General features: G+C 41.2%; 1 protein-coding gene and 2 pseudogenes across 2 annotated transcripts; 1 reads left to right on the top strand and 2 right to left on the bottom strand.

The window, feature by feature from the left end:
- Positions 1–3,353: 3,353 nt before the first annotated feature.
- On the bottom strand, positions 3,354–3,516 carry LOC148346811 (U2 spliceosomal RNA; annotated as a pseudogene).
- A 27,369-nt stretch (positions 3,517–30,885) lies between these two features.
- On the top strand, positions 30,886–31,042 carry LOC148346810 (U2 spliceosomal RNA; annotated as a pseudogene).
- Positions 31,043–56,850: 25,808 nt separating this feature from the next.
- Positions 56,851–60,519, bottom strand: hlx1 (H2.0-like homeo box 1 (Drosophila)). 2 transcript variants are annotated; one of them, XM_088325148.1, is made up of 5 exons: positions 60,346–60,519; positions 59,964–60,269; positions 59,720–59,863; positions 59,466–59,650; positions 56,851–57,299 (listed from the first exon to the last, which is right to left on the bottom strand). In XM_088325148.1, exons 2-5 carry the CDS (start codon positions 60,226–60,228, stop codon positions 56,991–56,993), a joined length of 903 nt encoding a protein of 300 aa, XP_088181274.1. In that variant the 5' UTR covers positions 60,229–60,269; positions 60,346–60,519; the 3' UTR covers positions 56,851–56,990. The 2 variants fall into 2 exon arrangements, with proteins under 2 accessions (XP_088181274.1, XP_088181273.1); XM_088325147.1 differs by having other exon boundaries at positions 59,964–60,519.
- Between the last annotated feature and the right edge of the window lie 11,570 nt (positions 60,520–72,089).

Raw genomic sequence — 72,089 nt, 5'->3', positions numbered from 1 at the left:
GTATCCCTCAATGGATGACTTAAGCCAGGGGTTTCCAATACTTGCGGATTAGCATCGCAACCTCGTAGCTCGCTTTTGTAACATTTTCATTTCACCCACGGGGCCTTTAGAAAAAGCTCTGCTGTGCCTATAAAACAGATTCCAGTTGCTTTATCTTTTCACAGCGTTTGTTACCAGTTAACTTTTCGTAGTTTGCATGTTTCGTATGGCAGTGCCTCTTGATGTTATAGTTGTTGAAAACGGCCACAGCCTCATAGCAAATTAGGCAGACTGTCAGTTCTTTCGGATTTCGTTGCAAAAATCACTCCAATTTCTACCTTTTCTCAAAGCAACTTTCCTTTTTCTATTTACAGTCACCATGCAGGAAATGCCATCATTTGGTGAAATGGTGAAATCTTTTGGGGTCCAAATGCATTTTATACTGAAGTCAAAATTACTGGCGGGCCAGTAAAAATGTTATCAGGGCTGTATCGGGCCCCCAGGCTGGACTTTGGACATTCCTGACTTGAGACCAACGTAAACTAACTCCAAATCCATCATTTCAAAACCGTTTTGGGTTTTATTTGGTCTCCTGGTGTATCTCCTTGGGAGCATGACAGCATTTACGACTATCGAGGCGTTCGTCTCAGAAAGGGAGGACTGCTTTTCTTCAGCATGTCATACATGGACTTCTGACATCATGAATCGGCTTGTTTGGACAGACCCTGAAGTATAGAGCAGCGTTAACCGCAGACAAAGCCGATTTATTTGGAGCTGTGGTCCCAAACGTGAAGTTAACTGTTACTGGGGGGGATTAGCCTATATACAAAATAGTATTAGATGGAGGAAATGTGTAATTGAAAGCCTCGATTTGTCTGGAATAGTATCAGTGATGTAGTGCTTGTTAGATTTATTAGAGACCAACGGGAGTCGGACTCTTCGGTATCTTGATGCGTTTCTAAAGTGGATTCCAAAAAACTCCAAGTACGTTCTCTCAAGTCGTCTATGCGTAGTGCACTCTCCTTGCTTCTTGTGCGCCATCTGTGGGGCAATGTGTGTATTGTATCAAAAAGGGGAAAATAAATTATTGTTAGTAGTACTTTTTACCCTGGTCTAGAACCCACTCGGGGTGGTGCGAAAGAAGAGTGCAGGAACACAGATTAGTCTATAAATAATTGTCTTTTATTCGGGCCACGTTCGGTACACGGGAAGTCAGATAGCAAGGCAAGAATTATGATCCAAGGTTGCCCCTTGGAAGGAATCAAGGGTGTTACTCATGATCCAACTGATCAGATGAGGTTTCAGTACACTTGAAAAACAAAAGGCTAAGACAAAAATGTTTCGGAGGTGAAATAGAAGACAACAGACTAGCAAAAAACGAAGGGAACAAAGTTCTAATAAAGGGAAAAGAAAATTAAAGTCAATTGCCAACAACTGTGCAAGGGAAATTAGCACCCAGAAGGGGGAAACACGGTTTAGTACAGGGTTCGGTATTCAGGAGGTCAGTGACAAGAGAAAGGCAAGGGGGCGGCGTTCCAGTAAGCCCAAACAGCAAAGGTGAATTTTCAAGTTTGTCAGGTGATACTTGTAATCAGGAAGGGCAGGCAAAAGTTGCCCTGGAACGTAGAAAGGATGAGAAAGAGTGCTTGTGACGTGGAATCAAGAATGAATTTCTAATAAAGGGAAAAGACAAATCAAGACAAGTGCCACCAGCTGTGAGGGGAAAATTAGCCCCTGGAATGTGCTACTCGAAATCTAGAAGAACAGGCAAGAATTCAGTACACTGGAATATTGGTCTAAGTTCAAACTTGAGTAGACATTCAAAATAAGGAGTTTTGGATTTTTTTTTGCTAGGAGAACAGGGTCGGAAGCCTTCAGATAAGGGATTCAAACCCCCGCTCTGTGGCCTGCCCCTGAATAACTTATTACATCTTCAAGGTTAAAAGAGCAGATCAGCCCTAAGGAGTGTGGAAATTAAAAAGTGGGAACATAATTAGTCAACAGCAACAATAATGTAAAGAGCATCATAAATGATAATTAAAGCAATGAACCATAATGCTTAATAGTCAAAAAAGGAACAGTAAGCCAAATAACAGCAACCTCAACCGCCCTTTTTGCACATAATGGAAAGTAAAAATAGAATAAACGAGGAACTTAGCAGCATCACATAAACTGAGAAACATACAACAAATTATTCACTAACAAATAAAAATAGGTTAAGACAAGAGTGCTTAGGACGTGACAGGGAGGACAATGAACGAGCAAGACATTAAAGGTGACTAAGTACTAATAAAGTGAAGAAACAAATCAGGACAAGTGTCAAGGGAGAGGGGCAAATTAGGACCTGGAAGTGAGCGGAGAGAGATAACATACAGAGGAGCAGAGTGAAGGATAATGTTAAAATTGTAATTTTACTCATTTTGTTCAGTAGGTCGGTTTAAAAAGCCTAATTCGCTGTCTGCGGGTCATAGTTTGCCCATTTCTGCATTATATTTCTCTCCCTAGAGATTTATTTCCCTTCTTTACCATCCATTTTCTTTACTGAGGCATCATATAGTACTTCTATTTGATTTAGCGTCACCATTTCCCTTGTGAGGAAATAAATGCTGGCGCAAGCAGACGTGGGAAGGGGTGACATCATCAGACCAAACATCGGTCAACCGAGGAGATTAACACCTGAGTAATGAGCACCGCAAATCAGTCGTCCAGGTTTCACAAGGAAAAATTATTTGTCTTTCCATTTGATAGCCGTTAAATCACCACGGGTTTTACGTGTGTGTTTAGCGTTTTGTATTGGCGAGTTAAGAAGAGTGACAAGGCTTTTAAGTGGCAGTGAAATTGGAGCGCTGCTCGTTGGAAGCAGCCAAGCGCTTGTTGTGTCTGAATTGGCACAAATGAGAGTTCCAACAATAGATTTTGAAAAACGTCCAACAATAGATTTTATTTTATATATATATATATATATATATATATATGTATATATATATATATATATATATATATATATATATATATATATATATATATATATATATATATATATATATATGTGTGTGTGTGTGTGTGTGTTACTAAGGAGATCATTTCATTTTATCAAATCTATGTTATACCAATCTGGTACCACTTTTCACAGTGATACCAGGACTCGGTGATACAAGTAGTGATAACACATAAAGTACAGATGGATCATTTTAAACCTCCTCTTGTGTTAGCTTTCAGGAAACATGCCCCATGTTATCAGGTCAGTGGTGACCCGTTACTTAAATTACCTCTAAACCATTCTAAAAACAATATTACGTCACCTATTTTTGCCCTCATATTTTGGTTACCTTGTTAGACTTCTTTATCTAGCCACAGAGCCAAGCAGCAATCAGTGCGAATGCACCGTTCCCGGAGGTACTGCAATACCGGGCCGATGCGTGGAGTGGACAGAGCAAACTCTTATTCCATCTCCCGATTGCAAAAATCGATTGGAACTAAATGTCCTTCATTCCTAGCCGGCATTTGTTGCTCTCAGCCAAGAGGCTGAGTCAAGGTCCTAGCCACAGAGCCAAGCAGCGATCAGTGCGAATGCACCGTTCCCGGAGGTACTGCAATACCGGGCCGATGCGTGGAGTGGACAAAGGAAGCTCTTATTCAACTGTGGTTATAAATTTGTATGCTATCTATGATGTTACAATTGTGGCCTTGAAGTAGGACATGGCGGACGGATCAGGTTAGCACTGCTCGTTCTCTGCGTTTGTATTCTCATCCGTGTCGGTTTTGAGTGTGTTGTTAACTATTAATTTTACAATTTGAACCATTTTGACAGAGCTAGAAGTAAAGCAGCCGAGTCCTGCCATGGCATTATGGCGGCGGGCGGAGACATAACTGCGTACGATTCTTGTTCAAAGATGTTGGAGCAATTTTGGAGAGAATGTCAAGGCTGGATTTTATTAACAAGTTTGTTGAAAAGCTCCTGAAGTTTAAAAAGGAGGAGATACATAGCGTCATAAACTTGCCTTCTGGCAAGGGCTTTGATGTAAGTTTTGTAACAGTTTTGGAATCGCTTTGAGGGGGTGAGGCCCCAGTTTTCTGGATTTACAGTGGAAAAGCTGACTGATAATGCTAGCAATATAGTCATTGTCAGAATGTTTAATGAAGTGGTGAGTACTGATGACGTCTGTTATTGGTTGAGTAGATACTGCTCGGTAAAAGGCCAGACTATGAAGGTGAGGGATGAGAAAGGCTATTGGACTTGTGCCTGGAGGATACCCATCCAACAATGGCAAGATCCTCAGGGCTTTCAGGGACTGAAATGCCTCCCGTCGACTAAAGTCCTGGGGGAAAACCGTGACTTTATCCACTATCAAGGACAACCGAAACTCTGTCGCAAATGTGGTGAGCATGGGTGTGGTGTCGTGTAATACACTCCCCTTCCTGTGGTGTCGCTGTATACTAATGTGCAGCCTTATACTTGTGCTTGAGAACTACAGAGGAAGAAGTTAAGTAAACACTCTATGAATGTACCGTCCGTGCCCTGTCTTGAATCCTACTACAACTCTACTACATACACAACATATTAGCGACGAGGATGACTTGTATCGGAATCTCACAACCCCCTGCTTTGCTTGAAGCCTACGATGTTGTACACTACGTGGATTCAGATGTTCGAAAATTACCTGCTAGCATTGACTGCTAACGACATGTCGGACAAACGAAAACGCGCACTACTGCTGCACTGTTTAGGCACAGAAGGGCAGAGGATTTTTCTTTCCCTTCCCGACACTGGCACTTCTTACAAATCCGCCTGTGATGGGCTAAAAACTTTCTTTGTACCGAAGATGAATGTCGTGGCTGAGCGTAGCAAGTTCCGTCAGCGTGCTCAGAGACCGGGCGAGACCACTGCTCAGTTCATTGCCGCATTGAGGGAATTAATTACTAACTGTGATTTTGGCACGTTTGCTGATGATATGATTAGGGATCAATTCATTGAGAAGATGTCCTCTTCGAGGATCAGAGAACGCTTGCTGTTGGAAACGGACTTAAAACTTGACAAAGCGATCGCTATTGCTACACAAATCGAATTCGCTATGTCAGAAGCTAATGCTATTGCTCCTGTGCACGTGCCCGACGTCCCTGTGAAGCTTGTGCAACAAAGAGATAAAAGGAATCGGAGCAGCACGCATACACAGCGCTCGAGAGATAAAAGGAATCAACACAAAACCTGCTACCGTTGTGGCTCCCACTCTCATCTAGCAAATGACCCCAATTGCCCTGCTAAAAATGCAAAATGCAACCAATGTGAAAAAATTGGACATTTTAGTAAAGTGTGCCGCAGCGAAATTCCTACTCGATCAGTGAGGGAAGTTACTGTCCCAGAACTTACTGTGTGTCATGTAGCCCCTACAGCTGCAGTCCCAAAGCGCCTTACATGTAGAATTGCTCTCCATGCGAATGATGAAGAGTCAATTACTACTGACCTGCTTGTGGACACTGGTTATGCAGTCTCAATTCTGCCAGAAAGAATTTACAGACATTCATTCATGCACGTGCCTCTCTCAAAGCCTACTGTACGTCTGGTGACCTACATGAAGAAGCCAATTCCAGTGTTGGGCTGTCTTCAACTCACTGCTACATACTGCAACCAGAGTGCACATACTGACTTCTACATAGTTCCTGACGGTACTCCACTACTGGGAATGGACCTGTTCACTGCACTTCGCCTCCACATACAAGATGGGCAGATTGCAACACCTGCGGCATCGGAGATGAGTCACACTGTCAACACTACAAATGCTTTAGGCGTTGCTACAGGTTTTATACACAAAGTTAAAGTGCGTGCTGACGTGCCTCCAGTCCAGCAAAAGCTACGCAGACTCCCATATGCCGTGCGTGACAAGGTGTCAGAGGACCTGACAAAACTGGAAACGAATACAAAACCGGGACATGAGAATGTTACTGCAGATTGCTTGTCATGTTTGCCTTTCCCCATCACAGACGACCACGAGGAGATGGAGTTGGAGATGGTGGCTGCTGTGTCTCCTGATTTTGCTGCAGTCACTGCTGATGAGCTCTCCAGTGCGTGTGAGGAATGTCTGGTGCTACAGAAGGTGCGACACTACATGCAGAAGGGATGGCCTCGTACTGCAAAAGGCCTTGACCCCCTAATTGTGCCATACTTCCGTGTGCAAAATGAGCTTGCCGTGCAGAGCAGTGTCATTGTGCGTGGCACTCATTGTGTTGTGATACCACAACAGCTACAGGAAAAATGATCCAACTTGCTCATGCTACACACCAAGGGATCGTCCGCACAAAACTAAGACCAAGAGACTTGTACTGGTGGCCTGGAATGGATTCTCACGTTGAGCTCGCCATCAAATCATGCACCACCTGCTTGCAGCATGACAAAACAGCAACCACACGTACTGCCCCGTTACAGCCTTTGCCCACCCCAACTGCTGCCTGGGAAAAGGGTGCTGTGGACATTGTTGGTCCTATTCACTCTGTGCCTGCTGATTGCCGCTTCGCCATCACCCTCACTGACTATTACAGCCGATGGCCTGAGATTGCCTTCTGCTCAAATGTTACTTCTGCCTCTGTTATGACTTTTCTTTCCATTGTGTTTAGCAGAGAAGGTAATCCACCGGAAATTGTTACTGACAATGGCCCTCAGTTAGTGTCGACCGAGTTTGAAGCATTCCTTAGTGACAGGAACATCACACACCGTCGCAGCTCTGTGTACTACCCACAGGCCAACTGTGAAATTGAGCGTTTCAACAGAGTCTTCAAGGACTGACTACAAACGGCTAACATCGAAGGTAAACCACTGAAAGCCTTCCTCACTGAGTTTTTACACACTTACAGAGCCACACCACATGCCGTGACTTCAGTTTCCCCCGCTGAACTGTTGCATGGTAGACCACTGAGAACAAGGCTTCACATCACAGGTCATCACTCCATGCGCCCCAATGCTGACAAAGGCAACATGCTACAAAACATACAAAACAAACAACGGAAGTCAAAACAATACACCTACAAATGTCGCGGTGCAAAATCACCCAGCTTCCAGATTGGCTCTGCGGTTCGCATCCGCAAACCTGGAATCATTGCCAAAGGACACTCAAAATTCACCAAGCCACCGACAGTCGTCGCCCAAAAGGGTCCAGCCACTTATCTGCTGTCTGATGGAAAGGTTTGTAATGCTTTCCACCTTGCCAATTCTTCCACCTGTGCTGCTGCTTCAGCGCCACAGCCTGCTGATGCTGATGCTTGCCTCCTGGCAAGCAACCAAGGTGCTGAGCCACCTGAACCTGAATACGACATGCTCCTGCATGGCTTCAAGATTACGTGACTTAAAAAAAGAGATACATAAAAGATGTGGTGATGTTCAAAAAAAAAAAAAAAAAAAAAAAGACATGATGAATGTTCATTGTTTTAATCCTCATACTGTCTGCTTACATTTACAAGGTTTACGCACTTTGCTTACCGATATTGACAGTATAGTTCCTTACAATATTGCTTACCTTTGATAAATATTTACCTCTAATCTGGTAATGAATATTGAAACGTATGGTTTCTATAAGCTCATACTTACCGAAGAGTTATTGCGTATTTCAGATTAATGCTACGGTTTGTGTCCTATTCTAACAAAAAGGGAATATGTGGTGTCGTGTAATACACTCCCCTTCCTGCGGTGTCGCTGTATACTAATGTGCAGCATTGTACCTGTGCTTGAGAAGTACTGAGGAAGAAGTTAAGTAAACACTCTATGAATGTACCGTCCGTGCCTGCCTTGAATCCTACTACAACTCTACTACATACACAACAATGGGCATCTGGCTGAGGTATGTGATCAAATTTTTTGTGGAAAGTGCAGGACGAATGGACATTCCTTTGAGGAATGTACCAATAGCAGAAAATGCAACCTCTGTGGAGAAACGAACCACCTCTATGGGAACTGCCCGACATCGTTTGCTAACAAATTGAAAACTAGGAAGGCAGTTAACAAAGACAACAAAGACAATGAAATGATATCAGACAACATAGATAATGAAATGAATAAATGTGACAAAGACAATGAAATGAATAAAGATAACAAAGACAATGAAATGACTAAAGTTATGGAAATACCAAATGAAAATGAACAAGAAATGAATAAAGTTATGGAAATACCCAATGAAGATGAACAGGAAATGAATGAAGTTATGGAAATATCCAATGAAGATGAACAAGAAATGCACAAAGAAAATGGACAAGACAAACAAATTGAAAATACAGATATCTCTCCCAAATCCCTGGAGGAGAGACCAAAGAATTGAGTCAGAAAGGACCTGGAAATTCTAATTCGATTTTTTATACAATACCTGAATTTGGACAAGACAAAAAAATAGAAAAGGCAACTGCCACTCCAAAAACACATATTAATCAGGAAGGGCCTGGAAGAGAGTCCAAAATAGCAAAATTGTTTGCTACGCCACTACCGGGATTTGAAAAAGACAAACAAATCGAAAAGGCGAACGACTCTCCAAAAACCCATATGGGCACTGGAAAGAGGGGTAAAAGTAAGACAAAATTGGGGGTGGTGAAAACACCGGAAACAAAGAGAAGAGATTTAAAAGAAAGCCTATTGCCGATGAAAAAGCCCACAAGGGAACTGTATGAAGTTGAGCCGGAGGAAGTCGGGGAGGAAAATATCTGACCCTTTGTGGGCAGGGAAGTAAGAGACCCCTCGATAGATCCTCTGGCTCACCCCCTAACCCAGAAAAAAGGGGAAGACCTGGAACCACAGACAGAGAGACAGAGGATTCCAGAGTTTTCCCTGGTGAGTCTCCAGATGAGGTGCTGCTCTTAAGTGGTGAGTCTGACACAGGTGACACTCTCGATGATCACCAAAGAATGGACTCGCACCCCCCGGTTTGCTCGCAGATTGTATGGTATCTGCAGCCATTTGGAGCACAGCCACGGGGATCTGCCTGCACCTCCATACCAGCAGGTTTCTGGAGGTCCAGATGGCGTCCTTGATGGCGGTGAGAATTAGCCAGTCCCTGGCAAAGTCGTTCCGTGACCTCCTCGACCGACTTAACCCGTAAAGCACGTACTGTGCGTCAGGGACCTCCCCTGCTGGCAATTGCTGGGAATTTTCCTAGTTGGTCGGCCATTGTCCACAGGTCCTCGGCAGCGCTGCACTCACAAAAAAAGGTGCCTCACCGACTCCTGGGCGCCACAGCCAGGTCGAGGGCACGTCGAAGTTGCTGACATTCCTCGGTGGTGCATTGCGGCTCTGACTGGGAGAACCTCATGAGCCACCATCCATGACAAGTCTCGTAGTCTGTTTGGGAGGGCAGGATGATTCACGTTGCTCCAAACCGTTGTAGGTTCGCCAAATGCAAGCCCCCGCACAGGACTTACTGTTGCTCGAGGGCCCTGTGGTTTTGTAAAGTGTGACTTTCTTGTGTTTCCAGATCAAATTTCTTTAAAAAGTCCCTAATAAAGAGATGTGTTGGTGGCAAGTTAAAGGAAACTAGAATCAAATGATTGTTTGGTACAAGCTTTAGCTTCCGCAAGTACGAGCCCATCCAGAACCGGGTCATCGCTTGACCCCTCGGGTTGTTGGGTGGGCCCATAGCGTTTTGGAAGTGGAGGGAGACATATTTGCTTCCCAGGAAAAGCTGGAGGTCAGGCACTCCTTTCCCCTCTTTTTCCTTTTCCTTTTTCATTGTATCTCTTTTTATCCTTTACCACTTTGAGCCCCAGATAAAGTGAAATATGGCTCGGTCCAGTTGTAGCAGCACATTTCTTTTGGGCATAAGAATTAAACTGATTGATAAAAGCAGTGGGAGGATGATCGCTTTGATGATTAGGACCTTCCCCTCTATTGTCAGTTTTCTTTAGTGTCCAAAAAACAAGTCTTTGTTTAACTTTCCTTGCCACATCGTCCCAGTTGGTCTCACCTCCTCCATCCGCATTGAATTTTATCCCTAGAATTTTCTGGTCTGTCTTTAACACTGTCAGTGGGAGTCCTGCCTTTTCTGTCTCTGTCCACGGTCCATAAAACTTCACTTGTGATTTTTCTCTATTTAGCCTCGACCCAGACGCTCTCCCAAACAGGTCAGTCAAGTCAAAGGGCTCTTCTAACGGATACGAGGTCTGTACATAAAATATTAAAATCATCCATGTACAAAACAGACTTGGTAATTTGTCCCCCACATCCTGGGATATTGATCCCTTCGACAAATCTATCTTTTCTTAACATTTGTGCCAAAGGTTCAATCCAAAGGACATAGAGAAGGGGAGACATAGGGCAACCTTGACGTACACCGCAGTTGATCTCGATTTCTTCCGATAAATTCCCGTTAATCATGAATTTGCTGTAGATGTCTCGGTATAGCAGTCCCACCCACTTTATGTATTTTTGGGGAGAACCACATTTTTGCAATACCCTGAAGAGGTATTGGTGCGAGACTCGATCAAAGGCTTTCTCAAAGTCTAGGTTTAGGACCGCTAGTCGCATGTTTCTGTCTCTTGCATAACAAATGGTGTCACGGATCAGCATGAGACTGTCGAACCAGAGCTACACTGTGGGGGTCACGGCAGCAACGGCCTGGTTGTGGAAAGTAGAAGTAAGAAGTGACAGGACCCACACAGAGGACTGGAGGATGCTGCTTGGGGGGGTGGGATGTCAGACCTATGCCCTTGCACAATAGTATTGCCCTTTACACGTTGGTTAACTACTGTTAAAAGATAATAACTCTGAAATTGTTTAATTGATGTTGAAAATGTCAGGAAAAAAATGTTAAAACGTCATATTGTTACGTCATATTATCAGATATAACAAAATTGTAAATATGCATGTTTGATGTTGAGATTGTCGTGTTTGTTTGCTGCTGTTGGGTCGGTGTTGGTGTATTTGTTCAGACCAAAAAACAATCGACTTTGGCCTCGACGGATCTATTGAAACTAACAAAAATGTTATATAACGAAATTGTAAATATGCTTGATTGCTGTTAAGATTGTTGAGAAGGGTTGTTCAAACCTCACATTGTTTGTTTGCTGTTATTAGTGTCAATAAATTTGTTCAAACGTCAAAAAATCAAAGATGTTGGGCCTGGAAAGAGCTATTGACACTAACAAAGATGTCAAAAATGTCAGAAAAATTTTTAAAATGTCCTGTTGCCGGACAAGACGGAATTGTGAATATGCTTGGCTGTTAAGATGGTTGTTCAAACCTCACATTGTGTTTGCTGTTAAACGTCATATTGTCAGATATAATGAAATTGTGAATGTGCTTGATTGCTGTTGAGATTGTCAAGAGGGGTTGTTCAAACCTCGCACTGTTTGTTTTCTGTTATCAGTGTCAATAAAATAGTTAAAAAAAAAACAACAACAACATTGTAGCTCTGGATTTGTGTAAACTCTATGTAGTTTGCTCTGTGGCTAGGACCTTGACTCAGCCTCTTGGCTGAGAGCAAGTGTCTCGGCCCCTTGGCTTTGTAGCGTATTATGATTTGACCGATAACGGATAATTGATAAAGAATATAGAACAATAAACCTTACAAAATCCCCCCTATATAAACATAGTTTTAATTTGTATCTTTGGCATGGGTCTCTAGTCCTTTTTTTCTGCCAGTAAGTATACCCTTTAATTTCCATTCATTCAGTTCCAGTGAAGTCTTTATACATCAATGGTTCCATGTCCAAACTAGAATTAATGATCGGCTAAATAATTAAAATAAAGTACGCTTACATTCCTCACATGCGAAGGGCATCATATATCAGAAACAAATCGAAATACATTTTGAATCAGTCGCGTCTGAACTAATATTTAGGATTTGCCAAATATTTAAATAAAAGCATGCCACAAGATACACATTTTCCTTATCCTCTGCAAAGAACAACAGTTATCGAATAAAAAATCATATTTTGAATCATAGAACTGAAACATAAACTTGCTAGCAATTGAAAATATATTTTTTCAAATGGTTAAATGAACCTCAAGGTAAATATATTTACAAATAAAACGATTTTCTGTTACCTGACTATTACTGAGGGCTATCACGACCATGTCTGCTAGATATTTCATGTTTATACAATATTAACTATATTTATATGAATATTGGTGGTTACGTGTTATATAATCATGTTTTTAGAATCGTATGAAAACTGACACTAACAACACAAATGTAACAATTTAAATTGGAGCATTTTGTAATGTACTGATAATTTATCTTTTAACCTCATTTTGCTTACAAAGTGAGGAAGCCTTGATGCAATAAAGTCAAGTCATTTTTATTTGTATAGCCCTTAATCACAAAGAGTCTCAAAGGGCTTCACAGGTTATTACACACAAGCAGTTTAGGTTATTCATATGCTATAGAGTAGAAGTGAGTTTTAAGCTTAGATTTAAACATTTCCACTGAGGTTGCAGATCGGATATCAGGGGGAAGAACATTCCACAACACCGGTTCCCGGATGGAGAACGCTCTCGAACCTGCGGAACACTTCTTCGCTCTTGGGATCACCAGAAGACCCGCGCTCTCAGAACGAAGGCTTCGGGCCGGGACATAGGGGGAAATCAGATCTGAGAGATATGAGGGGGAAAGTCTATGTATGATTTTGTATAATAATAAGAGAACCTTGAAATCACATCTTAGGCTAACAGGGAGCCAATGCAGCTTAGCCAAAATTGGGGTGATGTGGTCGGACTTTTTTGTCCTAGTTAAATGCCTCGCTGCGGCATTTTGTACCAGCTGAAGACTCTTGAGTATGGTCATCGGAAGACCGGAGAGTAGTGCATTACAGTAATCGAGACGGGAGTTAACAAACGCGTGAATTATAATCTCCGCATCTGACTGAGACAGTATAGGACGAATTTTAGCAATGTTACAAAGATGGAAGAAAGCGCTTCTAGTAATTTTCTTCACATGTGTTTTAAAGGACAGATCGGGGTCAAATGTGACACCTAAATTTTTAAGTGAGTCACTCTGTGTGATGTGACATTTGTCAATGTTCACAGCAGTTTTAGAGAATAAGTTGCGACGTTTAGATGGACCAAAAACTAACATTTCGGTCTTTTCAGGGTTAAGACGCAAAAAATTGAGTGACATCCACTCTTTTATCTCAGTAAGGCAAGCCTCCAAATTTGCACAGTTTAGTGTGGCATCGGGAGGTATAGTTGAGTGTCATCTGCGTAACAATGGAAACTGATATTATGCTTGCGAATAGTATCACCTAATGGAAGCATGTAAATGCTGAAAAGAAGGGGGCCAAGCTCTGAACCCTGTGGAACACCACAGGTAACACTAAAGGGCTCAGATGTCATTTCGCCATATTTAACACAGTGCGTCCTATTTGAGAGGTAGGATCTGAACCATAAGAGGACGGTTCCTGACAGACCAATCCATTTTTCCAACCGTTCTAGTAAGATATTATGGTCCACTGTGTCAAAAGCAGCACTAAGGTCGGGCAGCAGCAAAAGTGATGAAGCGCCAGAGTCCATTGCCGGTAGGAGATCATTGGTTACCTTAATCAGAGCTGTCTCAGTAGAGTGGTTAGCCCTGAATCCTGATTGCATTGATTCAAAAAGATTGTTCCCGGATATGAAATCATTCAGCTGCTGTGCCACTACTTTTTCAAGTACTTTAGAAAGAAACGGTAGGTTTGACACAGGTCTATAATTACATAAGCTTTCTGGATCAAGGTTGGGTCGTTTCAGTGTGGGTTTAATAAAGGCGGACTTAAAAGCCGCTGGAACTACACCTGAGGAGAGTAATATGTTTATAATATTTAGAAGTGAAGGTGCAAGGACGCCAAAAAGACCTTTAATAAGTGAACCTGGAAGCGGGTCGAACTGGCAAGTCGTCAGTTTGGCCGTATTCACCATCTGTTTAAGATTACCGAGTGACAGTTCACTAAAACAAATGTGTTTGGTTTTTTTGTAAGGGTACAGCCCATCTACTTCAGCTTGAGGGCCCTGTAGTGCTAATTGAACACACCAGTTGCTCATTAAAAGCAGCAAGCACTGACGTTTCTGTATCGGTCATCTGTTTTGATCAGCAGAAATTGCCATACCTCCCTCACCAACCAATTAAGCCGAAATCATAAGATTTAGCCTTTTTCCCTATTTCTGGACTATGATCTTCTGTTTTGGACTTGATCATTCTTGACACTTCTTATTTGGGAAAATCATCGGGAGGAGATCCAATTTTATTCTATCCCGTCAGATACAACGCTGGTAGTTTTAGGTTGGATGACTAGTTCTATTACCGAGTGCTGCGTGTCACAAACTATGTCTTCGATCGGCCTTGCCGCCAACACCTCTCAAAAATGAGGGAAATAGCGCTTCCAAGCGCCTTAAGACCCTGCCTAACAGTTTGGGATAAAGGTGGATGCTTCTGACACTGAAGTGGGTGCGGTGCTTTCCCAGAGGAGCGGCAATCATGGTAAATTACGCCGCAGAAGTAAACTACTACGTCGGCAATCAGGAACTTCGGCACTTGTGTTAGCCCTCCAGCAGTGGCGCCATTGGTTGGAGGGAACTGTGGTACAGTTTTGGGTGTGGACTGACCATAAGAACTTAGATTACATAGGGGGCCTAAGATGCTAAATTCAAGACAAGCCAGGTAGGAACCCTTTTCTGAACCGCTTTGACTTTACACTCTCCTATCACCCAGGGTCCAGAAACACCAACCCGGTCGAGGACGGTGAGAATTACCCGGACGCATTGTCCGGGTAATTCTCACCGTCCTCCGCTCCACCCGATCTTGGACCAATCATCCTGCCAGCTTTTGTGGTTGGTGCACCATCCTGGCAAGTTGAGGAACGGGTCAGGGAGACTCTTCGTTCCACAACTGTCACTGACGGCAGCCCGCGAAACTTAGACTTCATCCCCGAAAGGGCCCGCTCGGAGTTCCTGCAATAGCCCCCTTTGTCCCGGTTAGCGTGTCACCCTGGCATGTCCCGGACCCTCCTTAGTCAGCTCCTGTGGTGGCCTGATGGACAGCGTGTCAGACAGGAGCAGTTCACGTCGGCAGTCTGGCGAGCCTTCAGCCCTCAGTCCAACGGGCAAACACGGGCAGACACTGAACCAGACCATAAGGAATGCGTTCCGCTCAGCGGCTGCGCGTCATCCCTCCACCTATTGCACCTTCCTTTTCTGGGTGGCGTCCGCCCAGAACTCGCCTGTCTGCTCCTTGACTGGGGTATCTCCTTTCATGGGGTCACTGGATTCAGACCTTTGCTCTTTGACTACCAGGAGAGAAAGACAGCAGTGCTCTCATCTGCAGGGAGACCTCCGCCGTACTCTGGCACAACTCGACCAGCCTGGGCAGCAGGGGTGGTTGTGGACCAAGGACCTCCCGCTCAAAGTGGAGAGCAAGAAGCCAGCGCCTCAGTTTGCGGGTCCCTACGAGGTGGAGCCCACTTATGCATCCAAAGGTTAAAGGCCAGGTGTGTAATATTTGACCACTAGATGGCTCTGTTGTCTAATGCGAACGAAAACCAGTTCTACAGCGTAGCAGCAACCTGGCAGATCAACCTAAGTGGGGATTCAATTTACAGTATATAAAAGAAATGAAAATTACTGGACCTATTATGTTTTCATATTTATATCTGCATGTTTGTCGATTTTTCAAATAAATGTTTTTTTTTTTACTGAATGAAAGTTTCATGCACATCTACGAGGCAATGAATATGACACACTTTCCCTTAAAAGATATGTTCAATTTTAGATATGCAGTAATCCTTGTAAATCGCTGGGGTTATGTTCTAAAACAAATCTTTAATATGCAAAATCCGAGACATAGAAACCTTTATTTTTCTATACCTATTATACAACAAGAAGTCTATTTGACATTAAAACCTAAGAATAACCCATTTTTACATGCGCAATAAAATGCGCAATAACGAATAAAAGAACTGTATAATTATTTTCGAATAACTAATCCATGATAAACGTGGAGCCAATCAAAATGTATAATCCAATGCAAGATGCAAATCGTGAAGTAGCAACACAGTGAAAAGTAAACAGTGTTATAGAAAGATTTTGTAACAGTACACTAACTGTATTTATACTATTTGAATTTCAAAAACGGCTAAAAGAGGGCAGCAAATATTGGCATCGGTTGTTGTCATGAGTGCCTATACTTTAAAAACAAGACTGGGTATTTGTCCATTAGCACTAACTGCTATTGGTACTCCCCTTACATATTTATGGGTGAAGAGTTAAGTGTTTTTTTTGTTTGTTTGTTTGATTTTTGATTATTTTTTATTATATATATATATATATATATATATATATATATATATATATATATATATATATATATATATATATTTTTTTTTTATTTTTTTTTTTTTTTCCAAAAACAAGCCTGGCGGGTCTTTTTAGTTATGTTCAGTAAAACGTAAACTGCACTCAAGCGGTCGCGATCCATTATCCCTGGGATTGGGACCGGCAGAGTGGACTTTTGTCAGGAGCCTGTTTTTAATGAAATAATATATAAACATATAATATGATATCAAAGCAAATACAGATTGTTCATTAATGGTGAGTGGGTTGATCTAAATATCAATACTATCTATATTGGGCGAGTACAGGGACACATCGCTACTTTGTAATTCTGTTATCGCTGGTTCACTGCTTTGCAGATTTTTCATTTAATGGAAATGTCTTTATTGTCATTGATATAAATGTGTTGGTCATTATATTGTGCTGAAGACAGCACACAGCAAATGCTATCAAGGGGCGGGTTAGGGAGGGTTTTTATGTGGGGTAGGGGGATTTGCCTTTGTGCGCAATCTGTATATGTTAGTCAAACAGTTGGGCGAGCGCTCAAGTCAATATGGCCACTAAAACAAACTGCAAAACATGGCCACAGCGAGATATTTGCGGCTTGTTAAAGTGAAAAGGAATTCATCAACTAAATCATACTCTGAGGAGAGGCAGAAAAGCACTACTAAATGGAGACCACCAGCAGGTTGCTTTGTGGATTGTTAGCCTGTATCTCACCAATGCCAGAATACCCATGAAACGGATGACTTGGAGCTACATCTCATAGTAAACTTACATTTGAGACGGTTGCACTTAAATCTACACAGAGGATATCCAGTGATAGCCAGCCAGCCTCTTACACTAAAAGGGGAAGCCCTCCAATTTATTGTAACATTTACTTTTTGTACAATAAAGACCATTCATTTCTTTGAGACTTTTTGTCATTAAGGTCTATACAAATAAACATGACTTGACTTCATTCAATTACTATTCCAAGTTGTGAGTTTTTAACTAGATCTGCAGATTGCTCTGCCGGGGGTCTCCCAATAATTGCGATTACTCAGGGATTACTGTACTTGTAACTGCATTCCAGGATGTGTTCATATGTTATCAGTCAGTCTAATTCTAGAACTAATTGACGTATGACTAAGCCCCGCCCACTTTACTCACTGGAACAAACATCCAACTTATGTGTAGAGCGCTATGGCAAATGTCACAGTAGGAGCAACTTGGCTGGAGGCAATTGATGCTTTTGGGGCCCGTGTAGAACACATGTTACCTCAAAGTCACCAATAGGGCCTCAACTATGCATTGGAAGGTTATATTCATGTTGAGAAGGTCCATGAAAAGCTTCAGCTAATCTATGTCTGCATATTTTCCCAGGACAAGCCTTTTTTGTAGGCTACCAGGAGTGCATCTCCATTAGCTTGGTGCTACGATATTTACGTTGAATTGTACGGCGTAAGATTGCCAACATTTGTTATCTTATTTATATACAGGTAAGTTAATGAAGCTAGGCTGCAAAAGTTAACGTATAGGCTAGGTTTACACATAAGAGCTTCATGCTCAATTCCGCTTTTTTTGTGAAAACCGATGTACCGGGTGCGGCTTATAATCAGCTACTCTCAGTAGTCCGGAGTTTACGGTAAGTACAGATAAGAACAAGAAGCTAGGTTTACACAGCTGAGTTTAATGCCCCATTCCAAATTTTTTGTCTTATCCAAAGTTGATTGACAACAGCTAACAATCTCATATGATTACCAAAATACAGAAACTAGCAAATAACAGGCCACTGAACACCTGGTAAACAAAAAATGATTTATAACCTAGCGAATAGCTAACGTTAGATAACATTAGCCTGACATCAGAGATGTTAACGTTATAAATAACTTTATATTTTCTCCAGCAAAGTCACAATATGTGGCCTCAAATACTATGAAGACTTACTTTAGAACAGATGTAGACATCATTATTACCATTATCCACATTGAGATGGTGTGCTGGTCGACGCATAACTTTGTCCAAAGCAAACACTTGTCTCAATTTAGACATAGCTAAATCGAGTAAAAAAAATACCCCTCATCGCCCAGCCTCTCAGAATACATCGTATCAGATTTGCGTGTACCCCATCCACACCGTTTAAAATGTAAGAAAAAACACACAAAAATTTAACGAAAACTGACGACCTGCAATGCAATTGAATGGACATGCCAGCAGAGCTTGTCCAAGTGTATGGATTCTACTATGCACACTGCGATTGGCTCATTGTGCTGGCCATAGTTTTTTTTTTTTTTTTTTTTTTTTTTTGGTTTGAACACATTTATTGACACTAATAACAGAAAACAATCATGACAATCTCAACAGCAATTAAGCACATTCACAATATTATATTTCAATATGACGTTTAACAGCAAACACAATGTGAGGTTTGAACAACCCTTCTCGAAAATCTTAATAGCATTCAAGCGTATTCACAATTTAATTATATAACATCTTTGTTAGTGTCAATAGATCCGTCCAGGCCGAAGTCGATTGTCTTTGGTCTGAACAAATCCACCGACACCAACAGCAGCAAAACAAACACGACAATCTCAACAGCCATCAAGCATATTCACAATTTTGTTATATCTGACAATATGACGTGACGATATGACGTTTTAACATTTTTTCCTGACATTTTCAACATTAATTAAACAATTTCAGAGATATTATCTTTTAACAGTAGTTAACCAACGTGTAAAGGGCAATACTATTGTGCAAGGGCATAGCTCTGCCATCCCACCCTCCCAAGCAGCATCCTTCCAGTCCTCTGTGTGGGTCCTCTCCCTTCTTACTTCTACTTTCCACAACCCAGGCCGTTGCTGCTGGGACCCCCACAGTGTAGCTCCGGTTCCCCCCTCCGGGTGGGTGCAGACGATTCTTCTTTATGGCTGCGTCCCAGACCCGCCTCTCACAGATTGTATGGTATCTGCAGCCATTTGGAGCACAGCCACGGGGGGGGGATCTGCCTGCACCTCCATACCAGCAGGTTTCTAGAGGTCCAGATGGCGTCCTTGATGGCGGCGAGAGTGAGCCAGTCCCTGGCAAAGTCGTTCCGAGACCTCCTCGACCGACTCACTCCATAAAACACGTACTGTGCGTCAGGGTCCTCCCCTGCTGGCAAGTCCGGGAACTTTCCTGGTTGGTCGGCCATTGTCCACAAGTCCTCGGCAGCGTTGCACTCACAAAAAAGGTGCCTCACCAACTCCTGGGCGCCACAGCCAGGTCGAGGGCATGTCGAAGTCGCTGACATTCCTCTGTTGTGCATTACGGCTCTGACTGAGAGAACCTCATGAGCCACCATCCATGACAAGTCTCGTAGTCTGTTTGGGAGGGCAGGATGATTCACGTTGCTCCAAACCGTTGTAGGTATGCCAAACGCAAGCCCCCGCACAGGACTTACTGTTGCTCGCCCTTGCACAATAGCAATAAGAGCCCTGTGGTTTTGTAAAGTGTGACATTCTTGTGTTTCCAAATCAAACTTCTTCAAAAAATCCCGAATAAAGAGATGTGTTGGTGGCAAGTTAAATGAAACTGGAATCAAACGATTGTTTGGTTCAAGCTTTAGCTTCCGCAAATATGAGCCCATCCAGAACCAGGTCATCGCTTGACTTTTCGGGTTGTTGGGTGGGCCCACAGCGTTTTGGAAGTGGATAGAGACATATTTGCTTCCCAGGAAAAGCTGGAGGTCAGGCACTCCTTTCCCCCCTTTTTCATTGTATCTCTTTTTATCCTTTCCCATTTTGAGCTCCAGACAAAGCGAAAGATGGCTCGGTCCAGTTGTAACAGCACGTTTCTTTTGGGCATAAAAACTAAACTGATTGACAAAAGCAGTGGGAGGATGATTGCTTTGATGATTAGGACCTTCCCTTCTATTGTCAGTTTTCTTAGTGACCAAAAAACAAGTCTTTGCTTAACTTTCCTTGTCACGTCATCCCAGTTGGTCTCCCCTCCTCCATCCGCATTGAATTTTATCCCTAGGATTTTCTGGTCTGTCTTTAACACCGTCAGTGGGAGTCCTGTCTATTCTGTCTCTTTCCACGTTCCATAAAACTTCACTTGTGATTTTTCTCTATTTAGCCTTGACCCAGACGCCCTCCCAAACAGGTCAGTCAAGTCAAGGGCTCTTCCAACAGATGCGCGGTCAGTACATGAAATATTAAAATCATCCATGTACAAAACACACTTGGTAATTTGTCCCCCACTTCCTGGGATATTGATGCCTTCGACAAATCTATCTTTTCTTAACATTTGTGCCAAAGGTTCAATGCAAAGAACATAGAGAAGGGGAGACATAGGGCAACCTTGACGTACACCGCAGTTGATCTCGATTGCTTCCGATAAATTCCCGTTAATCATGAATTTGCTGTAGATGTCTCGGTATAGCAGTCCCACCCACTTGATGTATTTTTGGGGAAAACCACATTTTTGCAATACCCTGAAGAGGTATTGGTGCGAGACTCGATCAAAGGCTTTTTCAAAGCCTAGGTTTAGGACCGCTAGTCGCATGTTTCTGTCTCTCGCATAACAAATGGTGTCACGGATCAGCGTGAGACTGTCGCTGATCTTCCTTCCCACGATGGCACAGGTTTGGTCCGGATCAACCAAGTCTCCCAAGACTACAGACATTCGTGTTGCTAGAAGCTTGCTGAAAATTTTACAGTCCACGTTTAAAAGCGTTATGGGTCGCCAGTATTTTAAGTCAATTTTGTCTCCTTTTTTGTGCAATAGAGTAACTATACCTATTCTGAAACTGTCTGGCATGTTGTCTCGACTAGAAAATTCGTTAAAAACAGTAATCAGATCTGGTGCATAAAAATATCCCAAAAAGTCCGGTAAAATTTGAGGTTGAGCCCGTTCTCCCCGGGTGATTTGCCTTTTTTCATAGTCTTTATGCAATCATTCAGTTGATCTTGGGTAAAGTCCGATGTTAAAAAGGGGTCTTGACGCACTGATCTTTAAATATGATCTAATACATGCCCCATTTCATTCTCATGAGTTTCTTTCTTTTCATATAATTTTTGTAGTAGTCTTCGACTAATTTGGTTATTTCACTACTTTCCTTTGTTATTTGCCCGTTTTCGTTTTGAAGTTTAAAAATCCCCTCATTTTTGCCCATATTTTTTTTTTAAAAATAGCGTGTACATTTTTCCCCTTCTTCTATTTCTCTTTCTCTGCTTCTTATTATGATGCCTTTGCTCTTTATTTCCGCCAAAGCGTTTAGTTCTTGTTTGGTCTCTTTGATTTCATCATTAAAGTCCATCCCCTTTTCTGTTAGGATGAAATAGCGTTGGAGTCTTCTTTGTAGTCCCGACATGCGTTTCATCTCTTTAAGTTTCTTGTTTTTCCCTGCATTTTTAAAAAAGGTCTGTGTTCGTTTCTTTGTCATTTCCCACCATTGTGCTCGTGAATCATACGAGTCTTGAAGGGTCTGCCAGTCTTTGTACAGCTCCCTGTATTGTGCGGCTAGAGCCTCATCCTCCAGCAGGGAGCAGTTTAACTTCCACAAACCCTTCCCAACAGTCATACCTGAAGGAAATGAGAAAGAGCAGGACAGTAGCAAGTGATCCGAAAAAAAAACTGGAATTAATCTTGCATCACTCAGTGCTAAACCCCTTGTAAATATGTAGTCTATTCGAGAGGCTCTGGCATTTGCACTACTGAACCAGGTGAAGCCCTCCTCTCCTGGATGTATGGATTTGAAACAGTCCTCCAGTTTAAATGTCCGGCACATGTCTTGTAATAAAGTTGATGTTTTATCTACTTTAAACTCTTCATCGGTCCTCTTTCTATCCTTCCTACTTAGGATGCAATTAAAATCTCCTCCCACGATTAGTGGTTGATGGCCTAGCATATGCGACTGGATGTCCTCTAAGAGTTCGTTCCTGAGTTGTCTGTCGGTATGGCCGTATATGTTAATGAGGTTAAAATCATTCCCTATATAAGAAAGTCTTGCTAAGATTGCGCGTCCGTCTCTCATCACAGTACTCCCCTTTATGATGAGTTGAGGGTTGTTTATTAAAATGGCTACCCCATCGTTACGGTTTTCATTCAAGCCACTCCATAATGACGGATATGGCCAAATCTCTTCCCACTGTTTATATTTTTTTAGAAAGGGGATGCAGCATTCCTGTAGTAAAAACACATCTGTTCTGATAGTTTTTAAGAACGATAAAACACTGTGAGCCTTAACCTTTGATCTCACACTTCTCACATTGATAGTAGAGAATGTAATGTTCATAATTGTTGTTAAAGTATTTAAACTAGTTAGACAAAACCGGGGGATCTGAGTCCATTCTTTGGTGATCATCGAGAGTGTCACCTGTGTCAGACACATCACTTAAGAGCAGTGCCTCATTTGGAGACTCACCGGGGAAAACTCTGGAATCCTCTGACTCTCTGTCTGTGGTTCCAGGTCTTCCCCTTTTTTCTGGGTTAGGGGGTGAGCCAGAGGACCTATCGAGGGGTCTCTTACTTCCCTGCCCACAAAGGTTCAGATTTTTTTCCCTCCCCGACTTCCTCCGGCTCAACTTCATACAGTTCCCTTGTGGGCTTTTTCATCGGCAATCAGCTTTCTTCTAAATCTCTTTATTGTCTTTGTTATCTTTATTCATTTCATTGTCTTTGTTACATTTATTCATTTCATTATCTATGTTGTCTGACATAATTTCATTTTTGTTGTTGTCTTTGTTAACTGCCTTCCTAGCTTTCAATTTGTTAGCAAACGATTTCGGGCAGTTTCTATAGAGGTGGTTCGTTTCTCCACAGAGGTTGCATTTTCTGCAATTGATACATTCCTCAAAGGAATGTCCAATTGTCCTGCACTGTCCACAAAAAAATCGATCACATACCTCAGCCAGATGCCCATGCTCACCACATTTGTGACAGAGTTTCGGTTGCCCTTGATAGTGGATAAAGCCACGGTTTTCCCCCAGGAATATAGTCGACGGGAGGTGTTTCAGTCCCTGAAAGCCCTGAGGATCTTGCCATTGTTGGACGGGTACCCTCCAGGCACCGGTCCAATAGCCTTTCTCATCCCTCACCTTCATAGCCTGGCCTTTTACCGAGCAGTATCTACTCAACCAATAACAGACGTCATCAGCACTCACCACCTCACTAAACATTCTGACAATGACAATCTTGTTGGCATTATCAGTCAGCTTCTCCACTGTAAATCCAGAAAACTGGGGCCTTACCCCCTCAAAGCGATTCCAAAACTCTTGATAAAGAGCTGCCGTTACAAAACTTACATCAAAGCCCTTGCCAGAAGGCATTTTTATGACAGCATTTATCTCCTCCTTTTTAAACTTCAGAAGCTTTTCAATAAACTTGTTAATAAAATCCAGCCTTGACATTCCCTCCGAAATTGCCACAACATCTTTGAGCAATAATCGTCCGCAGTTATGTCTCCGCCCGCCGGCATTATGCCCGGCCATGGCAGGACTCGGCTGCTTTACTTCTAGCTATGTCAAAATGGTTTGAATTGTAAAATTAATAGTTAACAACACACTCAAAACCGACGCCAATGAGAGTATAAACGCATAGAATGATCAGTGCTAACCTGATGCGTCCGCCATCAAAGCCAACTCAGTTCCACAATCATTCTCATAGTTCTACATGTACCTAGGAACCATTTCAAATTCCCTAGCGCTCAGCCATAGGTCAACAGCACACGAGACAAATAGTAAGCCATGTCCTGTCAGTGAGATTCCATCCATCACCTGGTGCTTAACACTTAAAGCGACCCTTTTTGAAATATGTTTGACTGGACGGACACTCTTGTCGTTGTATTGATAATTCTCAGACCACCTGTCTTTGCCTTATCACGGGATTTTGGTTTTGGGACCGGAGCGTGGGGAGGATTGCAACGTTGAACTCTGATTTACTTGAACTCGCAGCCAGAGGCTCATTAATATTCGAGGTCAACCCAGTTTCTACATAAATTGGTCAAAAATTGCAACGAGCAGACACTTTCCAGACACAAAGTTATGCAGGGCCTTTTCCCGACACTCTTCATAGTAACACTTTGCTGCAGATTTCCCAAGCAGGATAGTAAATCACCATCAAAAGTTCATGTTTTGAAATAAAAAAGGACCTAGTTGAAAAAGGTTTTTTTCATGTAAAAAAACACAACTGAACTTCAAGTTCATTGTAAAATATGCTATATGCACAAAAAACAGTACATCAGGGGCAACAATTTTAAATTTAAGAGCTTTCAGCACCCAAGTAAGGGTCCTGGCAAACTATGGCCCAAGGTTTTGGTAACAACTTTGTCCCCATTGTCCCTTTTGTGTGTCTACAACAAAAATACTACCGTAAATTCCGGACTGAAAGGCGCACCTGATCATAAGCCGCACCGCCCACATTTCGGGAGGAAAATGGATTTATTACATACACAAGCCGCGCCGCATGCACCCACGTTGAGAATAAAAGTCCTTTTTAACAGAGCAATTTTAATGAAGAGAACCTGTGTAGATTTGTTGTTTCTCCATTGTTTGCCAATTATCAGACACAATATTTTACACCTCAGAGCCACTAGATTGAAACATTTGTTTTCAGCGATGGGGTTAAATCAAGGTCCTGACCGATTTTTTTTTGGTTTGAAAAAATTTATTGACACTAATAACAGAAAACAATCATGACAATCTCAACAGCAATTAAGCACATTCACAATATTATATTCCAATATTACGTTTTTAACAGCAAACACAAAGTGAGGTTTGAACAAACCTTCTCGAAAATCAAACATATTCACAATTTCATTATATAACATCTTTGTTAGTGTCAATAGATCCGTCCAGGCCAAAGTCGATTGTCCTCGGTCTGAACAAATCCACCGACACCAACAGCAGCAAAACACATCCATCAAGCATATTCACAATTTATCCGTTTTTTTTTTTGTTTGTTTTTTTGGTTTGAACAAATTTATTGACACTAAAAACAGAAAATAATCATGACAATCTCAACAGCAATTAAGCACATTCACAATATTATATTCCAATATTACGTTTTTAACAGCAAACACAAAGTGAGGTTTGAACAAACCTTCTCGAAAATCAAACATATGCACAATTTCATTATATAACATCTTTGTTAGTGTCAATAGATCCGTCCAGGCCAAAGTCGATTGTCCTCGGTCTGAACAAATCCACCGACACCAACAGCAGCAAAACACAGCCATCAAGCATATTCACAATTTTTTTATATCTGACAATATGACGTGACGATATGACCTTTTATGGCCGGGCATTATACCGGCGGGCGGAGACGTAACTGCGTGAGATTCTTGCTCAAAGATGTTGTGGCAGTTTCGGAGGGAATGTCAAGGACTGATTTTATTAACAAGTTTGTTGAAAAGATTCTGAAGTTTAAAAAGGAGGAGGTACATGCTGTCATAAAAATGACTTCTGGCAAAGGCTTTGATGTGAGTTTTGAAACGGCAGCTCTTTATCAAGAGTTTTGGAATCGCTTTGAGGGAGTGAGGTCCCAGTTTTCAGGATTTACAGTGGAGAAGCTGACTGATAATGCTAACAAGATTGTCATTGTTAGAATGTTTAGTGAAATAATCAGTGCTGATGACGTCTGTTATTGGTTGAGTAGATACTGAACAAGAAATTAATGAAGTTATAGAAATACCCAATGAAGATGAACAGGAAATGAATAAAGTTATGGAAATACCCAATGAAATTTATCAAGAAATGCACAAAGAAATTGGACAAGACAAACAAATTGAAAAAACAGATGTACCTACCAAAACCCCTGGAGGAGAGACCAGAGAATCAAAATTGAAACAGGAAGAACCTGGAAATTCTAATTTGATTTCTCATAAAATACCTGAATTTGGACATGACAAACGAATAGAAAAAGCAACTGCCACTCCGAAAACACATATTAATCAGGAAGGGCCTGGAAGAGAGCTCAAATTAGCAAATTTGTTTGCTACGCCATTGCCGGGATTTGGAGAAGACAAACAAATCGAAAAGGCGAATGACTCTCCAAAAACCCATACGGGCACTGGAAAGAGGAGTAAAAGTAAGACAAAATTGGGAGTGGTGAAAAAACCAGAAACAAAGATAAGAGATTTAGAAGAAAGCCGATTGCCGGTGAATAAGCCCACAAGGGAACTGTATGAAGTTGAGACGGAGGAAGTCGGGGAGGGAAAAAATCTGACCCTTTGTGGGCAGGGAAGTAAGAGACCCCTTGATAGGTCCTCTGGCTCACCCCCTAACCCATAAAAAAGGGGAAGACCTGGAACCACAGACAGAGAGTCAGAGGGTCCCAGAGTTTTCCCCGGTGAGTCTCAAAATGAGGTACTACTCTTAAGTGATGTGTCTGACACAGGTGACACTCTCGATGATCTCGATGATCACCAAAGAATGGACTCAGATCCCCCGGTTTTGTCTAACTAGTTTAAATACTTTAACAACAATTATGAACATTACATTCTCTACTATCAATGTGAGAAGTGTGAGATCAAAGGTTAAGGCTCACAGTGTTTTATCGTTCTTAAAAACTATCAGAACAGATGTGTTTTTACTACAGGAATGCTGCATCCCCTTTCTAAAAAATTATAAACAGTGGGAAGAGATTTGGCCATATCCGTCATTATGGAGTGGCTCGAATGAAAACCGTAACGATGGGGTAGCCATTTTAATAAACAACCCTCAACTCATCATAAAGGGGAGTACTGTGATGAGAGACGGACGCGCAATCTTAGCAAGACTTTCTTATATAGGGAATGATTTTAACCTCATTAACATATACGGCCATGCCGACAGATAACTTAGGTACGAACTTTTAGAGGACATCCAGTCGCATATGCTAGGCCATCAACCACTAATCGTGGGAGGAGATTTTAATTGCATCCTAAGTAGGAAGGACAGAAAGAGGAACGATGAGGAGTTTAAAGTAGATAAAACATCAACTTTATTACAAGACATGTGCCGGACATTTAAACTGGTGGACTGTTTCAAATCCATACATCCAGGAGAGGAGGGCTTCACCTGGTTCAGTAGTGACAATGCCAGAGCCTCTCGAATAGACTACATATTTACGAGGGGTTTAGCACAGAGTGATGCAAGATTAATTCCAGTTTTTTTTTCGGATCACTTGCTACTGTCCTGCTCTTTCTCATTTCCTTCAGGTATGACTGTTGGGAAGGGTTTGTGGAAGTTAAACTGCTCCCTGCTGGAGGATGAGGCTCTAGCCGCACAATACAGGGAGCTGTACAAAGACTGGCAGACCCTTCAAGACTCGTATGATTCACGAGCACAATGGTGGGAAATGACAAAGAAACGAACACAGACCTTTTTTAAAAATGCAGGGAAAAACAAGAAACTTAAAGAGATGAAACGCATGTCGGGACTACAAAGAAGACTCCAACGCTATTTCATCCTAACAGAAAAGGGGATGGACTTTAATGATGAAATCAAAGAGACCAAACAAGAACTAAACGCTTTGGCGGAAATAAAGAGCAAAGGCATCATAATAAGAAGCAGAGAAAGAGAAATAGAAGAAGGGGAAAAATGTACACGCTATTTTAAAAAAAAAAATATGGGCAAAAATGAGGGGATTTTTAAACTTCAAAACGAAAACGGGCAAATAACAAAGGAAAGTAGTGAAATAACCAGATTGGTCGAAGACTACTACAAAAAATTATTTGAAAAGAAAGAAACATATGAGAATGAAATGGGGCATGTATTAGATCATATTTCAAGATCAGTGCGTCAAGACCCCTTTTTAACATCGGACTTTACCCAAGACCAACTGAATGATTGCATAAAGACTATGAAAAAAGGCAAATCACCCGGGGAGGACGGACTCAACCTCGAATTTTACCGGACTTTTTGGGATATTTTAGCACCAGATCTGTTAACTGTTTTTAACGAATTTTCCAGTCGAGACCATATGCCAGACAGTTTCAGAATAGGGATAGTTACTCTATTGCACAAAAAAGGAGACAAAATTGACTTAAAAAACTGGCGACCCATAACGCTTTTAAACGTGGACTGTAAAATTTTCAGCAAGCTTCTAGCAACACGAATGTCTGTTGTCTTGGGAGACTTGGTTGATCCAGACCAAACCTGTGCCATTGTGGGAAGGAAGATCAGCGACAGTCTCATGCTGATCTGTGACACCATTTGTTATGGAAGAGACAGAAACATGTGACTAGCGGTCCTAAACCTAGACTTTGAAAAAGCCTTTGATCGAGTCTCGCACCAATACCTCTTCAGGGTATTGCAAAAATGTGGTTTTCCCCAAAAATATATCAAGTGGGTAGGACTGCTATACCGAGACATCTACAGCAAATTCATGATTAACGGGAATTTATCGGAAGCAATCGAGATCAACTGCGGTGTACGTCAAGGTTGCCCTATGTCTCCCCTTCTCTATGTTCTTTGCATTGAACCTTTGGCACAAATGTTAAGAAAAGATAGATTTGTCGAAGGCATCAATATCCCAGGAAGTGGGGGACAAATTACCAAGTGTGTTTTGTACATGGATGATTTTAATATTTTATGTACTGACCGCGCATCTGTTGGAAGAGCCCTTGACTTGACTGACCTGTTTGGGAGGGCGTCTGGGTCAAGGCTAAATAGAGAAAAATCACAAGTGAAGTTTTATGGAATGTGGAAAGAGACAGAAAAGGCAGGACTCCCGCTGACGGTGTTAAAGACAGACTAGAAAATCCTAGGGATCAAATTCAATGCGGATGGAGGAGGCGAGACCAACTGGGATGACGTGACAAGGAAAGTTAAGCAAAAACTTGTTTTTTGGTCACTAAGAAAACTGACAATAGAGGGGAAGGTCCTAATCATCAAATCGATCATCCTCCCAATGCTTTTGTCAATCAGTTTAATTTTTATGCCTAAAAGAAACGTGCTGTTACAACTGGACCGAGCCATCTTTCGCTTTGTCTGGGGCTCAAAGTGGGAAAGGATAAAAAGAGATACAATGAAAAAGAAAAAGGAAAAAGGGGGGAAAGGAGTGCCTGACCTCCAGCTTTTCCTGGGAAGCAAATATGTCTCTCTCCACTTCCAAAACGCTGTGGGCCCACCCAACAACCCGAAAAGTCAAGCAATGACCCGGTTTTGGATGGGCTCATATTTGCGGAAGCTAAAGCTTGTACCAAACAATCGTTTGATTCCAGTTTCATTTAACTTGCCACCAACACATCTCTTTATTCGGGATTTTTTGAAGAAGTTTGATTTGGAAACACAAGAATGTCACACTTTACAAAACCACAGGGCCCTTATTGCTATTGTGCAAGGGCGAGCAACAGTAAGCCCTGTGCGGGGGCTTGCGTTTGGCGAATCCACAACGGTTTGGAGCAACGTCAATCATCCTGCCCTCCCAAACAGACTACGAGACTTGTCATGGATGGTGGCTCATGAAGTTCTCCCAGTCAGAGCTGTAATGCACCACCGAGGAATGTCAGCGACTTCGACGTGCCCTCGACCTGGCTGTGGCGCCCAGGAGTCGGTGAGGCACCTTTTTTGTGAGTGCAGCGCTGCCCAGGTCTTGTGGACAATGGCCGAACAACTAGGAAAGGTCTCGGACTTGCCAGCAGGAGAGGTCCCTGATGCACAGTACATGCTTTACGGGGTGAGTAGGTCGAGGAGGGCTCGGAACGACTTTGCCAGGGACTGGCTCACTCTCGCCGCCATCAAGGACGCCATCTGGACCTCCAGAAACCTGCTGGTATGGAGGTGCAGGCAGATCCCCCCCGTGGCTGTGCTCCAAATGGCTGCAGATACCATACAATATGCGAGCGGCGGGCCTAGGACGCAGCCATAAAGAAGACTCATCTGCACCCACCCGGAGGGTGGAGCCGGAGCTACACTGTGGGAGTCCTGGCAGCAACGGCCTGGGTTGTGGAACCCAGAAGGGAGAGGACCCACGAAGAAGGGAGAGGACCCACACAGAGGACTTGAAGAATGCTGCTTGGGAGGGTGGGATGGCAGAGCTATGCCCTTGCACAATAGTATTGCCTTTTACACACTGGTTAACTACTGTTAAAAGAAAATAACTCTGAAATTGTTTAATTGATGTTGAAAATGTCAGGAAAAAATGTTAAAACGTCATATTGTCAGATATAAAAAAATTGTGAATATGCTTGATGGCTGTTGAGATTGTCGTGTTTGTTTTGCTGCTGTTGGTGTCGGTGGATTTGTTCAGACCGAGGACAATCGACTTTGGCCTGGACGGATCTATTGACCCTAACAAAGATGTTATATAATGAAATTGTGAATATGCTTGATTGCTAATAAGATTTTCGAGAAGGTTTGTTCAAACCTCACTTTGTGTTTGCTGTTAAAAACGTAATATTGGAATATAATATTGTGAATGTGCTTAATTGCTGTTGAGATTGTCATGATTGTTTTTTGTTTTTAGTGTCAATAAATTTGTTCAAACCACAGACCAAAAATAATCGACTTTGGCCTGGACGGATCTATTGACACTAACAAAGATGTTATATAATGAAATTGTGAATATGCTTGATTGCTATTAAGATTTTCGAGAAGGGTTGTTCAAACCTCACATTGTGCTTGCTGTTAAAAAAGTCATACTGAAATATAATATTGTGAATGTGCTTAATTGCTGTTGAGATTGTCATGATTGTTTTTCTGTTATTAGTGTCAATAAATTTGTTCAAACCAAAAAAATCCAATTTACTAACTGATTTTTGCAATCCGGAGATGGAATAAGAGCTTGCTCTGTCCACTCCACGCATCGGCCCGGTATTGCAGTACCTCCGGGAACGGTGCATCCGCAATGATCGCAGCAAAGCTTTAAGGCTTGGACCTTAGGGTGCATTCGCAATGATCGCAGCAAAGCTTTAAAGCTTGAATCTTAGCTAGGCCTCTTGGCTGAGAAGAAGAGTCCTCCTAGGCTTGGTAGCGTATTATGAACTGACCAATAATGGATAATGAATCAAGAAGATAGAACAATAACTCTTAAAAAATCCCTCCCCCCCGGACTATACTCTTAGGGATCTTTTCTATCGTTTTTGGCATCGGCCCAGTATTACAGTACCTCTGGGAACGGTGCATTAACAATGGTCGCAGCAAGGCTTTAAAGATAGGACCTTAGCCTGGCCTTTTGGCTGAGAGTAAGAGTCCCGGCTCCTGGGCTTTGTAGCGTAATTTGAACTGACCGATAACGGATAATGAATAAAGAAGTAGAACAATAACCCTTAAAAAACTTTGGTATATGGCAGCGCTCCTTTTGTAAAACTCAAGTGATAGAATAAGCCCTGTTTTTACAACAAAAATTGAGTGCCATTCTAGTAATTTCTCACAGCATGTGAGCACAGTTTTAATTGTTTTCTAACCAAGTTTTTATTTTGGAATAATGTTATTTAAACTTAGATGAGGTTCCTCAAGTTATTTTGCTGCTACTGTCCCATGCATTCTTGTAAGGATCTGCCACCAGTGGGCGCTGACCGGGGTAGTGGCGGGATTGCACACAGCCTGGTCTGATCCCCTCCTACCTTTCTGTCGTTATCCTTGGCCTTTATATTGATTGCGCCGACAGGTTAGGCTGTCGGTTCATTGCTATTGTTATGATACGAGCTGGTTTGCTTCTGTTTCTTGGTTTTCGTTTAGACATTTTGTTGATTGTTACTTTCTACCTTTTTGTTCTTATTTCTTAGCACACCGGCCTATTTTCCTTCTTCCCTGGACACAGGTGGGTACAACGCATTCTGATTTTATCAGACACATTCACACCCTTTTTTAAATAAAATGACAGTTAACACATCATTTGACACTTCCTCCCCAACACTCCTCCAGACTTTTATGAGATTATCAGAAGTAGTCGATCTCCATTGCTGAACCTTGGTCTGTTTTTTTTGTTGCGGGAAGAGCAGTTTGCTGCAAGGGCCTAATAAATTACGCTAATGCTTATATTTAAAGGGGTTCATATTGCCTCTGGCCTGTTATCAAGACTACTCCAGTGAGAATGTAAACTACCTCCTCCCTCGGGCCAATATTTAATGCAATCGGCCTTTTAAACAACTGTGGTGTTTATGTTATGACAAATAAAGGGCAGATTAATCCAGTCTTTTTCTCACTGCTTTACACAAACTCTGTGAGGATGGAGGACTCATCCTGCCAAAAGTAGAATTAAATTTAGAAATAAGTGAATACCTACAGATATCCATCCATCCATGCATTATCTGCACCGCTTATCCTCAGTAGGGTCGCGGGGCTGCTGGAGCCCATCCCAGTCATCTTCGAGCAATGGGCATGGGACACCCTTAACTGGTTGCCAGCCAGTCGCAGGGCACACAGGGACAGACAATTTGCTCGCTCATTCACGCCTAGGGACAATTTGGACTGGCCGTTTAACCTGACATGCATATTTTTGGAAGGTGGGAGGAAACTGGAGTGCCTGGAGGAAACCCACGCAAGCACGGGGGGGAACATGCAAACTCCACAAAGGGGGTTTGATCTTATGGCCTCAGAACTGTTTCTTACATGCGCTAACCACTGGGCCGCCGTGCTGACACCTACAGACATGTCCCATAAAAATAAATGAACACATAAGTAAATCACGTAAAACTCAAGTTTATGATATTAATGCAATCCATGCATTTAATTGTGCATTTTGTCATTTATTTTGTCATTGATTATATTGATATTATTATTGTCAAGTATTTTGTTGTTGGTTTTGTCGTGTATTTGTCATATTTTCTTTTATGTATTGTGTCATGTATTTTGTTTTGTATTTTGTTATTTATTTTTTCATGTATTATTTTCATGCATCTTTTCATATATTTTGTTTAATATTTTGTTATTTATTTTGTCATGAAAAAATACAGAACAAAATACATGACACTGTTTTTGTGTCTGTCCACCCAAGTAAAGGGGGAAGAAATTTAGATATGACCACTATCTTTCACAGGCAGTCAGGTACGTAACCGTGGATGTGAAAAATTTTCAAACAGCTGATTGAGCACTTTTGGTTTTGTTGACTTTGCATTTTTCTCAGAAAGACATTCCGATCACCTAGGCCATAATGGCATTTCATATCGACACCGTCTTTCACTGGTAACCCCAAATGTGAAAACTACCAAAAGAGCTTGCTTGGCCTTTTTGGTTTTGCTGACTCAGCAGCTTCCCTGAAAGATGTTCTACTCGCCCAGGCCAGAACAAGTTATCAACACTATCTTTTACAGAAGGTCGCCTGACCTACCTAGGTTACCCCAGATGTGAAAACTGGCAAAATAGCTGAATTGGCATTTTATGTCATGCTGACTCAGCTTCACCAAAAATACATTGTACTCTCTCAGGCCAGAAGTTTGGCCAAGACCACAAATTCTTACAAACACTCAGAGGAGAAAATGCCCATGACCTTAAGGGAAATGCCACCCAAAGCAGTTGATGCTCTAATGCAGCACAGAAATTGTAGTTACAGTTACAGTATTTATACATTTACTTCTACATATGCAAGACTCCTTCTGGGCTCATTAATTCCAGCAGAGATAGACCTAGGTGAGTGTAAACAGAAGTAAGGCAGAGGCTCATGAATCACACCTCAGGTTTATAGATGGGAGTATGGGTGTGTGTGGGTGTCAGGTGAAGGGGGAGTAGGGGGCTGGGGGGTTATGAGCCCACACAAGTAAAGCCGCCTTAAGGAAAACAAGCTTAATCCTGCTGATAAAGGCTCAATTGCTGCAGCATTTATTTGGACACTCGGTGCCTGGTTGAGGCCAGACCCTAATGAGACAGCCGAGTGGATTCATCACCGTTGAAACAAGGTTATCAGACACTGCCGCCCTCCACTACTTTTAATCAGCCTTCTCACTGGTCACCCCCTTTCGGCGACGCCTCATCTTCAGATCTGTCAGCATCCATCAGGACTTGTAGACTGATGACCTCGCCTTGTTTAGTTTAAGGACCTATATGAAGGCAACGTGTAATTCCTTCGAGTAGGGGTAGGCGATACTGGGAAATCTAGTATCAATCCTATACAAGTAAATATGTGGTAGTATCAATTGATATTGATCAGATTGTAATACTCTTTGCTTGGATATGTCTGAATAATTTAATAATTGAACCCTCCTCTTTGAGTTAGTTTTTTTTTTTTTTTTTACGAAAAACACAGAGCAAATATTGTTGGCACCTAAAATGTTTTGTCTTTTATCAAATAACTACATTTAACTTTAACACTATAAAACGATTAATTGAAACATTTCTATTAGAACTGTATCAGAACGAAAGCAAAGTGAGATAAATGAATCAGGAGCAATGCAACAAAAATAGAAATATATCAATATCAACATGACAACTGTACTTTCATTGTACAACATTTTGAAAGTAAAGTCAAAAAGTGCAATAGTGTAAACAAAACAGACCTTTAAAATGAAATGAAATGATCTGCATTTATATACCGCTTTTCAAGTCAATGACTTCCCAAAGCGCTTTACAATGTGCTGCACATTTCCCAATAGCGCCCTTGCAGTAAGGCGCTAACTTGTTTATTGGGGATATTAGGGGTTCAGTGTCTTACCCAAGGACACTTCGACATGTAACACGGATGAGCCGGGATTCGAACTGGTATCCCTTGATCCCAAGACGAGCGCTCTACCTCCTGAGCTACTGCCGCCTCCTTTAACAGTATAAAAAAATACTTCGACAACAACACTTGTTACAGAGCGAAAGTCAAGAGAGTCAAACCAAAACAAGAAACAAATAAACCAAAATACAAATATAACATGTGAACTATACCTTCATTGAACAAAATTTTGAAAATAAACTGTTAGTGTTCTATGGCACAACCCGCTAACCCTACCGCCGAAGTCACAACACTTTTTGGTCCCATTGACTTGTTTCTATGCGAGGATAAATAACCTGTTGTCTCATGACACGCTGGGTTAAGTTAAATAATTTTGGACTGTTAGTGTTCCATGGCACGACACAACCCACTAACAATCATTCCGAAGACACGACACAGTTGGGTCCCGTTGAATTGTATATACACGAGGATAAATAACCAGTTGTCTCATAACACGCTCAGTTAAGTTAGATAAGCACACACTGGCGTCTGATAGGGGCCCTAATTCAGACGGTGTGAAGCTGGTAATTCAGTTTGTACTGTGATGATAAGCAATGTAGAAAGGAGAGCATCTGTTAGGGGAAGCTTGTCAGGAAAAAAACAACTCTAACTAGGTTTTCAATCAGGGAATGTATATATTATTATATTTATGACCAGCTCGGTAGCCTAGATGGTAGGGCGCCCGCTCCGAGACTGGGAGGTCGCTGGTTCAAGCCTCGGCTGAGTCATACCTTACAACATTGGTACCCATTGCCTCCCTGCTTGGCGCTCGGCATTAAGGGTTGGAATTGGGGGGTTTGGTCACCTAATGACTCCCAACACAGCAGTTGGGTCTAAAAACCGACGAGTCACGTCGATAGCTTCGCGTGACAAAATGATTTCCGGTAGATATCATGTTGATGGTTGATACTGGCTGAATAATAATAAATATGGGTTTGTTTTGTGCATAATGACAGTAGTGATAAAACCTAGGAATATGTATATATTGATGAAGCTCTTGAAAAATATTTGCTGAGCTCAGGAGGTAAAGCACTCGGCAAGGGCTTGGGCAAGACACTGAATCCCTAATGCCCCAAATAAGCAGGTAGTTGCCTTACATGGCTGACGCTGCTATTGGTGTGTAAGTGTGTGTGTGAATGGATAAGAGTGAACCACATTGAAAAGCGCTTCGGGAGGTCTTATGAAATGTATACTTAAAACATGCCAAACTAGATCATTTTTTTAGATGGTATATCATTTTAATCATTTTAGGTTCTGTTTTCTGATCTAGATAGAAAATATTTCTTGAAGTTAGTAAAGAAATCTATCAAATGCCATATAGGATACTTTTCTTACTTTATTCAGGAAACACATGGAAATGTCTTAAAAAAATAACTTCCCTGCCTATCAGCTCAAATTATATTTTTTGCTAATTCCCCTTAATCATAGATCACTGCATTTTTATTAGCTATGAGTCAGCTTGCAAGTTTTCCAGCTAGATGATAAGCAGCACCACTATGAAATAAACTTTTGACACACTAATGTGCTAATGTTAAATTACTGATAGCTCTACAGTAGCCTTACCATGAATTCATAGTAAATTAATAATTATTGCCAGGGCATTTTACAATAATAGATTTTTTTTAATTTGTTAGCTAGGAGTTAGCTTGCATGTTTTCTTGCTAACTGGTTAAATGGATACCCAATGTCTAAAAAATACAAAAGGTGAGAAAACTGTACATGGTTTTTGCATAGTATCTATCCATCTATTAATTTATCTATCCATACCTACAGTATGTGTATATATATATATATATATATATATATATATATATATATATATATATATATCCCCGTGACCCTAATAAGGATAAGTGGTACAGCTAATGAGATGAGATGAGATATGTCATCTCATCTCATTAGCTGCACCGCGTATCCTCAGTAGGGTTGCGGGGGTGCTGGAGCCCATCCCAGCAATCATCGGGCAGTGGGCAGGGGACACCCTGAACTGGTTGCCAGCCAATCGCAGGGCACACAGGGACAGACAACTCACTCGCTCATTCACACCTAGTGACAATTTGGACCGGCCAATTCACCTGAAATGCATGTTTTTGGAATGTGGGAGGAAACCGGATTGCTCAGAGGAAACCCACGCAAGCACGGGGAGAACATACAAACTCCGCACAGGAAGTCTGGAGCTGGATTTGAACCCACGCAGGAGGTTCCCATGACTTGAAATGTGCCGCACATGCGCTAACCACTGCGCTGCCGAGATGAGATATATAAATATATTATTTATTTTGTTAGTAAGGAGTAAGGTGGCATTATTTTCTTGTTAGATAATGTTGGCATAGACTTTCCGTGTCTCGCCGCATGTTCAACTTCCGGGACCAGACCGAGTATTATTACAAAGAAAAAATAAGCTGAAGAGTAGCAGTTCAGTTGAAGACTTAATACAAAGTTTCAGGGGGAAAAAACAACAACAACAAAAACAGTATACTTTTGGCTAACTAGGAAAACGTCTCTCACAGAAAATGTCTCGCCCATCTCTTTTAAGGAAAAAGGTGTGGCTTTAACAAAAAATAAAATGAAACTTACATTAGTTGTGATTTTATGGGTAGGGATTTCTTTACAAGAAAGCTTTGTTCAGACTGTATGTAACTGGCTTTTGCAGGTGTTTTGATAGACTCAAGGACAACTGGAAACATTACTTGGAAAGTACCAAATTAATGGAAACCTTGATAAATTGGATGAAAAAAGAAAGTTGTACTTCATTCACAAATGTGGATAAGCATAATGTGCATTTATAACAACTAAATTAATAATTTGATTATCACAGTAATGATGTGCTGATTAAATAATAAAACTAATAGGGCTAAAAACGCATACAATACAGACAACATACTCAGTATCACATTTAAAAATTCCAACAAAATTCAGACAGTACCATTGAGAAACAAACATTTGACATAGTTACGTGCTAATGGGAAATTTATTTTGGTTTGGTTATCCTCTACCTCCTAGGGTCGTCGGGGCACCATTTCCTGTGGTGTGTCTTGGGCTAGTAGAGCCTGGTGACACCCATCCCTCTCCAGGCCAACAAATGTTTCCACCCGGTGTAAAACCGGGGACCTTTCGTGTGTCCGGCGAACGTGCTAACCACTGTACTACGGTTACCTACTAATAATCTAATTGATGTACATTACAATAGCCTTATGTTAAACAAGGACTTGTTGTCATTATTGCTAAGGGATTTGATCATCAATCATTGCTAATTTTTTGTCTAAATTTGAGCTGCCGAATTTTTTTTACAAGATTGTTTAAACATATCCTGAGCAAAAAAAAAAAAACTTTTGACATAATAATGTGCAAAATGTTTTACACTATGAAAGCCAGATACCCTGTTTTAGGTCTATAATCGATACATAGCCTAGAATTCATTTTCTACTCAGACACATTGTTAGGAGACTTTCTGCGAGGGAGTCTTGCAGACAATGCAAAGAGCTGGATGAACTAATTGGATGAGATGAAGCTAAATGATGCAACATGCTTGTTTTTCTAGGAATGATGGAGAAGGGGATTCCTATGAAAAAAGAAGAAAAACTGGCAAATTCATAGCCCAGTGTCATTTTATTCGCTATGGCTGTTTCCTGCAATTTCGACAGGGTCAATTCTTGAGCAGCTATCCAGGGAAATGTTACAAATTTGAGTGTTAAACGTAGGTGTTTGCAGGTTGTCACATGCGGTCTGTGTTGTGAGTTTAGTCGGATGTCGGAATTTAACTGAAAAAAGTCATTTTTTACTTATTATGCTGCGGAAAAACTGTTTAAATTGGTTAAGCTTGGAAAGCAATACTTGTTCATCAGGGTTGGGAGGATAACTTTGAAAATATAATCTAATACAGTTGCTAATTAACTTTTGAAAAATTTAATTAGTAACCTAATCCAAATAATATTAAAGTAAAGTAGTGTAACTGGATTACTTTTGGATTACTTTTGGATTACTCCAATCCCATGCTAATAAAAGAAAAAAAAGAACAAAATATGAAAAAAAATTCTAAATAATGGTTAAGATAAATGAACAATGTAACGTTGAAAAGAACCAAAGATCAGGTAGTTGTGTTGTCCAACAAAAAAACTGCTCACATTTTAGTAGTATTGGGCAAAAATAAAAAAAGTCTCTTTCACATGGCAGATAAGATATGCTTTGATTTATTTCAAATTGAGAGCACATCAAGAACCCAATGTTTTTTTAAATACACAAAGTCTTTAGTTTGTAAAGTTTCACCAGACTTTCTGACTTATTGTAATTTCTCTCTGACTCTATAGTGTCAGTAATTGAAATTATGATGGACACAGTTTATCTATGAGTGCATTATATATATGTAAACGTAAGACACGTGAATGAGTGCATGGAGTGAATGGATACTTGAGACGATGCTGTGGAAGAGAGCACATGCTCCCAGGCATTAAATTGCATTCATTAGTTAATGTCATGGTATTTAATTTGTTCATCTTTTTTGTTGATGCTGTCTCGTTAGTTGCATTTAATGTACGTGGGAAGTGTTGTGGGGTCCTGACTGTCCTGCGTGTGTGAATGAGACCGCTGAGAGACAGTAGCTACGTAAACAAAAATAATGCTAACGAGGAAAAGAATAAAAAGAGTTAAAACTAATGCAAACCGAACTTCAATATTGTTCCCTGTAGTGTGTAACATGAAAATGATTTTAAATCAAATTGTAATGTCATGATTACCCAAGTGGAGCCACCTGGGGTAATCATGTGGCGCGCTGGAATGTGCTTCCTGATTGGTTAATGCTCCCTTTTTAAACGCGCTACGCGGAGAACTCTTTGTCGGAGGATACTTTTTACCCCGTTTGACTCGCTTGATTTTCCTGTGTATTTTTGACTTGTTTACCTGATTCTGCCTGCCTCCGATCGGACCTGCCTCCGATTCGACCTGCTTTCGTCCCACGCTACGATCTTCTCTTCAGTCCTGAACTGTACGAACGCTCTGGGGTCTCCTGCTCTGTTCTGGTCCTCCTGACAGAATCCTCCGACCAGAATGGACCCCACGTTCGTACATTTGCCCCCTGACCACTATGAAAGCCTGAATCAGCAGCGCAATTCCCCTTCAGAATGTGCAGTTCGGCAAGTCCTTTCCGACGTGGCAAAATTGGCTAAGGCACCATGCCTGCCTGTTCGACTCCCATGCCTGCCTGTTCGACTCCCATGCCTGCCTGTTCGACTCCCATGCCTGCCTGTTCGACTCCCATGCCTGCCTGTTCGACTTCGACTCCGCTGCCTGCCCGCCCTGAGTCCGACTCTTCTGAATCTGCCCGCCCTGAGTCCGACTCCTCTGAACCTGCCCGCCCTGAGTCCGACTCCTCTGAACCTGCCCGCCCTGAGTCCGACTCCTCTGAACCTGCCCGCCCAGAGTCCGACTCCTCTGAACCTGCCCGCCCTGAGTCCGACTCTTCTGAACCTGCCCGCCCTGAGTCCGACTCTTCTGAACCTGCCCGCCCTGAGTCCGACTCTTCTGAACCTGCCCGCCCTGAGTCCGACTCTTCTGAACCTGCCCGCCCTGAGTCCGACTCTTCTGAACCTGCCCGCCCAGAGTCCGACTCCTCTGAACCTCCCCGCCCTGAGTCCGACTCCTCTGAACCTGCCCGCCCTGAGTCAGACTCCTCTGAACCTGCCCGCCCTGAGTCCGACTCTTCTGAACCTGCCCGCCCTGAGTCCGACTCTTCTGAACCTGCCCGCCATGAGTCAGACTCTTCTGAACCTGACCGCCCTGAGTCCGACTCTTCTGAACCTGCCCGCCCAGAGTCCGACTCTTCTGAACCTGCACGCCCAGAGTCCGACTCTTCTGAACCTGCCCGCCCAGAGTCCGACTCTTCTGAACCTGCCCGCCCTGAGTCCGACTCTTCTGAACCTGCCCGCCCAGAGTCCGACTCCTCTGAACCTGCCCGCCCTGAGTCCGACTCCTCTGAACCTGCCCGCCCTGAGTCCGACTCCTCTGAACCTGCCCGCCCTGAGTCCGACTCTTCTGAACCTGCCCGCCCTGAGTCCGACTCTTCTGAACCTGCCCGCCATGAGTCAGACTCTTCTGAACCTGACCGCCCTGAGTCCGACTCTTCTGAACCTGCCCGCCCAGAGTCCGACTCTTCTGAACCTGCCCGCCCAGAGTCCGACTCTTCTGAACCTGCCCGCCCAGAGTCCGACTCTTCTGAACCTGCCCGCCCAGAGTCCGACTCTTCTGAACCTGCCCGCCCAGAGTCCGACTCTTCTGAACCTGCCCGCCCAGAGTCCGACTGTTCTGAACCTGCCCGCCCAGAGTCCGACTCTTCTGAACCTGCCCGCCCAGAGTCCGACTCTTCTGAACCTGCCCGCCCAGAGTCCGACTCTTCTGAACCTGCCCGCCCAGAGTCCGACTCTTCTGAACCTGCCCGCCCTGAGTCCGACTCTTCTGAACCTGCCCGCCCAGAGTCCGACTCTTCTGAACCTGCCCGCCCAGAGTCCGACTCTTCTGAACCTGCCCGCCCAGAGTCCGACTCTTCTGAACCTGCCCGCCCAGAGTCCGACTCTTCTGAACCTGCCCGCCCAGAGTCCGACTCTTCTGAACCTGCCCGCCCAGAGTCCGACTCTTCTGAACCTGCCCGCCCAGAGTCCGACTCTTCTGAACCTGCCCGCCCAGAGTCCGACTCTTCTGAGTTGACTCTCCTGATTTTCCTGTGTTACCCTGTGACGTGCTGTGGTTTTTTTTTTTTATTTCCTGGGGAACTTCTGGAGCCGTTCCTTGAGGGGGGGGTTCTGTCATGATTACCCAAGTGGAGCCACATGGGGTAATCATGTGGCGCGCTGGAATGTGCTTCCTGATTGGTTAATGCTCCCTTTTTAAACGCGTTACGCGGAGAACTCTTTGTCGGAGGATACTTTTTACCCCGTTTCGCTTGATTTTCCTGTGTATTTTTGACTTGTTTACCTGATTCTGCCTGCCTCCGATCGGACCTGCCTCCGATTCGACCTGCTTTCGTCCCACGCTACGATCTTCTCTTCAGTCCTGAACTGTACGAACGCTCTGGGGTCTCCTGCTCTGTTCTGGTCCTCCTGACATGTAATCCTGCAAAGTAGTCCTTATTTCAATCAATGTTAAAGTAATTTTATCATGTCTTATTTTTATGTAACTGTAACGGAATACAATTTTTTTTTTAAAATGTACCCTGATTACGTTAGGTCGTTACATGTATTCCGTTACTCCCCAAGCGTGCTTGCCATCAATAACATTGGTATAAAATCATAAATAGGACAGAAGGGAATTTTAAAGAAATATATGTCTATATGCAGGCAGCACGGCGGCGCAGTGGATAGCACGTGTGCGGCACAGTTCTGAGGTCATGAGATCGAACCTCCTGTGTGGAGTTTACATGTTCTCCCCGTGCTTGCGTGGGTTTCCTCCGGGCACTCCGGTTTCCTCCCACATTTCAAAAAGATGCGTTTCAGGTTAATTGGCTGATCCAAATTGTCCCTAGGTGTGAATGAGCGAGCGAATTGTCTGTCTCTGCGTGCCCTACGACTGGCTGGCAACAAGTTAAGGGTGTCCCCTGCCCACTGCCCGAAGATAGCTGGGACGGGCTCCAGCAACCCCGTGACCCTACTGAGGATAAGTGGTGCAGATAATGGATGGATGGATATGTCTATATGCACTAGTCCTCTGATGAGCTGATGAGAGTGTGAGCTAGAATAAGCCCTTGCATCATTTGTGATAATAAGTTCAATTCTGAACCAAAAAATTACCACGTTTCGACTTTTTACGTACATCCTAACTTTTTGACATTAGAAAGTGGTAAATGTTATTGTGCAGTCCATTTTGACACACAAAAACAATCTGATTCCAGAATATGTATTTTCAAAATAAACATGCTCGTATAAAGCTTGTATAGGCGCTTTAAAGAGGGAAAAAGTGATAGTCTAAGGCAGAGCTTCTCAATTAGTGGGACCCAAAAGTGGGTCACTGACAAGTTAGTTGGCCTCACCAACTAATAACTCCATTACCAAGAATCCAAACAGATCTTTTTGTTTTACGCATATTTATTTTTTCAGGTCTCTGTGTTGTTACAGTTAATTTTTTTTACGGGTGTTTACAGTAGGTTGGATTAACGCTGTCATAACCTGCACGGTTGTCATGGCGCCCAGCTGGCCCCGCCCCTTGACACCTGAGACTGATTGGACTGATTGCTCTTGGAGTACTTAAGTGCGCTCCTTTGTACTGTGCGTTGCTGGAACGTTTGTTGAACCTGGTTAAACTCCGTGAGACTTCTGTCAAAACCTGTTAGATGCCTAGTTCGGTGAATCTGCCCGTATTTGATCCTGTTTTGTTTTTGGTCTGATCCGTTTGTTTGTTTTTGACAACTTGGCTTTTGTTTGGATTTCTAATCCACTCCGCGACCATCGATCCCCGGATCGAGCGTGCGCACCCTCCTCATCCTTCCCCCAATAAATTGTGAGTACGTCTACGCGAATGGGTCCTTTTTTCCTGTTTCCTGCTCCGTTTCGTGACAAACGCCTTATTTAAAATGGGTACCATAAACAGCTGTGCATGCTCAGGATGCTCCGACAAAAAACTGTCGTAAAGTCAAACAGCCTGTGCGCGTTAAAAAGCGCTAACTGGACAAATCTTACTTGGAACTAGCATCGCGCTTTCTGACACTAGCGGAGAATAACGTCCTTTGTGCCAGCTGTCCACATGGACACTCTGTAAAAGTTTAATAGGGGAATGCGCACGGGTGATCATCCAGCTGCGCCGCGTCATGTATTTCTAAACAAAACCTGGCGGGACTTAAACCTTCACCTCTAAACTTGCACATGTTTGGCTCATGGTTTGACCTTCTTTACCGAGAGCTTCCATTATGGTTTCGGGCTTAACTACACTTCTTTTGGGATTACCGGGTACTTTGTTTTATGATTTCTTTTTGAATTTCTTTCTGCATTTCTTTCTGCATTTCTTTCTGCATTTCTTTCTGCATTCATTTCTGCATTTCTTTCTGCATTTCTTTCTTTGGGGATCTCTTAATTTATGAATATCCTTCCGGGGTACATTCTAAAACATTAGAGGGTTTTCATGGATTTATGAATTTCTGAATGTTTGAATTATATTCAGTTTCTTTGGGGATTTATTCTTAACTGTCTTAGTAAATAAAGGTAGTTATCTTTTTATTTATTTGTCTTCTTTCATGATTTTTCTTTCTCTTTTTCTGCCTTTATTTTCATTTCTTTCAAAATTGTATTGTTTCTTTAATTCACTCTTGCTGGATTTCTAAATACCTAAATTTCTATCAGACTTAAGTTCTTGATTTATTTTAGAATTTCTTTCTAAATGTAATTTTTTTCTGTTTTTTTTTTTCTCTCTCTGGACTTTTTTTTCTGTTTGGTTTGTCTCCTAGATTTCTTTCTGTTGATATGTCTTTTCTTTCTGAATTTCATTGTAATATTTATTGAAGGATTTATTTCTGAATTTACTTCATAACTTCATTGTTTCTGTGTTTATTTGTTTCTTCCTTTCTGTGTTTTGTTCTTTTTTCTTTCTGTTGCCATAGATACTTCTCAAATCGGAACGCTTTTAATACTGTCATTTAGAGTGTCGGCTAGCCAGTTAAAATTATGTTGACTTTATTCATTGCACTCAAATCTGCAGTACTGTGACCCAAAACTCATAGATTTCTATATCAGGGTGAAGCAACCCAGAAGTCAAGGTAAGATACCATTTCTATTGAAACACATTTGAGCAACTGATCCCTGCTCACTATGGCTAAGGGTGCAGGGTTGACCATTTTGAAAAAATACTTCCAAGGCCCCTTCAGAGTACCCTCTGTTTATTTTTGAACAAGAGCAAAACAAACCGAAACACCGTCTCATTTATTTTCCAACTCTTGCCCTCTCTCCCCACTAACAGGACGAGCCATTAAGAAAAATTCCTTGATAATCTGTCAGTATCAGTCTATGAACCGTGTTCTTCAGGGCGTTGACTCCGTGCTCATTACAAGTAATGGAGAGAGACTAGGTTGAATACAATAACACAAAGACTGGTGATAGAAAAAAAAGTAGGGTGTGTGTGTGATCGGATAAGTAGGAAGGGGTTCATGAGCAATGAGCCAAAAAACATGCTTGATAGTGTTCATGGTCCTCTGAGTGGTCCAAACACAGCGTACAACCATGACTTTATAACAGCGTGCACAATATAACCTACTGGAAAACAATGCAATAAATCAGTGACTTTTAAGCTGAAATGAAAGTTATTTTCAGTTTGTTTGAGCTGGGCTCTTATATACACAATTATAAGTTTTTTCAGTTTGTTTGAGATGGGCTCTTATATACACAATTATACTTTTGAATATCAAATTCATAAACTCATTGACCGCAAATTGACAATGAATAATTTTACAAAAAAAGTAATTGATGAAAAAATTACCATAGATTCCAAAAACAGTTCTTTATGGCTGTTCTGTGAACATAGATTTTGTCTGAGAGAGAGCTTTTTTCTGTGCTTTTCTGGTTGTTGTCTCATGGGCCATTTTAAAAACCGCGGCGGGGCCAGACCATTCTGCATGTTTTTGAAACCTGTGACTTAGACAGTTTATTATAAAATGAACTAATTTTGTTCTTTTTTTTAAATTGATTAGAATTAAGAATCAATCAACAAATTAAAACATTATCCAATTTTTCCAGGGCTTTGCTTCATCAAAACAACTCAGGACATTAGGTTAACTGAACTCGAGAATGGAGTTCATCAATTTTTGACCCAAACTTGGGTTATATTGACTCAAACGGGTTTTCAAATGCAGCATGCAAGATTTTGATGTATCCAAGGAACGACCGGACTTTTTTGGAATGTTGCATGAGCAATTCAGTCCATCTCCATGATAACGTCGTTGTATTTGGGCCTTTTCCTGAAATATTTTCATCACAAGATGACTTTTTGATTCAGTGGTTCTAGCCCCAACTGTTGCTTTGGTGTACTCTATAAAACCTGAAAAATGTCTCACAAAACTGTTTTTAAAAAGTAATTGAGTTGGGAAACATGTGTGTATGTTCATCACCCAGTAAATATTACCCACAATGGAAAAGGGTGGGGAGCGCTTATGAATACCAAAGCAATCCTGAAATTATAACTTCTACTACACCAAGACAACAATCTGAAGGGAGCAATAAAAGGAGACTTTCATGCACGCCATATTATAGCACAAGGCGGCAGGTCAGTGGGGGTCATCAACCTGTGGCTCTAGAGCCGCATGTGACTCCTAAGCACTGTGCTAATTGCTCCCATGGGTCTTTTCAGAAATTTGGGGAAATAAAAAGATAGGGGATGGAAAAATAAATATAAATTTAATGTGAGGATTATCCGCAGGAGGACATACATGACAAAAACATTCTTTGTTATGTCCGTAAGGCTGGCCCAAATGCAATCACACATGTTGACAATTGGCAACAAAGGAAATAACAAAAGGCACTTTGCACATGGGAGGTACGGATAAACTGGTAGTCACAAAAACCAGTCCAGGAAAAAAAACAAGCAAGTTCAGGAAGTCTAGAATAAATCAACGGCAGGTATACATAGGAAAGAGATGAGGAACACCAAGGGCAAACACAGTTCAGACAGCTTTTGCAGCACACTACTTCAATACTGTACCGTTCCCCTGATTAGAGTCGAAATCAGGTTATGAGGAACTGGTGTGGGGTCCAGGTGTGGGCACCCTCTGGAGAACAGTGGTGTGCTACATTCTAACATGTTTTAACGTTTTCCATTACTTTAAATAAACTACTATAAATGTATTTCTACTGTATAGTGCAAAACAAGGAATATGAAATACAGAGACCCAAAGTGACCAAAAAGCAGCAATTTTCTATTTTTGCCCAACCATTTTAGAAGTTTGGGGGTTTTCTGGTAGCCATAGCAGCAAGATGGTGGACAAGCCTGTCAGTATTTAAAACAGGGGACACCAATCTTTTTTAAGCTGAGAGCTACCATTTTGGCACAGAGGGCTACCATCTTGACATACATTTCTAAAACAATGACTTATTATACCTATTATATATTAGAATTATTATTTTCATGCTGTTACTATGTTAAGCACATGGCTCGCGGATCCCTTAACCGCCAGGATCATTGGGGCATCACTTCGTGTGGTGTGTTTTGGGCATATACAGCCTGGCGGCGCCAATCCCTCTCCAGGCTTTTTTTTTTTTTTTTTTTGGTAGGGTTTCGCTTCTCCACATGAAAAATATACTGGTTTCAATAGTTACCAGTAGCAGGAGAAAACTCCTGATCTGACTTAAATACAGCACCTTCATCATATGGCCACTGTTGTTTTTGGTGGTCAGTGTCATCCCGCTCTTCATAGATAACCCGAAACTCTGCGATGATGGGCAGCAGTTGTGTGACAATACCATACCCTGTCAACCTGTATGGTTTTGCCGTACAAAGAACGTTTTTTATGCATTTTAAGACGAGTACGACGTACAAGGAAATCTGTACGGAAAAACGCAAATTTGTCAATCGCATGCGTCTGCCGCCTGGAGATTTCCCATCATGCATCATTCAGAGAAAAAAAAGATATAGTGTACGATTTTTTTGTATTTTGTACGGGAAAATACTACAGTTTGTTAGGGCATGGAGCCGTGGAGGTTGACAGGGATGCAATACTGATACTAGATTCCTAAAATCACTGGGGAAAAACCTTTAGAACATGTCCGTGGGCTACTCAGGTTTTCTTAGAAAGCTAAATGTTGACCCGCAGGCACAACGTTAGAGACCCCTGATTAAAAACATTAGAACATATTAAGAATTGTCAGGATTCAGCACCCGACCATCCTCCAGAAAGTGCCAACAGGAAGCTAACTGGAGGATCCCACATCTGTTCCTCATCGCCTGTACCATACTCTAATCGGGAACCCAGTATTCAAGGAATCGTCGTTGTTTTTTTATCTATTTATTTATTTATTTGGGGGGGAGTTATGGTTCTTTACAAATTTTGGTTTGCCCCTGGTACGACGTTATTAAATGATGTGTGAGTAAATCTATCTATCTATCTATCTATCTATCTATCTATCTATCTATCTATCTATCTATCTATCTATCTATCTATCTATCTATCTATCTATCTATCTATCTATCTATCTATCTATCTATCTATCTATCTATCTATCTATCTATCTATCTATCTATCTATCTATCTATCTATCTATCTATCTATCTATCTATCTATCTATCTCTACCAACCAAAGCCATATTCCCCTAGTAGGAGGTGGCTAGAGTCAAGAACACACTGACACTGAGGTAAGACACCCGTGCAGCGGTGGCAGTTTAGGTGAGCCATGGTGGAGCAGGCAGGGAACGGAAAGGAGGATTTTACTTTACTATTTTACCGCACTTGTGACTTAAAGTGTGTGTTGGCAACTTAATAACGGATGTCAAGAAAAAAAAACAGAAAGGGTTTCCACTGGTAAAATGATTTCAACCATTAGCGGGTGAATGGAAATCACTTGGCCTTATAGCAAATGAAAGGTTCTGACCGTGTAATGATATTTTTGTGGCCCTCTGGAGGAAGTGGTCCCTCGTGCCGGTGATTGAGACCTCTTCTTAGACAGCTGCGGTCATAAATCAAGGCTTGATGGAACAAACATGCCTCACAAGTTTTCCGGATGCACTCACTCAAGCTGCCGCCGGTGAATGAATAAAATGATATGTTTAGCTATGAAATATAGCAAAAGTGACATTTTGCATGTTTAGGGCTTCAATTATGATATATTGTGAATTGACATCATGCTTTGTGTTTTCTTCCAATATTTTGTCAACAGGGAATACGTTGACTGAATGCTAACATAAAAGTATCTAAAAAGGACCCAAAACTTTATATTTATCAATAGTGACAACTATTGATTTTTGATGAATTTATCAATGGGACAACACTTTACTTTCTTGCTATCGTCCTACCTTTTGTAGACATTTATAAAGCTATATTGATAGATTTTTGCATTTTTTGTACCCTATCTACCTAACAGGACTTTTTTCTTAGTGAAGAAGAAAACTTCTGATCTCTTTTCTAGCTAGCGATTTAGCTTTTCTTAGCATTCTATCCAGCTATTTACTTAGCTTTTTACTCTTCTAATTAGCTATCTAGCTCTTTTTTTAGTTTACCTTTCTAGATGACTATCAAGCTACCTTTTTAGTTATTTAGCAAGCCATCTTAGCTTAGTTTTTATCTTAGAAATTCACATCAAACTAGGTAACTCAACGCTTGAAAAAGGTTGGAGACCCTTGGTTTAAATTACACTATATTGTGAAATTACACCATTTGTGTCTGTTTGATTATTTTGTCAACAGGGAATACGATGACTACCGGCTAGTATGAAACTAGCAAAATAGGGTCCAAAAACTTTGTATTTATCAAAAGTGACTCCATGTTTATGGGACAACATTTTGCTTCATGGTCATGTCAGACCGCATCATATGGTCCTTAGACAGGGGTTGGAAACATGTTAAAAGAGCCACGATGGACCGAAAGAAAACGTGTTTGGAGCCACCAGCTTTTGGGATCACTCTTAGTCTGGAGTCTACCCTTCGACCTGTTCGGCTTGGGTAACCCTACCAGGAGTACGAGACTCCCGCCGACATAACGATAAGGTGGTGATCCGTCGGGACACATATATATTCATACACAAATACATACATATATACATATATATATATATATATATATATATATATATATATATATATATATATATATATATATGTATGTATATGTGTATACATTCTTTTTGGTCATCCTGAGTTGTCGAATCGATGGACAACCCCAACGAACAACAACGATGAATATATATATATATATATATATATATATATATATATATATATATATATGTATGTATGTATGTATGTATGTATGTGTGTGTATATATATATATATATATATATATATATATATATATATATATATATATATATACAGTGGAAGCTCGGTTCTCGACCATAATCCGTTCCAGAACCCTGTTCAAAACCGATTTGGTCGATCACCGAAAATCATTTTCCCATTAAAAGTAATGTAAAATCGTTTTAATCCGTTACAACACCCTGAACGTTTACCATGAAAGTAAACATGAAGCTAACCAGGGCTAATCGTACGTTCGCGTTAGCGTAATCTTCCGTGCGAAAGATTACACTAACATGAACGTGTACAAATTTTTAAAATCAGGTCGTTTACACGTCATTTAGCGCCTGGGTCCCCACAACAAGTGGTGAACGGTTAAAGGATAAAGAAAAGATATATGAATATGATTTCTTACCTTTGTGGTGGTCTGCAGAAGCCATGCTCTATTCCCTTGAAAGAAGGGAAACTCGCACATCTTTTTCATATTTTGCTATTATTTCTTTCTTAAATGCAATAGTTGTACGCACTACTCTTCTTTTTTCACCTGTAGCAACCTTGCTGCTTGCACCGACCTTCTTCCGAGGCATAATTAGGGGTTAAAATACTCCGTTCACCGATATTAAAAACGAAAGCAAAAAGGAGTGCGCGCTCACGTGACAACAGTTCTTCACGAGGGGTGGGGGCAATCTACACCCGTACGCCGCTCAGCATCGCCCCTAGCGTACCGGCGTTTGAACTCCGATTTTTTTAACGAAAAGCGAAGCAAGAATTTTTAATCGAGAACCGATTTGTTCGAACTGAGAGGCGTTCGAAAACTGAAGTTCCACTGTATATAGAATATATATATATATATATATATATATATATATATATATATATATATATATGAAGGCAGCACGGCGGAACAGTGGTTAGCGCATGTGCGGCACAGTTCTAAGGTCTTTGGAACCTCCTGTGTGGGTTCAAATCCAGCTACCGGACTTCCTGTGCGGAGTTTGTATGTTCACCCCGTGCTTGCGTGGGTTCCCCCGGGCACTCCGGTTTCCTACCACATTCCAAAGACATGCATTTCAGGTGGATTGGCCGGTCCAAATTGTCCCTAGGTGTGAATGAGCGAGCGAGTCATCTCCTGCCCACTGCCCAATGATTGCTGGGATGGGCTCCAGCACCCCCGCGACCCTACTGAGGATAAGCGGTGCAGCTAATGAGATGAGATGAGATATATATATATATATATATATATATATATATATATATATATATATATATATATATATATATATATATATATATATATATAATGTGTAATGTATATATACAAACTCCGCCTTTTAAAGAGGCAGCGTCAAAGGTAAAATGAGAAAAATAACTGCACAGAAATTAAACTTCAACTGTATTCATGTGATTGTATTTACTTTACCTTTGGCTTTAAGGCTAGGACCTTAGCTTGGCCTTTTGGCTGAGAGTAAGAGTCCGGCTCCTAGGCTTTGCAGCGTATTATGAACTGACCGATAACGGATAATGGATAATGAATAAAGAAGACAGAACAATAACCCTTAAACCCCCCCCCCCTTTTCAAAAGGCTGCTTTTTTATTTTGTTGAATGCATGCTGTGTTTCATTTCTCTTTTTTTCCTAGATAAGGTCATACTGCATGTTCTATTTTGTTGCTGTTTTTTAAAATGAAATCCTAAAAATAAAAAAATAAACATAAAAATTGGTTTTAGTTATTGCATTTCTTCAATTATATTGAAGCAATGTTGGGGGGTTAATATGGTTCTTTCAATATTTTGGGTTTCTGACCCCTGGTTGGAAGAATACTCTTTAAAGTGTTTGATTAACACTGAGTACACATAAAATAATCAGAGTTAAATTAACAGCGCAAACCTCTATGTACCTTGGTGAACCTATGGTCCTTTAAGTGATAAATTTGTCATTGGTTATTTTACTCGGTATGAGAACCTAAGATTGACATTTTACACTTTTTTTTATATCTTTTAAGACCTCTATAAATGTTCCTTACGCCTCTTTGCTCTTGCATTTATTATGAAGTTGTCCAAGCAATCATTCACACAAGCTAGGGCTTTTTTTCTCGTCCTCTTGACATGTTGAGTCCTCACTGATTGCTCACCCAAGACAGAAAACATCCCCACCAGTCCATCAAGCAAGTTCTCATGCAAAAAACAATGGAGACGCATCAAGGTCATTTATTTTTACACCTTCCGTCTTTTTTTGGGGGGGAGAGCCTTAAGAGTCAAATGTTGGTGAATCAGCAAAGCTGCTTTGCCTTACGAGGAACGAACGGTACGGCTTTTGATGGCGGTTTAGAAGGCTGACATTAAATAGAGGCCAGATGGACTTTGTCCTATCCTGCTCTTAAAAGTTCTCAAGACAGTTCACAAATCAAGGCATCGTTCTATTTTGTTAAGCGTTTTGGTTGTTATCATTAAAGTACATTTGCAAATACTAATTTATTGCGGTTCAAGGATAACATATCGACACCCCTGCTTGGTTCACTGCTTTGTGGATTAGAAGCACACAGCAAATGCTATCAATGGAGTTGGTTAGGAAGGGCTTTGTGTTTAAGGTGGGTATGACTGTCTGTGTGTCGGACTGTGAAAGTTGCTTTCTTACGCTAAGAGAAGTCTTCCAATTTCGTTTTACTTTTCTACACTGACAATAAAAATATTAATTCAACTGCTATTCTTTGTTGAGTGTTATTATTTGGAAACCTTCAGAACGTATTTGGGCTTAAAAAAATCGGTTTTCACATAGTGAAAAGTATGGCTTGATTTCAGGAGCATCTGCTGACAAATCGGAGAGTCGATATAGCGAAGAGAGGAAAAATGAAAAGTGAAATTCAAGATGTAAGTGGAAAAACCGTTGCTTTCTTGGGGGTCTGTGCCCTCATTTTTTTATACTCCTAAAGGAGTGGAAAGCGGAAACCTGTGGTAGTGAAAGTTTGCGGTGGTCCGGGTTTTGGATCGGTTACTATTTATGCTGCTGTTTTTAGACAGCAGCGTTACATCTCACCCTATCATGTTTTTTTATTTGGCGTAGGGTGAAGATGGAAAATAAGTTAAACAGTTTATATATACATATATATATATATATATATATATATATATATGTATATATATATATATATGTATATATATATATATATATATATATATATATATATATATGTATATATATATATATATGTATATATATATATATATATATATATATGTATATATATATATATGTATATATATATATATATATATATATATATATATGTATATATACTGTTTATCTATATATATACATACATATATATATACTGGACTGTCTCAGAAAATTAGAATATTGTGATAAAGTTCTTTATTTTCTGTAATGCAATTATAAAAACAAAAATGTCATACATTCTGGATTCATTACACATCAACTGAACTATTTCAAGCCTTTTATTATTTGAATATTGCTGATTTTGGCTTACAGCTGAAAAAAAACTCAAAAATCCTATCTCAAAATATTAGAATACTTCCTCAGACCAAGTAAAAAAATAATTTTATAACAGCAAAACTAAATCAAACATTTGAAAATGTCCATTGATGCACTCAGTACTTGGTTGGGAATCCTTTTGCACGGATTACTGCATCAATCCGGCGTGGCATGGAGGCAATCAGCCTGTGGCATTGCTGAGGTGTTATTGATGCCCAGGATGCTTCGATAGCGGCCTTCAGCTCATTTGCATTTGTAGGTCTGGTGTCTTTCATCTTCTTCTTAACTATACCCCACAAATTCTCAATGGGGTTCAGGTCAGGGGAATTAGCAGGCCAATCAAGGACAGTGATGCCATGGTCAGTGCACCAGTTACTGGTGGTTTTGGCACTGTGGGCAGGTGCCAGATCATGCTGGAAAATGAAATCCTCATCTCCATAGAGCTTTTCAGCAGATGGAAGCATGTAGTGCTCTAAAATCTCTTGGTACACAGTTGCATTTACTCTGGACTTGATGAAACACAGTGGACCAACACCAGCAGCTGACATGGCTCCCCAAACCATTGCTGACTGTGGGAACTTCACACTGGATTTCAAGCAACTTGGATTTTGCTCCTCTCCAGCCTTTCTCCAGACTCTGGCGCCTTGACTTCCAAATGAAATGCAAAACTTGCTTTCGTCTGAAAAGAGGACTTTGGACCACTCTGCAACTGTCCAGTGCTTCCTCTCCATAGCCCAAGTCAGACGCTTCTTCCGTTGTCTTGAGTTCAGAAGTGGCTTGACCATGGGAATACGGCTATTGTAGCCCATTTCCCGGACACGTCTGTGAACTGTGGCTTTTGATACCTGGACTCCAGCTTCAGCCCACTGTCTTTGAAGCTCCCCCAAATTCTGGAAGCGGCTCTTCTTCACAATTTTGTTAAGGCTGCGGTCATCTCTCTTGGTTGTGCAGCGTTTCCGGCCACATTTTTCCCTTCCAACAGACTTTTTGTGGATATGCTTTGAAACTGCACTCTGTGAACAGCCTGCTCTTTGAGAAATTTCTTTTTGTGTCTTACCCTCCTGATGGAGGGTATCAATGATGGTCCTCTGGACAGCAGACAGATCAGCAGTCTTCCCCATACTTGTGATTTAGTTTACTGAACCAAGCTGAGTGTTTTTAAGGCTCAGGAATCCCTCGCAAGGTGTTTCGAGTTAATGAGATTATTCAGGTGATTAGTTGAATAGCCTACTTGTATACTTTTTCATGATATTCTAATATTTTGAGATAGGATTTTTGAGTTTTCTTAAGCTGTAAGCCAAATTCAGCAATATTCAAATAATAAAAGGCTTGAAATAGTTCAGTTGATGTGTAATGAATCCAGAATGTATGACATTTTTGTTTTTTTAATTGCATTACAGAAAATAAAGAACTTTATCACAATATTCTAATTTTCTGAGACAGTCCAGTATATATATATATATATATATATATATATATATATATATATATATATATATATATATATATATATGAGTATATATATGAGTTGTTTGTCCCTGTGTAGTTGTCTGTCCCTGTGTGCCCTGCAATTGGCTGGCAACCAGTTCAGGGTGTCCCCTGCCCACTGCCCGGTGATTGCTGGGATGGGCTCCAGGACCCCCGTGACCCTACTGAGGATAAGCGGTGCAGCTAATGAGATGATATCTCTCTCTCTCTCTCTCTCTCTCTCTCTCTCTCTCTCTTTATATATATATATATATATATATATATATATATATATATATATATATATATATATATATATATATATATATATATAGATATATAGATATAGATATATATAGATATATATATATATATATATATATATATATATATATATATATATATATATATATATATATATATATAGATATATAGATATAGATATATATAGATATAGCTAGATATATATATATATATATATATATATATATATATATATATATATATATATATGAGAGAGAGAGAGAGAGAGAGAGAGAGAGAGAGAGAGAGAGAGAGAGAGAGAGAGAGAGAGAGAGAGAGAGAGAGCGATGGCAACACTGGTCAAACACTTTTTAAAACTTCTGTTTTATTTTGCTTTATTTTTAGTAGATTTTTTTCCGTTTATATGTAACTTGCATAACAATGTCAGTCTTTGACACCTGTTTTGTACAGTATTTTACTGCAACTATAATTCATAGTATAGGGAAGAAATATAGATTTAATTGTTTTATTGGTGTAAAAAATGTACAGGGAAATGTTTATAAAGTATGACATGATTCTATATTATGAGTAAAATAAGGACCAATTTTGATTAATTGCAATTGAATATTTAAATCCATTCAAAGCATTAATGTTAAAATGTCTGTTTTATCTAACTATAATTATTTTAACTTGACTTGTTTAAATAAGTGACATAATTTGATACCATTCATCCATTAGAGTATTTTAGTTTTGTACATTATATTACGACATTTACAACTCATAGTATAAAAAAATAGACAGATATGCAGTTAATTATTTTATTGGTTACGGTATATTATGCCATCATTTTAGTAAAATTATGTAATTTTTATGCCCCATAGAGTATTAACCTTATTTAATATTAGTATGAATTATCTGTATTTGTACTGTATACCATATTTATATACATTATCTGTATTTCCACTGTACAGACATACATACTGACATTGAAAATCTATATCTAAAAAATATCAACTACATCATAATATATTTAAAGATTCATGATAAGTTTTGGAATTATGATTATTATTTTCTTTAATTTAGAAGTTTCAGCGTGTGTGTTTGAAATAAAGCTTCGTCAATCCGTCAGACAACGGATCGAAGAATCACGCCTTGTCATTCCTTCCAATAAAAACCAAGAAACGAGTGCAAGTGATCTTAGTTTTCCTTCCGTCCCGTCTGACAAAAATATGTTTAAAGAAGTATTACGACAGAAATACTACAAAAACACGACAGATATACTACAAAAATTCTACTATATAAATTCTACAAAAATAATCTCGCAGAAATACTGCAAAAATACTATAAAAATATTAATGAAAATATAATAAGACAAAAATACAGAAATACTACAAAATTCTGACTGCAAAAAAACTACAATATTACTAACAAATAGAACTACCATATTACTACAAACTAAATATCAATATAAGCGCTAGCAATCAAATTGACTGAACCATTTCATGGCAGTGGAGTTTTTACGATGCTGCATTGTTAATTTTTTTTTTCTTTGAATTTAACAAAAAACTACCTTCTCTATGTTCACATCGTTTTATCATATTTAAGCCTATCCAGTCCTTTATGAAGGAAAGGGGAGTTTTAAAACGCTATAATTTGAGCACCACCAAATTCCGGCTGGTTACGCCCATGGTGAGAGGCATAATGTGTGAGTGGCTTTATAAATATACGAACCACGAAGACTGCAGTTCTGGATACATAAAATCCATTCATTGAGGTCACCGCTGCTATCTGGGGCCATTCAACGTATACAAACTATAAATTCGCAGAATCCCTGCAGTTCGTGTAAGAGCTTTGGAATTCTGAGGTCAAATGTGCACACCGGATAGAGAAAAAACAACTTTTATTTACATATCTTCAGTGCAACCTATATTAACGAAAATAGAACAAACAAAAATGTACAACGTGTGTGATGTGTTCCAAGATTTCAATGACACACAATCACTTGCTTAAAACCCCACTTCATTTTACAAGTTTATAAAAAAAAAAGTCTTTGAGCTCGTCATTTGAGAATCTGGGGTGAGGTAGAAGAATTCGAATCCGAACCGGCGTTGATGATTACACTTGTATTGTTGCACTCGCAAAGTTCCAAATCGTGCGCGTTCACGTCACTTTTGTCCTCCTCGTGCACGACGTCCGACTCGCACTCGCTGTGTTCAACATCACTCTCACATTCGGATTCTGCAGTTTCTTTGGGGTTTCTGCGGGATTCTAGGGTCCCGTCCCCGTCCGCTTGGTCTTTGTCCTTGTCCTTCTGCGCTTCTTTGGAGTGACGCCATTTCATGCGCCGGTTCTGGAACCAGACTTTGACCTATGGCACACGAAAGTCACATTTTAGAAGAATCACTTATACATTTAATTAGATTTTTATTTTGTTAAACGAAAAATAGCACACTTAAAAACACCATATCGTCTGAATAGTTTTAATTTTCATGTCTATATACACATATATATATATATATGTATATATATATATATATATATATATATATATATATGTATATATATATATATATATATATACACACACACACACACACACACACACATTTATATATATATATATATATATATATATATATATATATATATATATATATATATATATATATATATATATATATATATATATATATATATATATATATATATATATATATATATATATATATATATATATATATAAAATGGTATGTTGTAGTAATAAGAGTGTGGCATTTTTTTATTGGATGAAAAAAACATCCTTCAAATGTGGAAAAAAATTGATACATATAATAATAACAAGAAAGAGTCATATCAAACTGTATTCATTAGTCCAACAATTATTAAGTGTTTTGCCTTTAGAATACAAAGATTAATATTAATACAATAGGAACCGTCTAATCAAACAATTCGTTATAGGCCTACAAGTATTCATTATTTAACCTTTGGAATAAAAATAAACAAAATAAAACAAAAATGTCCCGTGAACCACTTTTCAACAGGCCTACAATTATTTCATTCATTGCCTTTGGAATACAAAAACATTGAAAATTAATAGTTTTATCAATCACATCTCTATAGGCAAACAATGAATCCCAAATATAAAAATAAATAAAAATTATTATCAATCAAATTCCTACAGGCCTATAATTATTTAATGTATTGCCTTTGGACAACAACAAAAACCCAAATCAATAGTTCTATCAATTAATTTATATGGGTCTGAATTTATTCATTTATTTGGTTTGGAATACACAAGTAAAAAAATTGAGAAAACGTTTTATTAATCCCCTTTTCTATATGCCTACCGTTATTTAATCTATTTCCTTTCGTAATTTTTAAACTAGTACCACCCTGGAAGTTGAAAAAAAATCTAGGTAGAATAAATGTGGGTTAGTTAAACAAAATAAATTTCTATTTAATACACTACATTTTTTTTGTGTATTAAGATACCTAATTTTGTGGTTTGATTGAGAATAGTTAGCCCAATTTGTTTTATGCTAGAGTCCTTAACTTTCAGGACGGGTCCATTAAAAATGAACCAATTTATGGTTTCAGCTAAACCTAATTCACATAAAAAGATAAACAAAAAACATAATTTTGTGTTATTCTAAAATAGATGGCCCACGTTTTTCAATACAAATTAATAATTTTAAATGGATTTTTTTCCTCACCATTCATTCTAAAGGGAATTGTACTGTTTTTATCTTTTAAATTACCTAGAAAATTAAGTCAAATTAACTCAAATCTTTTATTTGTGGGTTGTTCCATTTGCACTTAAATTTGGTTATTTGTCGTCGCTATCTTTAACTGTTTTAAATACGTGTTAACTGTGTTAAAAACGTGCGATTATTCAATTGACTAATCTAAAATTCAGTTTCTATTTGATTTCCTTTTCAGAGTATTGCCTTTATAGTAATACACTTTACATGTATTTCCAAATATTTTACCAAATATTTCATCTTATGCAAACCAGTTTGAATGGCATAAGTATAACCTCATCATATAGTAAATTAGCAAAAAAATACAAAATACAATACCACGAGATAATCCCCCAAAATTATGTTGTTGTTTACAGATATATATATAAATATATATATATATATATATATATATATATATATATATATATATATATATATATATATATATATATATATATATATATATATATATATATATATATATATATATATATATATATATATATATATATATATATATATATATATATATATATATATATATTTATATATATATATATAGATAGATAGATAGATACATACGAATACTGTATGTACGAATGTTGGACGGCATCATCGTTTTGGTTCGTGTGTGTGTGTGTGTGTGTGTGCGTGTGTGTGTGTGAGAGAGAGACTACGTGATCGTGTAGCTAATCAGCAAGAACAATGTTTGCAATAAATAATAGAAGTAAAGACTGATAACATCCACTTGTATTAAACGGAACGGAGAGACCTCTGCACGTTCTTTTTACCTGTGCGTCCGTCAATCCCAGCATGGCGGCTAACTGTTTTCGATCTGGTTTAGTGACGTACTTCTGGATCTCGAACCTCTTCTCCAGACCTTTCCTCTGCAGGTTAGAGAAAACCGCCCTGGACCAAGACCTTTTCCTCTTGTAGGTCTGTGGCATGGTGTCCTTGGTGAGAACTGCGTACGGGCCTGGGGGATCATCAGCATAGGGGGGCTTCAAGACTTGAAACTGGGCCTCAGAATCGTTGTGGACTCTACCTGGGAAGGCGTCTTGGAACTGATGTTGCCCCGATTGTCTACCACTACCCATCACGACGGAGGCGTCACCCGGTTCAAGGGAGAAGAACTGGCTCGGAGCAGATTGGATCGGTATGTGGACTGACTGGCGGATGGGTGTAGGATCTGTTTGAAGGAATTAAGAGTCAGGAAGACGACCCTTGGTCTCTGTAGTCTCACTAAACCTGGACGTTGGACCTGGAAATATATTTAAAAACATTCTCACCTCGTAGCTTGCCCTCTCCCCTCGGGTTGAAATCCGTCGATAAAATCCGATCAATTCCGAATTTAAGGTCTTTACTTGAAGGTTGGGGACACTGCGAGGTGTGGATACCCCTCATAGAAACTGAAGTCATCTGTAGTCCTTGCCTGTGGCACGCAGGGCTCATCCGAGCCCCATAAACCGCTGCGTGGGCCTCCCCAGATCCAACCGGGGAAGGCCGCAGGGGAGACCCCCCTGACGACCCCCGATGGGGACCTATGTGCACCATTAGGGCTGAGGAAGGGTCTGCATCACCGGCTCGCAGAAGCTCTGCAAAGCAGAAAGACGATTTCTTGCTGGCGTCCACCCCCAAACCCCCTGCGCAATACGCAGACCACAAACTGACGTTGGAAGCGTAAAACGGGTTGATCCCTGTCGTGTACATCCCGGTTCTGTGCTGCTACTGGTCCTACAAATGCATGTGTGCACGGAGAAAAAAACAAATCAAAAAACAGAGCGCTTGGAGTCGATGTGAGAACCAAGAGAATACTTGCAACTCAAGCGCTCCGAATGTGTGGACTCCGCTGTAAAGTAGCTTGCGCACTTCTGAATGGCTGTGCGCTCGACCAATGGGCGCGTTGTATTTGTGCGCCCACACTCTTTCTTGAAAATAGAAACTTAACACGATCAAACCATTATTGACTGAATATGATCAGAATAGAATAGAATAGAATAGAATAGAATAGAATAGAATAGAATAGAATAGAATAGAATAGAATAGAATAGAATAGAATTTATTTTCATTACAACATTTGTTTGCAACGAAATTAAACGTGGCACTCCAGGACAAACATGAAATAAAATAATTAAAAGATGAAAACCAGATTAAAAAGAGGATAAATACAGAAAATAATGGTATATATTATAATTGGTTACAACCTAGTGTACAGTATATTGGTTAAAACAAAATAAAAAGTGGCAAAATTGGGCCAGTCTCCAAACACTACCTTGAAAGTACTTTTACCTATTTATCCTATAAACTAAGATTCCCTTTTCTTATATTTTATTATCATGCATGTTCATCCTGGGCTTGCCACGTCTAATCCCATTGTAGACAATATTCATTACCAGGGATGATTTCAGGTTGAGAGCTTTGGGGGTGCTGTGCATTTTCATTTCACTTGAAGTGATCTATCATGTAAAATTAAATTATGATTTCATTTCAAATGTTTTGCCAAATACTTTTTATTTTACAAGGCAAATTGTATCAATTGAATGTTTGTTTTATGGCCGTTTTGTTCATTAACCGTTTGTTTTAAGCTTGTTTTTATTAAATTAATGTTACTTTTTTTAAATGGAATTTCTGTGCTCTTTTGCTTCTATAATAACATACTCTCACAAAAATACACCTGGGCCTCCAAGGACTCTGCCGCTCTGCTGCAGGTGACCGTAACCGAGCTAAAGAGGGGCAGGTAAGGGGTGAGAGTGGTGCTAGGAGTCAAATTGACTGCACCATTTTAATGCAGTTGAGTATTTCAGATGCTATGTTATCACATTTTGCTTTGTTTTTCTTTTTTATACTTTAGCTAGCATTTTTCATCATATTTAATCATATCCTGTCATTTATCAAGGATAAAAAGAGTTTTATAATGCTGTAATTTGGTGGGCGGCTTGTGTTATGTTTGGGGGTGAACTCCCCCAAAACGGGCTTGTTACCCCACGTTCACCATGTTGATTTCAATGTTATTACAGAATTGTAATTCTTATTCGAATAAATAAGGGCGTCATGCACAATTTTTAATTTGTCTCACTATTTGAAATTATTTGAATGTGTCTGAGAGACATGGCGACAAAAAAGCACTAGTTTTTAGGTTCTTGAACACAGGCGTCGAGAATTCAGCTAATAACTGTGTATCTACATTTACTAAAGTACAGCGTACGCAAGCATAATTTTTCTACCTCTCAGCCATCCTGTTTTGATGTGCCGTGATTGGTGTTAAACGAGCGGATATAGATTCTGCTCCAGAATAGAAACTGCTTCAGTATTTTTAGGAGACAGGACAAGTCCTCATTTCTTCCGTAGCTGTAGAATACTGTAGAAGGGACCCCAGGTGGGGAGAAGCCTCATAACAAAACTTCCCTTTTTCAATATTTGTGCGACTTTATCTCGAGGAGCAAGTTGCACACTGACGCAAATCCGTCCCCATGCTCATAATAAACAAAGGAAATCGATTCCCAGTGAAAAGAAAAACACATTAACTTCATAGAGGGCTTCGTTTCATCCAGGAGAGTTCTCGAGATTCACAAACCTTAAATGGGCAGTGTGTATTATTCAGCACCACCCCGTGGTAAAAAAAATAATAAAAAAAAATTATATAAAAAAACATATATTACATATATATACACGTGCATTTTTTTAAATACCGTACTCGTGGGTTATTTTTAAATGAGATGAGGCCGTGTAAAGGGTTGGGGGCAACATATTGTTGCTAGGGGCCCTTTATTTTATTTTATTTTCTTTCATTTGCTTTCATTTGCTTTTGTTTTTTTTCCCCTTTTTGCTTTCCATTTTATTCCTTTTTTTCCTCTTTTCTTTCTTTTTATCTTTTGTCTTTTTTTCTTTCTCAGATTTGGAATCACCTAGATTGTCATTGTGTTGCTACAATAAAATTAGGGATGCACTCCAGCTGGTAGAATATACAAATATAAAATACAATGAAGGGATAAAATGAATAATTCACCTCCAATATTAAGTATTCACATCTAAAAAAAAAGCTATACACAAACAGGATATTGCACCTAAAACTGTTTTCCACGTGTACTATGTGTACTTTTGGTTAAATTGTCTGGGGGGGAAAAGCTATCCCTCAGGCTGTTTCTTTTTCCGTGTTATTTTTCTTTCCCTTTTCTCTTCTCTTTGTTTCTTCACTCTTTTCTTCTTTCTTTTTTCATACTTTTCTTTATTATTTCCTTATTTTTCCCTCTTTTTCTTGCTTTTTTTCCTTTTTTTTTCTCTATTCTTTACATTATTTCTTTTTTCCTTTTTCTCTTTTCTTTGATCTTTCCTTCTTTATTTTTAATACTTTCAATATTTACTTCTTTTACCTTTTTCTTTCTTTTTTCTTTTTTTCTTTATTTTCTTTGTTTGTGAAAGGTTTGTCAAAAATGTTAGAAGAAAAAAATTGTGTTTTGGTCACTTTGAGTGTCTGTAGTTTGCATTCTTCCTTGTGCTTTGTAACACTCTTTTTAAGTTGCACTACACAATGTAGAGACATCGTGTGGTCAAATACGACACACTGTCCTCTTAGAGGGGAAAATGGTGCACATTATGCCTTTGCACAATAGTATTTTACCCTTGTGCCGCATAAAAGCATTTTTCTTCAAATTATTTGGAATTGTTTTGGCAAAAAAATGAGAAGAACAATGTTGCATTTTGGTCACTTTGATCTCAGTAGTTTGTGTTGTTCCTTGTGCTTTGTGGCACTTGTTTTTGGTTGCACTACATGCAGGGACATCTAGTGGTTAAATATTACACACTGTCCTTTTGAAGGGTGAAATGGTGCAAATTACACCTTAAAAATGTAGAATAATGTTTTTCTTGGGCTATAACAGGGGTCGGGAACCTATGGCTCTTTCTATGAGTACATGTGGCTCGGAGACAAATTTGATTGCATGCAAATTTTCTCCATCTCGTCCAAAACATAAGCAACTAATCCTGTTCAAATACTCACAAAGTCAAACCAAAGCTAACATTAAAGCAGTGCTTGGCAGAATATATAGGGCACGTTTTTCACTACAATTTACAGTCAAGGTGTCACACGAAAAAAAAAAACTCGTTCTGGCTGTACATCGCTAAAGAATCCGTTATATAAAACCTCACTATATTTTCTGTCTTCAGTGTTCAGATACCTTATGATGAATCCACAGAACACACTGTAAATACGCCAAAACACCGGAAGAGAACTTAAAGATTTTTGATTGGGTGAGTGGGAGGGATGGGTGGAGCTATGCAAAAAGTGCAAGCACTCCCTTCCCACCTCTCGCCCTACGCCGTCTGCGCCATAGATAAGCACATCAGGCTCCCTGTTTGCAGAATCTTGTGACGTTTTTACAAAATAACTGCTTACATCTGATTTTGAAACCAATATGTATGAAAAAAAAGGTCAAAATGAGTTTAACCGATCTTGAGTAATTGCAAGAAAAACACAAGTTTAAAGTGGTATGTTTGTTGATTTAGGGACAGGGGCTCTGGCATTATTCTCTTTTCATAATTTTTATCAAATCATCAAAAATAAATGTGCTGAAGACTAAGCTTTTGTCTGGGCCGCGAGTTTAGCAATTTAGTAAATTTGTCTCATAATATATGGTGTGGCTCTTTCCCAAAATAAAATTAATATATTTTGCTTTAATGGCTCTTTGAGTCAAAAAGGTTCCCGACCCCTGGGCTATAATGAAACATCCGAATCATTTGGAATAAAAAGGTCTCCTTTTGGAAATGTCTTATGGAAACAATGGATTGTGAAGGCCACATTCATTAGTGTCATGACCCAGAATGACAAAATAATATGGCCGCACCACCCCCACCCCAACAACCACCACCGCAGGGCCCAACTATCATAATGTTTTGGAGTAACATTTTTTTTTCCGAGTTAATTTCAGAAAGACTTGTGTTACGTTCTCTCAATCATCAAAACAATCCAGGGAAAAGGAAGTTAGTTATTTTAGGTGCAGATGAGCTTTGCAGCAGGAAGCTAAAAGAAGAAAATCTCAAGTGCACACACAAGGGAACCTCATCAAACATGTTTACTTTTTCATTATTGTGTTGTTGTTTTACGGAACGAACCCAATTAGGCAGCTGAAGGAAGGTAGTCATTTTTTTGCTATAATAACGTGAGGCAGGGGCAATTTTAGGTTCAGAGCTTTGGAGTGCTAAGCACCCAGAGTGCCTGGCTGGTTACATTTTTTTTAAGTCAAGTCAAGTCATGTTTGTTAGTATAGCCCTTAATCACAAGGAGTCTCAAAGGGCTGCACATACCACAGACTATTACAGACTATTATTACACCATTCTCCTATCTAAAACCTACACGAGGGCAAGGAAAAACTCAAAAACCTCAACATGAGGAAAATGAAAAACCTTGAGAATGGACCGCACATGAGGTAATCCCCCTTCCAGGATGACAGAAAATGAACTTTTCTGTTAGAATTAAAAAATATAATTGAAATTGGAAAAATATTTTTTTTAAATCAAAGTTAGGCTTTCTCCAAAATCCTGCAGCCCTACTGCGATCATGAGAGTAGCAAGATTTCAAGCTACAGAGACCACTTTCAATAACACTCTTGGCCAAACAAGCCATCAGGTTGGTTTCTTCTGGGTGTGCCTTGTGGTGTTCACTCATACATTTTTTGAAGGCGCCCAAATGACTTTGGCACGCTCGTCAATCCTGATGCTCGGCCATGCAATCCATCACCCCCTCACGCAGCTCAGCGCAGCCTGTTTGGGAGATAATTTGCTTTGTCCTAGCTGCCCCCCGATACAGTCATTTTCTTGCTTCATTTCACTTAAAGGGACATTGTGTCATATTTAGTCCCTCTTAGTGGTGCAAAAACCCATTCATTTAGTAAAAAAAAACAAAAAAACCTTGATTTTGATAATAGGCATCGATACATGAACTATTATACTAACATGAACTACCTAAAATAAAATACAATGAAATACCTATAGTCGCTTCCTATGTTTGTCTGGCATCTTGCTGAAACACTGTGCTCATTTGGTACTGGTTTCCACTTCCTTTAGATACTACAGTGCTATCTAGTGGTCAAATATGACTCTTTCAATGTGATTCAGGATCTTTCTCCACTGTTCAGGAATGTCACTTACCATTTGTGAACACATAACACCTTGTGGTTGGCAAATACACTGTTCCTACGCCAAGTTTTTCCACATTTTTTTCTTATATAGTATAGACAGAAAAAGAAGCATGGATGTATTTCTATTTCTATTAAACACTTAATAATAAATCCAGAAGAGAAGCGGGTGGGGGTTAGGAGGTGGTAGGAATCAAAGGGACTCAACCGTTTCAAGGCAGTGTTCATATTTTTTTCATCAAGCGTTTTGCATCATATTTAATCCTTCATTGAAAAAAAGGGAGTTTAAAAAATAAATAAATTAATCTTGACTGGTGTTGAGCGCCCCTAAAAACAGCCTGGTTAAGCCCATGACATGACCAAACATTTACCACTACTCTATAATGCATTGTTTATACGCGCAAACACAATCTATTATTCAGAAAATATAAAAAAAATAAAACAAAATCAAAAAATATACAAATACAAATAAAGGGTTTGTTTAAAACTGGAAATGGCAAACTTCTCAATTACCATCCAATGTCCAACTTACCTTTTTAAGCAAGATTTTAGAAAAACTGGGTTTTATTGGGTTATATTCTTGTCACGACCCAGAATGTAATCTCGGACTCAATTGCAGTCGTTTTGAAAGAATCTTTATTGGATTGAGCTGACAGAGCTGGCTTTGGAAGCCGATGGTTGTCGGCCGCTAGCAGCGTTGGACGGAATGGTAGTTCCGTGACAGGTAGGCAGAATCACTACGTCTTAGCAGGCAGGTTGATGGCCAGAGCAGGAGAGTAGATCGTAAACGCAGGGCAGAAACAGGTCGGAACCGAAGGCAGGAATCAAAACAGGAGAGTAGTCTTTGGTACTTGGTAATCTGGCGAAACACACAGGAACACAGAAGTACGGCCTGACGTCCTTCTCTGGGCGCTGACCGCTTACGGAGAGAACGTCAGCCAATCAGAGAGCACGCTCCAGCGTGCCAAACGATTGCCACAGGTGTCTTCACTTTGGCAATCATGACAGAACCCCCCCTCAAGGGACGGCTCTAGAAGTCCCAAGACACAAAAAAAAATTAACCCAAGGGTAGGTCACAGGTCACCACAGGCAAACCAAGAAAGAGTCACAGGAAAACACAGGTAATCCACAAGTAAATCCAAAAATACGTCACCGATAATCCCAAGGAGCGTCACAGGTAGTCCTCAGAATTCCTCCGAGTGGACAGGGACCCCCTCGCCAGCATCCGAAGGGGCGGCAGGGGACTGGTCAGAAGGTGGAAGAACCGATGAGCCGAAACCTCGGGAACGACCTCGGCGCGGAACAGGTTGGTCCAGATTCAGGCGGTAGGTAGACTGGCAGGCGGGCTTCATGTCAGACCGGTCTCGAGACACGCCGACGAATGATCCGGGATGGCTGGCACACAGACGTCGAGACCGGTGGGAAGGCAGGGAGGATGGACGTCGAGACGGGCGGGCGGACGGACTTCGGACAGACGGACATTGGTACCGGCGGGCGGACAGACGTCGAGACCGGTGACCGGAATCAAACACTTTAGTCATTTCTTTGGGCCAGAAGATCAAATGAAGTGCACGTCGTCGCGCACCGCTCATAGGCGGCCGTTCCCCAAAGACAGGCTCTTCCAGACAGATGATTTATTACGAAGGCCACTTTCGCCGCTTTGGTCGCGAAGTTGCGGGGCTGGAGGTCGAAAATAAGCCGGCAGTTTACTAAGAAGGGGCGGATCTGTGCGGGATCCCCACAGAACCTCTCCGGCGCACCCACTGGCGGCTCCGCCGTTTCGATGGCGGGTGATATCACGAGTGGAGGGGGCGGGGCTTGCGGCGACACGGCAGGCAGAGAATTACCAGGAAGCGGAACCGATGCGTGCAGCTGACGTCCAACCTTGCTTACTGGTGCTGAAGCATTTTTTGTTGTTGCCGGATAAGTTGGAGAATGGCGGACACGTCACTCGACATCCGTCGGAGCTCCACCTCAGTCCGATGGGAACGCGACATGGCTCCTTTCTCTGATCGGTACTCGTGAGAAACGTTCGCTGAGTTCTATTTCTGGTCAGACCATTCTGTCACGACCGAGAATGGAATCTCGGACTCATTTGCGTTCGTTTTAAATGAATCTTTATTGGATTGAGCTGACAGAGCTGGCTTTGGAAGCCGATGGTTGTCGGCCGCTAGCAGCGTTGGACGTAACGGTAGTTTCGTGACAAGTAGGCAGAATCAAAACGTCTTAGCGGGTAGGTCGATGGCCAGAGCAGGAGAGTAGATCGTAAACGCAGGGCAGAAACAGGTCGGAACCGAAGGCAGGAATCAAAACAGGAGAGTAGTCTTTGGTACTTGGTAATCTGGCGAAACACACAGGAACACAGAAGTACGGCCTGACGTCCTTCTCTGGGCGCTGACCGCTTACGGAGAGAACGTCAGCCAATCAGAGAGCACGCTCCAGCGTGCCAAACGATTGCCACAGGTGTCTTCACTTTGGCAATCATGACAGAACCCCCCCTCAAGGGACGGCTCTAGAAGTCCCAAGATACAAAAAAAAATTAACCCAAGGGTAGGTCACAGGTCACCACAGGCAAACCAAGAAAGAGTCACAGGAAAACACAGGTAATCCACAAGTAAATCCAAAAATACGTCACCGATATTCCCAAGGAGCGTCACAGGTAGTCCTCAGAATTCCTCAGAGTGGACAGGGACCCCCTCGCCGGCATCCGAAGGGGCGGCAGGGGACTGGTCAGAAGGTGGAAGAACCGATGAGCCGAAACCTCGGGAACGACCTCGGCGCGGAACAGGTTGGTCCAGATTCAGGCGGTAGGTAGACTGGCAGGCGGGCTTCATGTCAGACCGGTCTCGAGACACGCCGACGAATGATCCGGGATGGCTGGCACACAGACGTCGAGACCGGTGGGAAGGCAGGGAGGATGGACGTCGAGACGGGCGGGCGGACGGACTTCGGACAGACGGACATTGGTACCGGCGGGCGGACAGACGTCGAGACCGGTGACCGGAATCAAACACTTTAGTCATTTTCTTTGGGCCAGAAGATCAAATGAAGTGCACGTCGTCGCGCATCGCTCATCGCGGCCGTTCCCCAAAGACAGGCTCTTCCAGACAGATGATTTATTACGAAGGCCACTTTCGCCGCTTTGGTCGCGAAGTTGCGGGGCAGGAGGTCGAAAATAAGCCGGCAGTTTACTAAGAAGGGGCGGATCTGTGCGGGATCCCCACAGAACCTCTCCGGCGCACCCACTGGCGGCTCCGCCGTTTCGATGGCGGGTGATATCACGAGTGGAGGGGGCGGGGCTTGCGGCGACACGGCAGGCAGAGAATTACCAGGAAGCGGAACCGATGCGTGCAGCTGACGTCCAACCTTGCTTACTGGTGCTGAAGCATTTTTTGTTGTTGCCGGATAAGTTGGAGAATGGCGGACACGTCACTCGACATCCGTCGGAGCTCCACCTCAGTCCGATGGGAACGCGACATGGCTCCTTTCTCTGATCGGTACTCGTGAGAAACGTTCGCTGAGTCCTATTTCTGGTCAGACCATTCTGTCACGACCGAGAATGGAATCTCGGACTCATTTGCGTTTGTTTTAAATGAATCTTTATTGGATTGAGCTGACAGAGCTGGCTTTGGAAGCCGATGGTTGTCGGCCGCTAGCAGCGTCGGACGTAACGGTAGTTTCGTGACAAGTAGGCAGAATCAAAACGTCTTAGCGGGCAGGTCGATGGCCAGGGCAGGAGAGTAGGTTTTTCCTGAAGTCGATAATGATCTCTTTAGTTTTGTCAACATTCGGGACCAGGCTGTTGTCCCTGCACCAGCCCACCAACTGCTCCACCTCCTCTCTGTAGGCCAGGTCGGTGTCGTCCCTGATGAGGCCCACCACTGTTGTGTCGTCTGCAAACTTCACGATGTGGTTTGTGGCTGACCTAGGGACGCAGTCGTGTATCATCAGGGTGAACAGCAAGGGGCTCAGGACACAGCCTTGGGGGGAGCCCGTGCTGAGGGTGATGACATCTGAGATGTTCTGACCAATCCACACTGACTGAGGTCTGTCAGTGAGGAAGTCCAGCAGCCAGTTCCGCAGGGGGTGTTGAAAACCAGGAGTCTCATTTTGTCTACCAGGTGTTGTGGGATGATGGTGTTGAATGCTGAACTGAAGTCCAGGAACAGCATCCGCACATGGGTGTTCTTCTCCTCTAGGAGTGTCAGGCTCAGGTGAAGCACAGAGGAGATAGCATCCCCGGTGGAGAGGTTTGTCCGGTAGGCAAACTGAAAGGGGTGGAGTGAGGAGGGGAGACTGGAGGTGATGTGCTCTTTAACCAGTCTCTCAAAGCACTTCATTATGATGGGAGTCAGTGCAACGGGCCGGTAATCGTTGAATGATAAGATCTGGGGGTTCTTTGGCACTGGGATGATGGTGGCAATCTTGAAGCATGATGGTACCGTGGCTTGGTCTAGAGAGGTGTTGAAATGTCTGTTAGTACACAAGCCAGCTGATCAGCGCACTCCCTAAGGACCCGCCCTTGAATGTTGTCCGGGCCTGGAGCCTTCCGTGTGTTGACCCTTCTCAGGGTCTTCCTCACGTCAGTTGAGTCCAGGAGGAGTGCTCTTTCATCCTGATGTGGAACCGCTTTCGCTGCAGGGGTGCCATTTTGTGCCTCGAACCTCCCAAAGAAGTTGTTGAGGTCGATCAGAAAGTCCATGCTAGTGTCCTGCACTGGGGCGGTGGTTGGCTTGTATCTGGTGATGGCCTGAATGCCTTTCCACATATCCCTGGTGTTGGTTGTGCTGAGGAAAAGGTCCTGGATTTTTTGACTGTGCGATCGCTTTGCTAGTCTGATAGCACGGTTCAGGTTAGCCCTCGCTGATCTCAGCGCCTCCTTATCACCAGATTTAAAGGCAAGGTTCCGTGCCTTTAGCAATTTGCGTATCTCAGCAGTCATCCAGGGCTTCTGATTGGCACGGGTGCAGATGGTTTTGGTATTGCTGACGTCTTCTGCGCATTTACTGATGTAGGCTGACACAGACATGGCGTACTAATCTATGTTTGTTTTGTTGTTGTAAGTGGCAGCCGATTTAAACATGTCCCAATCTGTGCATTCAAAGCAGTCCTGTAGTGCCTCCATTGCCCCCTCAGTCCACATACTCACCTGCTTCACTGTAGGTTTTTCTCTGGTCAGCAGGGGCTTGTATGCAGGAATTAGCATAACAGAAAGGTGATCTGATGAGCCAAGGTGGGGGCGGGGGGCTGCTCTGTATGCTCCTCTTATATTTGTGTAGGCCAAGTTTAATGTGTTCCTACCTCTTGTAGCAAAGTCGACATGCTGGTGGAAATGCGGGAGAACTGTTTTCATGTTGGCCTGGTTAAAGTCCCCCGCCGCAATAAAAATGCATTCGGTGTAAGCATGCTGCAGTTCACTCACAGTTCGGTAGAGAACGTCCATTGCCTCCTTTGTATTAGCGCTGGGGGGTACGTACACGGCAGTAATAATGGTAGCATAAACTCCCGCGGTAGGTAGAAGGGTCTGCAAATCACCGTCAAAAGTTCAATGTCTCGTGAGCAGTTTTTCGAGATTATCATAGCATTTCTACACCAGTTGTTGTTGGTATAAATGCATAGTTCGCTACCCCTTATCTTACCGGTGAGCTCGCCGCTTCTATCAGCGCGGAAAGCAGTTAGCCCCACAATGCTAACAGCGTCATCCGGATAGATAAGTTTAGCCATGTCTCCGTCAGAATTATAGCGCAACAGTTTGTCATCTCATGGTTCGATGTAAGTTCCACTTGTAAATGGTCCAGTTTGTTGTCCAGGGAGCGAACGTTGGAGAGGAAAATGGACGGGAGAGGCGTTTTGAAGGGTTTAGGCTTCAGCCTAGCCGTTAACCCTGCCCGACAACCTCGCTTCCTCCTCCGGTCACAGCGCCTCCTCTTGCCACTTTTCTTCGCTGCTTTGTAGGCCGCTGGGTCTTGTTGAGGTAGCACTCCGAGGCTAAGTAAACACTCCAGAGTGGTCGTAGCAACGAGCGCTGGATTTCTGGATGTTCGCTCATCCAGCAAAAAACTGCGATCGTATATTGATCTGCAGTTAGAGTTGTCTTTGTTCGCCCTCAAAGACACCGTCTTGCGGAAAGGCGTGGGGCGAGAGAAAAAAGTTAGAGGACTTCAGAGAATGATTGACAGAGACTCGAGCGACACTAATTCGGCTAATTCAGCCATATTCGACGGAGTTCACTTAGTTAAATTGTTTATGAAATTAAATCTGCCCGCATGTGAGAATGTCGGCTA

The sequence above is a fragment of the Urocampus carinirostris genome, chromosome 20 (genome assembly GCF_059441175.1).
Source record: "Urocampus carinirostris isolate Australia breed hairy pipefish chromosome 20, RoL_Ucar_1.0, whole genome shotgun sequence".
Lineage (NCBI taxonomy): Eukaryota > Metazoa > Chordata > Actinopteri > Syngnathiformes > Syngnathidae > Urocampus > Urocampus carinirostris.
Note: the sequence above shows the minus strand (reverse complement) of the source record. Positions and strands in the feature narration are given on the sequence as shown.

Coding starts and splice junctions, on each gene's coding strand:
- hlx1 (XM_088325147.1), bottom strand. CDS start 60,384: ATGTACACGACAGGGATCAACCCGTTTTACGCTTCCAACGTCAGTTTG. Junction 59,864..59,963: donor GGGAGAGGGCAAGCTACGAG/GTGAGAATGTTT, acceptor TCCTTCAAACAG/ATCCTACACCCATCCGCCAG. Junction 57,300..59,465: donor TGGGATTGACGGACGCACAG/GTAAAAAGAACG, acceptor CGTGTGCCATAG/GTCAAAGTCTGGTTCCAGAA.